The sequence below is a fragment of the Saimiri boliviensis genome, chromosome 2, assembly GCF_048565385.1.
Source record: "Saimiri boliviensis isolate mSaiBol1 chromosome 2, mSaiBol1.pri, whole genome shotgun sequence".
Lineage (NCBI taxonomy): Eukaryota > Metazoa > Chordata > Mammalia > Primates > Cebidae > Saimiri > Saimiri boliviensis.
In genome coordinates, this window is record NC_133450.1 from 231,644,496 (window position 1) to 231,705,559 (window position 61,064).

A 61,064-nucleotide genomic window follows, 5' to 3' on the forward strand; every position below is an offset into this window, starting at 1 on the left:
CTTCAGAAACAATTGTCAAGTGGTCCGACTGTTGTTTGCCATTAGCTTGCAGACCTGGGGATCCTTATCGGTTAATTGCGGAAGCAAGTGTGGACAGCTTCAGCAGGCTGGGCGTGGCGTTCATGGAAGATAGACTCCACATGGATAATGGTCTGGTACCCCAAAAGATTGTGTCGGTGCACTTGCAGGACTCCACCCTGAAGGAAGTGAAGGATCAGGCCTCACACAAGCAAGCCCAGATCCTAAAACCGAAGCCTGAATCTTCTTTTGAGATTCAGCCTGAGCAGGACGGTATGGAGCATGTTGGCAGAGATGACCCGAAGGCTCTTGGTGAAGAGCTCAAACAGGGGAGAGGCAGTACCGGGAGTGAGCCTGCTGGAGACAGTGACAGGGGAGGGGGCCCCATTGAGCATTATCACCTCCACCTGTCCAGTTGCCACGAGTGTCTGGAACTTGTGAACAGCACCATTGAGTCAGTCAAGTTTGCATTAGCAGAGAACATTCCAGACCTTCCCTATGATTATAGCAGCAGTTTGGAGACTGTTGCTGATGAGACTGGCCCTGAAAGAGAGGCGGGGAGAGTCAACCTCACTGGAAAGGCACCGAACATCCTCCTCTATGTGGGCTCCGACTCCCAGGAAGCCCTCGGCCGCTTCCAGGAGGTCCAGTCCGTGCTGGCCGACTGTGTGGACATTGACAGTTACATTCTCTACCACCTGCTGGAGGAAAGTGCCCTCAAAGACCCGTGGACGGACAACTGTCTGCTATTGGTCATCGCTACCAGGGAGTCCATCCCCGAAGTCCTATACCAGAAGGTCATGGCCTATCTGTCTCAGGGAGGGAAGGTGCTGGGCCTGTCTTCATCCTTCACCTTTGGTGGCTTTCAGGTGACAAGCAAGGGTGTGCTGCGGAAGACGGTTCAGAACTTGGTTTTCTCCAAGGCTGACCAGAGCGAGGTGAAGCTCAGCGTCGAGCAGTGGCTGCAGGTACCAGGAAGGCCCCGGAGAGCGGCTCAGCCCCGGCGGGCTCCAGGGCCACCTGGAGAATGAGGACAAGGACAGGATGATTGTGCGTGTGCCTTTTGGAACTCATGGGGGAGAAGCTGTTCTTTGCCAGGTACTCAGGGCAGCGTGGATTTGGTGATCTTTGCATATCTGTGGGCATCTTTGAAAGGGAATATGCCTTTTAAAGCTACATGCTTAAAAGTTTCAGGAGTTTGTGTGCTGCAGGCTGTTTTTGACTGTTGGCTGGGAGCTTTTGCTGATAGTGAGCAGGTTTAGTTTAGTTTGGGGCTTTCTTGAAAACCCTGATTAACCAAAAGACTTGTGAGGAAGGAACAAGGCGGGTGTCAGGGATAAATGAGCTTGCTGGTTAACTGAGGCTTAGTCAGAAAATGCTTGTTTGGTTCTTTACTAGTAATGATCTTTCTTAACTACACCAGTCTGCTTTCTTGCCTCAGAGTACCCCTTGGTTAATATAATTGAGCCTTTATTTAACGTAGGAAGTTAAAACCATCAGGGTCATGATTCTAGATGTCAGTGACCACCACGATGAAACACTACAGTTGATTGGCAAGGTAGTTTGTGTTAAAACATCTTCAGGTTCCCAATTCCTTTCTTATGTTTTGTCACTCTTCCAAGTGCTGAAGAAAATCTTCAGATAAGAGAATATTGATCCCAGCTACTCTGGAGGCTGAGGCAGGAGAATTGCCTGAACTCAGGAGATGGAGGTTGCAGTGAGCCGAGACTGAGCCACTGCACTCCAGCCTGGGCAACAGAGTGAGACTCCATCTCAAAAAAAAAAAAAAAGAGAATATTGAAGTTACTTAGATTTGTGGCATAATAATACATAGGGGAAAAAAATGGAAAGAGGAGGAAAGGAAAATGCCCTGCTGCCGCTGAGCATGGAGGCCAAGATCAAGCAGGAGATCACCGAGGGGGAGCTCAAGGCCTTCATGACAGTGCCCAGTGGCAAGAAGGCACCCGCCATGCGCAAGGTGCTCCACCCCTGCCGCTTCTGCAACCAGGTGTTTGCCTTCTCAGGGGTGTTGCACGCCCAGGTGTGCTCCCACCTGGGCATCTCGCTGTACCAATGCAACATCTGTGACTACATTGCTGCCGACAAGGCCGCGCTCATCCGCTACCTGTGCACGCACAGCGGGGAACAGCCGTACATCTGCAAGATCTGCCACTACCCCTTCACTGTCAAGGCCAACCGCGAGCGGCACCTGCGCAAGAAGCACCTCAAGGCCACCCGCAAGGACATCGAGAAGAACATTGAGTTCCTACATCAGTAGCAGTGCGGCCGAGGTGGTGGATGCCTCCTGCGCCCCAGACACCGTGTGCCGGCTATGCGGAGAAGACCTCAAGGACCACGGCGCCAGGCGCATCCAGACGCGCACGCACTGCGGCCATGGCCTGGGTGGGGGCCACCAGGGCCGCAAGCCCTTTGAGTGCAAGGAGTGCAATGTCGCGTTCACGGCCAAGCGCAACTGCATCCACCACATCCTCAAGCAGCACCTGCGTGTGCCAGAGTACAACATCGACAGCTACGTCCTGGCCGCCGACAGCCTGGGCTCTGCAGAGGCCCCACCCGCTGAGGCCTCCGGGCACGGGGAGGATGGTGGTTGTGCTGCCATTGGTGACCGCAAGCCCCTCAGCACCTTCCTGGAGCCCCCAAACGGCTTTCTTCACAGGGGCCCCACCCAGGCTCCACCTCCCCATGTCTCAGTAAAGTTGGAGCCTGCCAGCAGCTTTGCAGTGGACTGCAAGGAGCCCCTGGACTTCTCTCAGAAGGGCTTGGTGCTGGTCCAAGTGAAGCAGGAAAACATCTCCTCCTTTCTGAGCCCTTCTTCCTTGGCCCCCTACGACTGCTCCATGGAGCCCATCGACCTGTCCAACCCCAAGAACTTCAGGATAGGGGACAAGGATGTGGCCGCTCCGAGTGAAATCAAGAAGGCTGAGCAGGAGGCAGGGAGCAGCGGGCAGCCCTCTCCCTGCCCACCACCCTGCCCTTCTCTTCCCGTGGCTTTGGGGCCCAGCAGGATCCTGGAAAGCCCCATGGCTCCTGCACCGGCAGCCACCCCAGAGCCTCCAGCACAGCCCCTGCAGGGCCCCGTTCAGCTGACAGTCCCCATCTACTCCTCAGCCCTGGTCAGCAGCCCTCTCCTCATGGGCAGCTCAGCCCTCCTGAGTGGCACAGCCTTGCTTCAGCCGCTGAGGCCCAAGCCCCCCTACTTTTGCCAAAGCCCCCCGTGACAGAAGAGCTGCCGCCACTGGCCTCCATTGCTCAGATCATCTCATCTGTGTCCTCTGCCCCCACCCTGCTGAAAACCAAGGTGGTGAACCCAGGGTCCACGAGCACTGGCAGTAACACCACAGCTTCAGACAGCTTAGGAGGCTCCGTCCCCAAAGCTGTCACCACCACCACTGCCGCCCCGGCTGCCACCACCAGCTCAGAAGAGTCCAGCGAGCCTCCTGTTCCAACCAGCAGCCTAGAAATTGCCTCTCCCACCGAGCAGGGCCCATCGGGCGCCTCAAAGAAGAGGGGCCGGAAAAGTGGGGTGAGGAGCCGACCCCGTGCCAACAGTGGCAGGGTGGACCTGGACTCCAGTGGAGAGTTTGCCAGCATCAAGAAGATGCTGGCCGCCACTGACACCAACAATTTCAGTCCATTTCTGCAGACAGCAGAGGACGACATTCAGGACAAGGTGGCTGGAGCCCCGGCCGACCACCATGGGCCCAGTGACAAAGAGCAGGGCAGTCCCCCAGAAGACAAGTTGCTGAGGGCCAAGCGGAACTCCTATGCCAACCGCCTGCAGAAGATCACCTGTCCCCACTGTCCCCGGGTTTTCCCTTGGGCCAGCTCCCTACAGAGGCACATGCTCACACACACTGACAGCCAGTCAGATGCGGAGACAGCGGCAGCCGTGGGCGAAGTGCCAGACCTCACCTTGCATGACGGAGAGCAGCCGTCGCAGGGCACCACTGAACTCCATCATGTCACAGGCTAACGTGGAAACGGCCTCGCCTGTGCACCAGCAACAGCAGGGGCCCAGGAGAGCCGTGAGCCGCAGGAAGCGCCTGACACCGAGGAGAGCACCGGTGACGCCGATGGCGCAGAGGAGGACGCGGCCAGCAACCAGAGCCTGGACCTGGAATTCGCCAGCAAGTTCATGGACTTCAAGCTGGCCGAGGGCGAGGGGGAGGCGAGCGCTGAGGGCGCGGCCGCTCAGGAGCAGAAGCTCGCCTGCGACACCTGTGGGAAGAGCTTCAAGCTCCTGGGCACCCTGAGTGGCCACCGGAAAGTGCACGGCCACCAGGAGCCCAAGGACGAGAAGGGTGATGGAGCTAGCACTTCGGAGGAGGGGTCCCAGCCCGCCCCTGAGTAGGAAAAGCCCCCCGAGACCCCTGAGGGGGTGGTAGAGTCGGCCCCAGGAGCCGAGGAGGCCCCGGCAGAAAAGCCCTCGGAGGAGACTGAGGGCCCCTCCGACGGGGAGGGCGTGGCTGAGAGGAGGTCCTGGGAGAAGAGCGATGATGACAAGAAACCAAAAGCGTGGCCAGCAAGGCAGACAAGAGGAAGCAGGTCTGCAGCGTGTGCAACAAGCGATTCTGGTCGCTGCAGGACCTGACCCGGCATATGCGCTCCCACACAGGGGAAAGGCCATACGAATGTCAGACCTGCGAGCGAACCTTCACCTTGAAGCACAGCCTGGTTGGCCACTAGCGGATCCACCAGAAAGCCAGGCACGCCAAACACCATGGGAAGGACAGTGACAAGGACGAGCGGCGTGAGGAGGACAGCGAAAAGGGGTCCACCCACAGCGGCAGCAACCCGGTCTCAGAGAATAAAGCTGAGCGGGCTCCCAACGCCAGCAACCACATGGCCGTCATCCAGAACCGGAAGGAGGGCTTGGCCAATGCCACCAAGGGCTGCAGCCACAGGGAGGAGAAGGTCACAGCAGGGCGGGCATTCAAGCCTGGCCGGGGTGACCTTAACCCGGAGAGCCCTGCGGCCCTGGGGCAGGACCTGCTAGAGCCCTGCAGCAAGAGGCCCACCCACCCCATCCTGGCCACGGCTGACGGTGCCTCGCAGCTCCTGGGGATGGAGTGACAGCCTCAGTCCCCCTCAGCACAGACAAAAGCCAGCAGAGCAAAGCGTCGCAAGTCTATACTTCATGGGATTTCCTCGGTGCCCTTCGGCTGTTGGGGATTAAGAGAGAGTAAGTGCGAGAGACAAGCAGGAGTGTGGCCGCTGCTCAGTGCCACAGCCTTACCGCAGTCTGCGTGGGCGGCCCCAGCCCCTGCCGATCCCAGTGCCTTCACTACTTACCGGATCCCTCCGTATCATCATGGGTGTTACAGTTTTCCAAAATGACTTCTTAAGACAAACATTGTAATGAATTGTCTGGAGAGGACCTCTTCATTTGAGCACCAGCGTTATTTTGTATTGGTGTGTGTGAGCTTGTTCTTGTGAATCTGTGATAGCACCCTTTCTTCTGTGAGCTGGAAACGGAAAAAACATACCCTTGGGTACCCATAGCCAGTAACTGGAAGAAAATGATGTGAATTTCATGTAAATGACCAGAGGAGAGATGCATAAGATAATTTCTCAAATAGACATTTTCCTTTTTTTCTGTGTGCTTCACGGTGAAGTTGTCATCTGGTCCTTGGTATTACAGGATGTGGTTGATGAAGGTTTCCAATATGGTTTCAAGCCAAAACCAGGAAAGAGTCTAGCTTCAGCCTCCTGTCCGTTTCCACTCTGTCAGCATTAGACATGGTCACTGTTCAAGTTTCAAGACATCCATTCTTAACTGCAGAGAAGAGTTACTCCCCTGGCAACTTAACCTATGGAAAACACGCACGGATGGCATGTATTTGATTGTCCCCTTTCCCCTTCAGTATGTGTATTATTAATAATATTATTATTATTAGTTCATCAGTTTGCTGGTCTCTGCAGTCAGCAGAATCAAATGGGCAATATTTGTCCTGGGAGACCTGTGCCACACCCAGGTCCCCGAGTAAACGTGTGCCTGCGGCTGTGGTTGGCACCTTCGGGTGGTAGCTCTTCTACTGTACTGAGACAAGCCTTTCTTCTGTCACTGCAGAATTTGGCCATGAGCAGTCTTCCCAAGCATGGCCCAGAAGCAGCTCAGACAGGGTGGAGTGAGGCTGTGTGTATTCAGGGAATGGGCATCGAGAAGCCAGGGTTGTTCCCGGAGCACTGCAGAGATGGCTTTGGAGAAAGCAAAGCAGTGGCCCAGTGACCAGGCACGTTATTCATGAGCGAGGTGTCCCCAGCCTTCCCGCTAAGCCCGATCCAAGCCTTCCCCAGCTGTGCTACTGTCATTTGCAAAGCAAGGAAATACTACTACTGGTAATAAAACTACACACGCAAGATGTCATAGGTTTATATTTACTTTCCTGTGATGTGGGGTTGGTGCTTGAAGATAAATGTGCTGTTTCTAGTTTCTTAACTAGGAGCCCAAACCCCTGGGAGCAAAAAAGCAGAATTCTTTTTACTCATGAGCATCCTATGCAGGAAATAGACTTCCCTTATTGTCACTGCCCGCAGCGAGGAGAATACAGCCCACTGCAACTGAGCTTCTGGTCTCTAAGCGGAGACCTCGGGGCAGGGGGAGCCCAGTCAGCCTGCTGCCCGGAACTCCTGGCTTGCTGCAGTGCGTGGAGCCTCTTGCCTTCCCCTGGGGAGGCACCCCTGCACCCTAGCTTCCTTTCCCAGGCCTTTTCTCGTCCGACATGCTCCTCCTTTTCTTAGACTTGTTCTCACAGAAACATACACACCCCTTTCTCTCCACCACCTCACCGATTTCTGAAATCCAACCTCCCAGACTTCAAAGGAAAATAGATATTCTTGAGATAATGAAAAGTGATATCTTCGCATATGAAAGGAAAAAAAGGTTGCGGTATATATGACTTTTAACTGTATTAGGGATGTATGAACCAGTTTAAAAACAAGGTTTTATTTAATGTAGAGATGAATGCAAATCAGAACCAATGATTTCTTGGTCTACTTAGTTAAAACCAGTTCATACATCCCTTAGGCTCTTTAAAAAAAATTTTTTTTAAATTGTTATCATTTGGGGTTTCTTGTGTTTTTTCTTTGTGACTCTCCACACTAAACTCTCAATATTGTGGGGAGAAGCTGTGACTAAACTCTGCGCTGCGGTGAGATGTAGCAGTAATCAGCTCCCAGCAACGTGTGTAGCCGGGGCTGCTGCTCGCAATAATCACTATTGATTTAAAGCTTTACTTAGCCGTGATCTGTACCCTCATAGTCAATAAGGTCTTGCCACATTAGAGAGGTGGAGAAATGTATTATTTGTTTGTTGTTTTTGCCCTCCCACCACCCCCCAGGATTAAACTGTGAAATTTGTGATTTGTTTAAACTCTGGGTGAATCATAGCCTAGTTTGCATGTCCAGCTAATTTGTTTCTATACATTTTGTTTGATTCTCTTTCTCCTCTCAGGGCTTTTACAAATATCCATATATATACAGAAGATCCATATGGATCTTCTGAGGTGCAAGTTTTTTCTCTTTTTTTTTCTCATTGATTAATGAACATGACGCGGAGATTCAATCACTACATGAAACGCCTGGCTGTGAAAACAAAAGAAAATCCAGAGTACTGTTTTCCAAGCATTGCTGGGGAAGCTACATAACAGTCGGATGCCAGTTTCAGAAAGATTCACTGTACATTCTGACCCTCTGTTCATCTCTTTCCTCTCCTCTTTCTTCAGAAGGAAATTGATCCTAGTGATTTCAGCCCATGAATTAAACAGGAAACAATAATTTGTAGAATTCATATTTTTCTAAAGGGAACTTAAAAACTGCTGCTACATGTTATGTACAAAACTAGTTTATGCCACATGAACAGAGAATCACAAGTTTGGTTTGGGTACTTTTTGTTCCTCTTTATATTCAGTTGTATAGAACTTCCAAATTCAGAATGAGAAGAAAGCTGTTCTGTATCAAACCATCTAAGCAATAAATGTTATATTTTAAAAGCGGCAAAAAAAAAAATGGTTGGAAGACATTGTCAGTGAACCTTAGAAATGTGGACATTAATTAAGGAAAATTAAAGTTACTCTTGTTATTTATGAAAATAATGCTGGGGTTATGTTGGAAAATTTGTTGATGTTTGAAGGTCATGCCTATTGAAGTATTTATGATAGAAACTATATAATCTGTAACTCTACAAATTTCCAGCCAAAACAAGTAAGCAAATGAAATAGGGCAAAGTGTTAAAAAAATTTTGTTTGAAGATTGTGTGAAACTTTTTTGAAAAGGAAATAAAAGAAAAAATTGTATAATTAACACAATTTTTAAGATGCCTAATTTTCTAATAAAAACTAGGCTTTTTAGGCTAAAATGGCCACTTTTTATATATGTATATATGTTTGTGTATATATATATATATATAAAATTTTCATATAAATTCATATATATACTGAATTTTCCTCCAGCAGCATTCCTTTAAAACTCAAAACTGCCAAAAGAAGTCAAGGTACACATCCCTTGGGAATACCGCTGTGATATGTAAATTGCAGAGCAATCAAAACTCTACCTCTCCACCTCTTAGGGTTCCAGCTAGGCCTGAAAATCAACTTGACATAAAATACATCATCAGGAGAAAAACCACACAAGTTTAATATGTTACATGTGACATTGGAACCCTCATAAGGAGACGATCCAAAGAGGTGACAGAACTTACGTTCTTTTGTATTAGGCTGAACAAAGAGAGGTAAATGAGAAAAAGTAATTATGTATGCTGGTAAACTATGGGAAGATAGGTGTTATTTTAACAAGGTCTGTTTTTACAGAATGTTCTGAGGCTATGAATACCCATCAAAGAATGTTCCTTTTCTCCTGGTACAGGGGGGGAATATTTCATGTGGCAATTCTAATCTTCCTTCCCCAAGAAGAAAAGGAGAAATCAGAATGCCTTTCTTTTATTTTTTTAGAGACAGGATCTCACTCTCTTGCCCAGGCTTTGGAGTGCAGTGACCTGATCATTGTCCACTGCAACCTCAAACTCCTGGGCTCAAGTGATCCTGGTGCCTCAGCCTCCCCAACAGCTGTGACCACAGGCGTGCACCGGAATGCCCTTCTTGTATCTGCAGTTTTGCAAGTGCCTTTAGCATGAGGTAATTGTTATGCCAAAGTGGCATACGTTGGGGTGGCATATCCTGGCACCCTTCAAAATAAAATGGTAGAAAACGGAGCACAGCATTACTGTATAACAATATATACAATGTATATATGACCACTGCGTTTACTTCAAGAAAAACAAGAAAAGCAAGACACCTTTTCAAAAATACAGAATACAGAAAAATACAACACAAAATGAGAAAATGGTTATCATGCAAATCATGCATCTCCCAGAGATGAACATAACATTACAGAAACATCGTTTTACTACATTAGATATATTGAGCCTGTTTTTTGGTCAATATTATTTTACAACATCTATCAATTCTTCTATGAAATGAGATTAAAAAATGAGATCCTATTCACACAGTGGCAGGGGGAGGGGGTATGAGGAGGGAAAGAATCAACAAGAAGTTAGTGCGATCCATGTGAACACAGGTGCAAAGCTTCGCTCCTCCGCGCCTTTCCTAAGCAGCGCTGGTCCCTGTCCTCCTGGGGATCTGATCCCCAGAGCCCAGCCTGGGCAGCCTGTGGGTGGGCCTGAGTGGCTGCCTCGGACTCCAGAAGGCTTCCCCCGTGGCGTGCCCCACGCCCTGGCTGCGGAGTATCTGGTCGAGTCCCTCACCTCGCTAAACCCCGGTGACCCAGGTCTATGGGGTGACTCAGCTGCTTGCTCCCAAGACCACCATGAATGAATCTCCATCTCTCCTAGCTGGCAACCAGGTCCTCAGTGATGGTCAATTCCTAGGGGTCACAGATCTGTCTTCTTATTTGGACTGAATTTCCTGTCTTTGCAAAAATAGACCCTACTCCCTATCGTGTAGGCTTCCTTTGGGAAAGACAAAAATCAAACAAACAAAACCAGAGACACCAAAATCAAACAACACAAAACACAAGTTGATAGGTTTGACGTATCCTTCTTCTTTTTTTTTTTTTTTTTAATTAGATAGAACTTTCTCTGTAAGAACCCTTGAACCTTTAATGCAAAAGCTGACTGTGACAGTTGTGGCAGTGCAATAAACCGGCAGCCCAGCCTGATTTCTTTCTTTTATGCAAACAGGATGTACTTTATGTGAAGCTGTGGAAAATCACAAGCAAACTGTACAAGTTGGCATTTCTGATCCCCCTTAAGTTCGATGAAGCACTTAAAAGAGTTTATCCTGTTTCTTTTATGTAGGTGCATGTAAACACTTTTTTTTTTGGAGATAGAGTTTCATTCTGTCACCCAGGCTGGAGTACAGTGGTGCAATCTCGATTCACTGCAGCCTCCACCTCCCAGGTTCAAGCGATTCTCCTGTCTCAGCCTCCCTAGTAGCTGGGATTACAGGTGCACACCACCACACCTGGCTCATTTTTTGTAGTTCTAGTAGAGACAGAGTTTAGCCATGTTGGCTAGGCTGGCCTTGAACTCCTGACTTCAGATGGTCTACCATCCTCAGCCTCCTAAAGTGCTGGGATTACAGGTGTAAGCCACCAGGCCCAGCCGAAAACTTTAAACTAGCAAGGAATTAGTTCTAACAGGCTTTTTGTGTGTGTGGAATTTTTAGGGTTTTCTACATATGAAATTCTGTCATCTGTAAACAGAGATAATTTTACTTTTTTCTTTCCAATTTAGATGCCTTGTTTTTCTTGTCTAAGTGCCCTGGCTAAAACTTCCAGGACTATGTTGACTAGAAATGACAGAAGTGAGCATCCTTGTCTTGTTCCTGATCTTCGAGGAGAAGTTTCAGTCTTTCACCACTGGGCATGATGTTTGCTGCAGTCTTTTCATACCTGGCTTTTTATTATACAGAGGTAGTTTTGAAGTCTGATCATGTTAAACATCCCTTACTTTTTATTGTGTCCAATTACATAATTATTATTGGTGCTTTCACACTCCCGATAAGCCAGGGTATATACAAGAGATGCTACTTGTTTACAAACTGTTTTACATCAACATGTCTACAACTTTCAGGTAATTTCCAATTTAAACCTATAGCAGGTACCTACCTTTTATGAACCCGGTAGCTTACATTTGAGTCAGAAGCAGCTTAGGTAAACATGTGCACAAGTCTAAGGATAAAATCAAGATGACTTATTAGTTACTTCTTTTTTCTTACGCAGTGCTGCTGAACAGTAACACACAAAGAGCAAACAACTCAGGGTAGGATATGCATTACATCATTTGTGTGGGCCACTTCCCAGCCTCTTCACTGCCTGCAGGATCCACACTCATCCAGCTCCCCACTCACTGAGGAGGCCACAGGGGCTCACCGTCATTCGGTCCCTGCTGCCCTCTGACCCTGGCTCAAAGCATTTCCCAGCAGCTCGCTGCACTCCGGGTGGGAAGCGGCTGTGTGTTCTCGGGATTCTGTCCTTTCTCATGAGCTGCCCTTCTGCCTGGAATCCTTTTCTCTCCACCTCTGCCTCTGCTGAGTCCTACCTGTCCTTTATGATACAGCTTGATTTTCATTCCTCCTTCTCAGATCCCTTTCTTCCTCTACCGTTCTGCCTAGGGTGCTCCAAATATTGGTTGTGTCTAACATAAGTCCTTAAAATGTAGCGCAAGAATCTGCTGTGTGCACTGCTCTGAATAAGCCTTGAGCTACTGCAGGAAAGACCGTGTTTATCATCACTGTCCCTCAGGGAGCCTGGGTATGGCAGGTGGCTGGCTCCCTGGGGGATAGAGATGCTCAGCAATCTTCCTTACAGGCGAAATGAGTTGAATTTGAATTTCGTTTAGCTACCTACCACTCACATAGCCATCATTTAATATTTATTAAGCTTCATTAAATACAGGTAACGTGCGAAGGACAAGAGATGCAAAAATACCAAGGCGAAGACACTGCGGTGGCCTTAATTAACTGCTGGAGTAGAGTTAATGACAAGAGGCAAAGTCAGTGCAGGAAGCAATTACTTTTTAATGACAAGACATTGAGGGGACATTTGATTTGGGCCTTAAGAGATGATCAGAATTTCATTATTCTAGAGTCCAGTGAAGTATTCAAGGCCACGGACATGAAGGGCAGAAATACATCAACTTAAACTGTCATAAAAGGAACATGTGCTCTTTTTAAAAATTAAAACAACACGAAAGAATTTGAAGTCATTACTCCGTAATCCCACACCTCAGAGTGGGATTCTCACATTTTTCTGTGTTGATATATATGTGTATTATCTATCCATATATATGTTTATGATTATATACAGCTTTTGTTTTTATAAAATTAGATCTTACTACACATATTTTCTGCAACTCGGATTTTGGCTCATGCCATAGTCAGCCTTCTATGTTGCTACATTCAAATTGATGAACCTGTAAGCATTATTCCAGAATAGCTGGATGTCCTAGAAATATTTCACAGAATGATCAAAAGAAATGGAATTGATGATTTTCTTGCTCCGTTTATACACACAGGCACATGCAGCCACCTGTGAAAAGGAACCACCCATTCTTTCCACTCAGGACTGGAAACAGACAGTGTCAGGTCCACCCAAGGAAGCAGCTCTTTTACCTCTTTTCATTCTAAATCTGCTTCAAGTAGAGCTTTGTTGAGAAAACAACCAAGCAACCAACCAATCAACCAGCCAACCTGAATCCAACCTCGATGTGCGCATTTATATGCAAAGCAGCAGCTGTTGCACACGAGTTCTCATGAAAGTTCCCCGAATGTTAGTCCATGAGAAAATATCTGGATGTGATGGTATCAAGCGTGCTTTCGTTAGTAGTGTACCAAATTTAAAAAGGATTTTTACCTCTTAAGGACATATTAATACTTTCCTATAACAAACAGGTAGAAATCGGCTAAAGCACACTCACAGCTACTGAACAAGGTCTGTGCTGGTTGGAGCTCTGGCCTGTGGTCTTCCCTGGCCTCTGACACTGTTGCATAACCTTGGACCAGTTCACTTCCTTGGGTCAGATGTCTCTTTTGAGGAAGGAGACCCAGGCATCTGGGATTCCCTCCCCGTCTGTCATCCACTGTGCAGCTCAACAGAAGAGAGAGCAGGCCAGCCGGCACCTCCTGAATCTCCTTCCTGAAAATAACATGCCTTGGTCTTGAGGAAACTCTCTGGAAGACACTATTTTACTTAAAACAAGATCAAACCAGAGACCTTTTCACACGTGAGTCCTAAAGCTGTAAACCAGAACCCTTTCATATGTGAAACTGTAAACAGAGACCTTTTCACATGTGAGTCCTAAAACTGTAAACTGGAACCCTTTCATATGTGATTCCTGAAACTGTAAACAGAGACCTTTTCACATGTAAGTCCTAAAACTGTAAACCAGAACCCTTTCATATGTGATTCCTAAAGCTATAAACTTAAGATTCTTCCATGTGTAACATCTAAAGTATAAGTCTATATAAAGGCAGAACCTTCCTTTATTAAATGAGCTGGGCTTTTGACAAAAAATTACTGCCTGGTCTCCCGGCCAGATAAACTCTTCCCTCCTTTATTCGGTGTTCGAGAGATCCATTTCCCACGGCCGCTCCTGCTACACTTTGAGGAAGACCCGCCCAGTGATTACTGAAGCTTCCTGCAGTTCTAACATTCCTATCGGGTTGTCATCTTGATGCCAGGCTGCAAATCAACCCCACAATTGCTTCTCGGACAGGGATGTTACTACCCATTTCTCTGTGGAAGGAATGTGCAATGAGAACAACAGTAGCAATGACGAAAAGGACAGGACGTGAAGTGCTTGATCCATGCCTCGTGTAAGTTACTGGATCAGAGCAAGATTCTACTTACAAGGTTGACAGAGCTCATCCTCTGGGCTGATTACGTGATTTCTATCATTTAGAAAACCTTGGAGAGAAGAGAACAATAATAAAAAAAGCCTGTTGGATCCGTCCAGAGTGTCTGTCCTAGAGAGGATGCCCCACGCAGCTCTCTAGGCAGCCTCCTGCTTCCCACATATTCACAGGTGGTGTCTCTGCTTCCCTGAATCTGTCCTTCAAAGTTGAAAGAGAAGGCTTCACGTCCCCTTCCCACAACGCCTCACAAACCCCAGGAGCAGAGCCGGGCTCACAAGGAGTCCTTAGAAGTAAGAACTGCCCCTGAATATTTCCTCTGAAATTCTTCACCTTGTCATTGTACCTAAACTTCTGTTTGGAGAGTCTGTTTCCCCAGCACAGTTTATCTGAAGCCAGCAGCCACCTCCACGTGGATGTGGTTAGCAGCTTTCCTCTGAACCCTTCATCAAGGCTGGGTGCTGTGGGTGTGGGGAAGGCAGGATTCAGACAGCTGACCTGTGGGTAACTAAGGGGACAAACACAGGAGGGGTCTGAGAGACCTGCTCTGAGGGGCCTGTCGGTTGAGGCATCCACTTGTGATAAGAAAGATCGACTTGGTTTATTCAGACATTTTGATCGTTGTTAGTCCCAGGGTTTGTAGCCCTAGCAAAATAACTAGCAACCATGAAAGGACGTGAAACATATGAATAAACAGACAAAACGATTTAAGATCAGTCAGTTCAAGAGCCGATTTTGACAAGAAATATTCATCACACGCTCAGGTTCAAACCTGGCATTTGTAATTCAGCCACTAGGTGTCAGGAGAGCACCGTGTGCAAACGTGTTTGACGGGGTCAAACGCTGGTCTTTGCTGCAGGATTGGGCCAATGTATTTTATTTTGAAAAGTGGGCTAGGAAGGTTTTGTGATTTCTGCTTCTCATAACATTTTATTCTACATGTGTTAATAATTTCAGTATTGTCTTTTTCTTTTTTTTTTTTTTTACTTGTTCTCTTTTATGGGTGAGAGTATCATGTGAAAAGCAGTAGAAAGATTTTTGACAAAGCTCCCTTCCCGGGATCCACCCTCCCATCAGCTCCGACCTGAGGCTGAGTCATTGATGCTGGCAGGCACCCTGGCCGGACCCTGAAAGCTCTTCTCCCAGAAAAGAGTTTTTTTCTTTGCTTAAGATCATTCCCTCCAAAATTTTAACATGAATTTGAAAGGGAAAAACGTACTCCATACCCTGTAAGTAGAAACAGATGAGAAAGAAAATCAAATGTATTCAGTTGACACGGTGTCTAAATTACTTGCCTACAAAGCATTTATTCACTCAACAAGTATGGATCAAGGTCTATTTCGAGCAACTGGGATAAAAATAAATCACAGGCTGGGCGCGGTGGCTCAAGCCTGTAATCCCAGCACTTTGGGAGGCCGAGGCGGGTGGATCACGAGGTCAAGAGATTGAGACCATCCTGGTGAACATGGTGAAACCCTGTCTCTACTAAAAATACAAAAAATCAGCTGGGCATGGTGGCACGTGCCTGTAATCCCAGCTACTCAGGAGGCTGAGGCAGGAGAATTGCCTGAACCCAGGAGGCGGAGGTTGCGGTGAGCCAAGATTGCGCCATTGCACTCCAGCCTGGGTAACAAGAGCGAAACTCCGTCTCAAAAAAAAAAAAAAAAAAAAAAAAAAAAAAAAAAGAAAAAAGAAAAGAAAAGAAAAAAAAAGAAATCACAGGCCAGGCGCGGTGGCTCACGCCTGTAATCCCAGCACTTTGGGAGGCTGAGGCAGGCGGGTGGATTACCTGAGGTCAGGAGTTCGAGACCAGCTTGACCAACATGGTGAAACCCCATCTCTACTAAAAATACAAAAATTAGCTGATGTGGTGGTGTGCACCTCTAATCCTAGCCACTCAGGAGGCTGAGGCAGGAGAATCACTTGAACCCAGGAGGCAGAGGTTGCAGTGAGCCGAGATCATGCCATCGTACTCCAGCCTGGGTGGCAGAGTGAGACTCCATTTCAAAAAAAAAAAAAAAAAACAAAAAAAAACAAAAAGAAAGAGAAATCACAGCAGACCTAGCATGTATTGGAAATCAAAGTTAATAAAAAGCTTTTACAAATTTAAAAAACAGCTTCATTGAAATGAAATTTCTTCACGCTAAAATTTACCCATTTGAAGTATATAATTAACCCATCACCACAACGCAATCATAGAACATCTTAATGACCACCCAAAGACTCCTGATGACTATTTGCATCCCACTACTTTTAAAATTCCATTGTTACAGGAAGAGGCACTTGCGGAGAGTTATTTAATATTTAATTTGTTCATTGGAAAAACATGCTTTTCTTCCCTTTGGGAGTGTGTCTCCAAATTACCTATTCAAATTTTGCTCCCAGCCTTTCATCACAAACCATCTGCTGTAATCAACAGATTCCCCTTGTTGTCCCCACAGCATCGTAGGTTAACTCCCTGTTCTGGGTCATTGCTCACACCGGTCCCCTTGTCTAGCACCCTCCGTGGCCTGCTTCCCTTACCCAGATCTTTCCATTGTATGCTGCAGACGAGACTGCTTCAAGTTTCTGAAGCCTCCCTGGCTCTGCCGGTGCCCAGCCCTCTTCACTTCATAGCTTCTGGTTGGTAGAATCTGTTTGGTAGAACCTGAGCATATTTCATTTCTCTGCAATGGAGCACTGAATGTTTTGATGCTGAGCTGACTGGGTACACTCTCTCTTTAGCATTTCTGAACTCCTGGGGCTCAGTTCAAGAAACCTGAGCTGATGGACCAACTGACGGCAAAATAGCGGAAGGAAAATGGGGTCACGGGGGACGCGCTTGACACCAGTGACTTGTGGTCAAGGTTAAGTTCAAAATGAGAGGGGCAAATCCATCTGTGTGTCCAGTGATGCGGAATAGAATGGAGAGGGGAGGGAAGTGAAGCGTGTTGAGGGGCTATTTGCCAAGTTATTTTTCCACACAATATTTTGGTAATTCTAGTAAATTTGCAGACGAGGTAACCGAGGCTCAGAGAAGTCAAGAAACAAGACCAAGAACGTAGAACTGTAAGTCAGAATCCAAACCGAGCTCTCTCTGAATACAGAGGCCTGGCGATTTCCATACACACCTCTGCCGTGTCTCACGAACACCTTTCCCTCCGTGACACTGTTTCAGTTCCCCAAACCCAGGCTATCCCTATAGAGTCACCTTGCACTCTGCTACAGTAGAAAGACATGGGGGGAATGGGAATAGTAAATGACCATCACACAAAGAAGTCGAGGTCGTTACCGTTACCGTAAGTGATGTCTAAGTGCTGTAGGGACTCAAGGGAGGTAAAACCATCCCCAACTGGGAGAAGAACAGCTTCAAGGGAAGTGCATTTGAAATAAACCTGGAAGGCTGGAAGGACAATGCGAGCCGAGGAAACAGTATGCACAAAAGTGACTGTACAGAAAGGGTTAACAAAGCAGGGTGGAGACCGCCTTCCTCAGAAGGGTTGATGGCAAGGTCCGTGTTTGGCTGATGTCAGAGACCCTAGTGGGTAAACGGTTCCCTACATGAGCAGGAAACTCTCCCTAAATGAGAAGAACGGCTCCTGTGTCTGGGCTGCTTGAGCAAGCAATACGGTTTCTACTGACTACTTGCTTTCTTTCTGGAAATCTAGAATTTTGGTATTTGCTAGGCAGAAAGTGCTTATAGGGCCAGCTTCCAGTACTAAGACGGTGGATCTCTAATGAGCTTTCTTGGCGAACAACACTCCAGACGTGTCGGCACACTTGTTGCTGGAAGGGTGAAGTGGATCCTACGGATCCTATGTAATATACTCGGCTGTGACTCTTGGAAATTCACATTTCCTCCAGAATTTACTTCATGTACGTTTTCTCTTTGCTGATTTTGCTTTGCATCCTTTTGCTGCAATAATTTTTTATTTTCCTTTTTTAAAAAAATTGTGCTTTCAGTTCTGGGGCACACGTGCAGAACGCGCAGGTTTGTTCCCTCGGTATACACGTGCTTGGTGGGTTGCTGCACCCATCCCCCGTCATGTCATCTACATTAGGTATTTCTCCTAATGTTACCCCTCCCCAAGAGCCCTCCGTGACCTGCTTCCCTTACCCAGATCTTTCCATTGCAGGCTGCAGGTGAGACTGCATCACCTTTTGGAAGCCTCCCTGGCTCTGCGGGTGCCCAGCCCTCCTCACTTCATAGCTTCCAGTTGCTAGAATCTGTTTTGCAGAACAGTGGTATATTCATATTTAACTTTTAAACATCTGCTCAGAGTGAGTCTTTTACGACTTCACGTGGAGTGAAGAAGCCTTACCAATATAAGCCCCTTTATCCTCTCACATTAATTTTATCTATAGCTGTTTATTATATCAGCATACATGGAAAACTCTATCAGACAATGTTACATTTTTTTCAACCATCATATGCACTTTAAAAAACTTAGGAGAAGAATAGTAGTGTATTGAATGTACCAAGATTTTTACAATTTCTGTTTTTATTCCTTCACACCTGGTTATCTATCTAAGTTTCCCTCTGATAATCATTTCCTTTCTACTTGTAGAATTTCATTTAGCATGTATTCTTTTGATTAACTCATTCATCTGAAAATATATTTAGTTCACCTCATTACTGAAATATTTTCACTGGATATAAATCCTGAGTTGACAGGCCTTCTAACACATCAATATTGTGCCTTTTTCTTCTGGAATCCATGATCTCTAAGGAGAAATTCACAGTCATTCAAGTCATTATTTCCTTGTATAAAAATGTCATCATTCTCTGACTCTTTCAAGAAAATTGCGTTGGTTTTAGTTTTCAAAAGTTATTTTATGATGTGCCTAACCAATTTTTTTGAGTTTATCTTGTCTGGTGTTTGCTGAGATTACTGAATCTATAAGCTTATACTTTTTGCCTAATTTGAAAGATTTTAGTAATTATTTTTTCTACACACACACACACACACACACACACACACACACACACACACGAGCCATGTGCCACATAATGACATTTCAGTCAGTGATGACCCGCATATATGATGCTGGTCCCATAAGATCATAAAGAACTGAAAAATTCTCATTGTCTAGTTATGTCACAAGTGTGACAATGTAGCGCAATACACTAATTACGTGTTTGTGGGGATACTTATGTAATCAGACCTACCGCTCTGCCAGTCATGTAAAAGTACAGCCATGTAATTATGTACAGTATGTAATACTTGATAATGGTGATAAATGACTATGTGACTGGTTATGTACTCACTATGTCACACTTTTTTTTTTTGTTATTTTAAACTATACTCTTTTTACGTATTAAAAAAGTTAACTGTCAAACAGCCTCGGCCAGGTCCTTGGGAGTATTTCAGAAGAGGGCGTTATTACACAGAAGAGGACAGCTCCCTGCGTGTTACTGCCCTTGCAGACCTTCCACTGGGACAAAACCCGTGGCACTGATGATCCTGACCCTACGTAGGCCTTGGCTGATGTGAATGTCTGTGTCTTCGTTTTTAATAAAAAATAATTTAAAAAGTAAAAAACAGTTAAAAATTTTAAAATAGGAAAAGGCAAAAAAAAATCAGGATATAAAGAAAGAAAAGATGTTTGTACAACTGAATAGTATGTTTGTGTTTGAGCTATTACAAGAGTCAAAAAGCTTTAAAGAATTTAAAAGTTTATAAAATAAAAAAGTTACAGCAAGCTGATTAGTTTATTATCAAAGAAAAAAATTCAATAAAATGAATTCAGTGTCGTCTAAGTGTACTGTGTTTATACAGTGGGCAGTAGTGTACATTAATGTCCTAGGCCTTCATATTCACCACTCACACACTGACTCACCCAGAGCACCTTCCAGTCCGGCAAGGCATACACGTGGCATGGTGGTTTGCCGCACCTATCAACCCATCCTCTAGGTTTTAAGGCCCACATGCATTAGGTATTTGTCCTAATGTCCCTCCTCTTTCCCCCACTCCCTCAACAGGCCCCAGTGTGTGATGTTCCCAGGAGTGGGCCTTTATATTAACGAGTCTCTAAGGCCTGAGAGGAGAGAGAAAACAGACTGGGCTAGCACTCCGCTGACTTCCGCGGCATGGGGTGCCTAACATCGTGCTGTTTGCCGCTGTCTCCCCTGCTCCTGGGGAAGCTGGCAGCTGTGGAAAGCCAGCTCTCTCTTGTGGTCCAGGAAACAGAAATTCAGGCAGCCAGGAGACAAAAAAAAAAAAAAAAAAAAAAAAAAAAAAAAAAAAAAAAAAAAAAAAAAAAAAAGAGAAGCCAGCACACAGAGAGAAAAAAGTGAACAAGAAAGTGAACATAACTTCAGAGCAGCGACGTCAGGTCCCAGGAGGCATGCTTGGCTCTTGACACAAAAATCCCTCTTTGACTTGATCTGGCTTTAGTACGGATCTTTCGCTTTAGCCCTAAGTGCCTCCTTGAACTCTCAAATGTATTCTGAGCTGAGCACAGTGGTGATTTGGGGTCAACTGACCTTCCTCATGATCTTCCCCAGGGCGACTTTCTCTCTCAGAGTTCAGACTTTGCACATGGCCCCTATGACGGACCTCCTGAAACTGGAGGCTCTGGGAAACGGCTGATGTGCCTCAGGACAGAGCAGGCACCGTCCGCCACTGCGTGTGCTAACCGTGGAAATAAAGTGTAGATAGGGTATAGCTCAAGGGTTACATGCAATTTTATCAGAAAGGAAATGCAATTTATTCTAACACTGAAAAATGAATTAGGTCCTCATGCTTCTTTTCTTTTCTTTTCTTTCTTTTTTTTTTTTTCCAGACAAGATTTCGCTCTGTCATCCAGGCTGGTGTGCAGTGGCACCATCACGGCTCACTGCAGCCTCGACCTCCCGGGTTCAAGCGATCCTCCTGTCTCTCATGTTTCTTAAGTCTGATTGACAGGGGGACAAAAGCACACGTACCTGGCACCTCTCCTCCGAGGACTGGCCACAGTCATTTTGCGAAAGCTGGGGAGGCGTACACTAGATGGTGCTGCTGGCTGGCGTTACAGAGCTCACACGGCAAGGGCTGGAGAACTGAATTTCACATTTGAGAAATGGAAAAGGAGGAAATAAAAACACAGAATGTCCTAAACTTTCGGAAAATCCAAAAAGGGCCCAAGGGAAGCTACTTCAATTATTTCTACTGTGATGAATTGTATGAGAGTCAGACCTGTGCACTCTGGCGGGTGTTCCTAGGGCTGCCCAAGAGAGGGCAGCTATTGTAGGACTGGAGTGTGGACCCCTTCCCTGTGGTGAGCTGGGGTCCCTCCTAGGAATGACCGTCAGCCCAGAGCGGGGGGGGGGGGGCTTGTTAATGCAGGGGTGAGTGGGGGCTTGCAGAAAACTCCCACCTTCGGTGCTCTGATGTCTGAAGGCCACTCTTGTCACCTCGAGATTAAAATTTAGAGACAGACCGTCCTGTGTGGCCTATTGGTGAGACGGGGCCTCTGAAAGGAACACAGGAACTATCTACACTCGCCCTGCCGTGGCTACGGGCCGCCCTGGCCCGCTTCGGTTCCCTGTGAGTTGGCCATTCTGATTGCCACATCCCATCCTTTCTCAGACACATCTATTTTTCTCGCACCTGGAAATTACATCTGCTGGCAGTCTTCGGAATTTTCCAGAGAGTTAGCAGCTTGGGGCTCATTCGTTTCTGCTCATGTTTATTTAGTTTTTGAGAGGTGCTGTGGTCCGTCCAGGCAAGACATGATAATAGCTCATCGAAGAGAGGTTGTTTTTGGGAAGCGGAGCAGCCGCCGCTGGTTCCGGAGCTGGGGTAGCTGCTGCCGCCGCCACTGCAGCGGCCTGAGGACTGGGCTTGGGAAGGTGGTGGTCACCACGCCCGGAGCTGTGCTCGGAAGTGCCAATGGATAAAAGTGCCATGGTACAGAAAGCCAAGCCCGCTGAGCAGGCTGAGCGCGGTGACGATGTGGCCGCAGCCTGAGAAGGCAGCCGCACCGCAGGGGCGCGCACTCCCTGCTGAAGACGGCCACGTGCCCTCCGCCGCCTGCAGGAACACGGTGGGTGCCCGCCGTTCCTTCTGGCTTGCCATCTCCAGCGCTGAGCAGAGAACAGGGAGGAAAGGGCAGCAGCGGATGGGCAAAGAGCACTGTGGGAGACAGCGGCAGAACTGCTGGACGTCTGCAATGAGGTTCCGGGGCTGCTGGAGAAATCTCTGATTCCCCACGTGACACAATCTGAAAGCAAGGTGTTCTGCTTGAAAATGAGAGGCGATCGTGCCAGGTGTCTTTCTGGGGTGGCGTCTGGAGACAATAAACAAGCCCCTGTGTTGAACTCCAGCAGGCTTACCAGGAAGCATCTGAAATCAGTAAGAAAGGTGAGCAACCTGCACACCAAATTCGACTGGGCCTGGCACTCCATTTCACAGTCCTTTGTTATGAGATTTTAAATTCTCCTGAAAAGGCCTGCAGCCTGGCAAATGCGGCATTTGGCAAAGCAATTGCTGAATCGGTTACGCTGCACAAAGGGTCTTAAAAAGACAGCACTCCTACCGTGCAGTGAGTTTGGGACAATCTCACTCTGGGGACATTGGGAAACCAGGGAGACTCAGGAGATGCTGGGGAGGGAGAGACCTGCCTCTGTCATGCCCCGTGATCTGTTGTTCAGTGTCACCCTGTCCCACCCACATACATCCCTTTGTGAGATTAAATCAAAAGAATTGTGCATCGACTTGCGATTTTTCACAGCCTCAGCCTGGCAAGAATGGTTCATGGGATAAAGAGCTGGCATTTGTGTCTAAAACCCAGACTGGTTGCATAAATGGCACGGCATTCTGAAGTTTTGGTTCTGATTAACATTGGCAAGATTACTGTGTGTTTAATTTTCTTAAAACTGAACACTGTGATGATGGGTTTTATAATTCAGCAGAACTCTTACTGACAGGAAAAATAGACCCAAATGTTGTGTAACTCTTTGGAATGCTTAATCCAATATCAAAATAGTCACTGAAATACAATTCCATCTTAAAGTTGTACAGAATGTTAGAGAGATTACGTTGTGTGACGCTGGGATGTGGAGCGAGACACCGTCATTTGGCATCCGAGTTTAACGGTAATCAGGCAGTGATGCTGCCTGTTCAGAGCTTGTAGACACTGGAGCTGTTTGGGCTGTTGGCACTCAAAGGTTCATGACCACGAATGTGCACAGCATCTTCCTCGGAGGAAACTCAAATCCTGAAGTTGAAATTCTTTGTGACAGATAACTTGCTTGCGACACTGTGAAAAGTTCTGGTGCTCATATGGCACACCTGACTAGGCCCCCTTTCCTGCAGCGATATGCTACTGATTTGCAGCTTGTGCGTCAGGAGTGGAATTCTTTTTTTTTGTTAACACTGAGCTAAAAAACATGCTGTGTGTTTTATGAATGCTCTAATCTGTTTCCTGGCTAATACCTTTTTTTTTTTTTTTTTTTTTTTTTGGTGTGAGGAATTTAATGAGACAATGCATACAAAGTGCTCAGAACACCAGAGATACGCAGCATTCAACCCAAGTGTTAGCCACTGTCATTATAGCACAGATGTCCCTTCCCCCACATGCCTTCACCCAGCATTCCTGGATAATACCTTTAAGGATAATGCTCTGAGTCAGGCGTGGTTGTGCGTGCCTGTACTTCTAACTACTTGGGAGGCTGAGGCAGGAGGACCACCTGAGCCCAGGAGTTTAAGGCCGTAGAGTCCTATGGTTGCACCTGTGAATAGACACTGCACTCTCGCATGAGCAATGTAGCAAGACCTTGTCTCCAAAAGAAAAAAAAAAAAAGAATGTTCTATAGAGATTGACTTTCACTTGAGGAGTACTCAGGCTTTAGGTTCTTCCTAGCTTGGGGCCCTTATTTATTATTTATTTATTTATTTATTTATTTATTTATTGAGACAGGAGGTCTTTCTCTGTGGCCCAGACTGAGGTGCAGTGGCACAATCTCAGCTCACTGCAACCTCTGCCTCCTGAGTTCAAGCTGTTCTCCTGCCTCAGCCTCCTGAGTAGCTGGGATTACAGGCGTGAGACATCACAGGCCGGCTAATTTTTATATTTTTAGCAGAGATGGGGTTTCACCATATTTGTCAGGCTGGTCTTGAACTCCTGATCTCAGGAGATCTCGGCCTCCCAAAGTGCTGGGATCATAGGCATGCTTGGGGCTTTTAGATTTCGAAATCTAAACATTCATTGCCCCCATCCCTTTTGACTGTTGACTTTGGTTTTCTCTTCTCTCTTTAAATTTCTATCTTTCTGCTTTGTTACATTGTTTTCTTTTTGAATTCTTGCTTTATGTGTCTTTGGTTCACTTTTTTTTTTTTTGAGACGGAGTTTCGCTCTTGACACCCAGGCTGGAGTGCAATGGCACGATCTAGGCTCACCGCAACCTCCGCCTCCTGGGATCAGGCAATTCTGCCTCAGCCTCCTGAGTAGCTGGGATTACAGGCACGCGCCACCATGCCCAGCTAATTTTTTTGGTATTTTTTTTAGTAGAGACGGGGTTTCATCATGTTGACCAGGTTGCTCTCGATCTCTTGACCTCGTGATCCACCCGCCTCGGCCTCCCAAAGTGCTGGGATTACAGGCTTGAGCCACCGCGCCCAGCCTGGTTCACTTTTTAATGCTACGTATGGGCAGGGGTGAGAGACATGAGCGAGCGCCTTGGTGAGCAAGGCTTGCTCTACAGAGTTGAGAAGAGCTGCCTGCGCCACAGCTTCGTCTTCCTCCAGTTCTCAACATAGTGTTGCTCTTCAGTCACACCATGATCTGCATCAAAAGAGTATCTTAAAATATCCAGTGTTTCTCCCTGTATTGAGGCTGACCCTGATCACGCTTGTAAGTACCTGTCATCAGGTCTGCCAAGTGCGCCCATGCAGCTTCGCTCTCAGAAGTGTTTAAACAAGACGCTAGCACTCGGGGCAGTTGTGTGGACATTGCGGGGGAGAAGCTGGAGAGGATCCATCAGTCTCCCAGGGTCTCCCTCCACCTCTGACATTCCTCCTGGCTTCAGGGTCCATCTGTTTGTCCATCCGCCGAGATGAAAAAAAGATTCACGCACTGACTCAAAACAAACCGAAAAAGAAAAAAAGACAATAAAAATCCCTCCCTCCTTTGTAGCTGAACGAAAACATGTATTCAGTCAATACTTGCTCCTTGAGAATGAGTAGTGAATGTGGAACCAAGCTTGTCTTGTTTGTGTGTCTGTTAGCTTTGTTTTTTCTTACCAGTATTCTGCCTAACGTTTGCTTCTCTGATAGTTATATTTATTGCCTAGCAAGCATACCTGTGGCTGGGAAAATAGAATAGCAAAAAAAAAAAAAAAAAAAAAAAAAAAAAAAAAAGGCAAGAAAAAGAAAAGAAAGAAAGAAAAAAAGAAACAAAATGAAAGAGGCCTGGTTATTGATGTACTAGATTTGTGTGTGTATTTTAAGCACTTACTATTTTGCCTTACGTGGAATAATCAAGAAAAAGGTAAAAACTCAAAAGTGGAATAAACATTTTGTCAGTTAAAAGAAGAGAGACTTTTGATTTTCCTTTTCAGGTGGCACTTAAAACACTTCAATTATACATTCCATTATTATGTGTGGATGTTAGCCAGTAAAACTGTTGAGTAAAAGGCTTGACTTCCTTATGCCCATTGAAAAAATTTATTTTGAATTTTTATGGGTACACAGTAGGTGCATATATTTATGGGGTAACAAGACATTTTGATACAGGCATGCAATGCATAATAAAATGCATTGCAGCAGGGCAAATGAGGTATCCTCTTCACTCTTACTTCTTAGTATTATTTATTTTTTCAAACAGAGTGTTCCTCTGTTGCCCAGGCTGGAGTGCAGCGGCACAATCTCGGCTCACTTCAGCATCTACCTCCTGGGTTCAAGCGATTCTCTTGCCTCAGCCTCCCAAGAATCTGGGATTGCAGGCATGCACCACCACACCTGGCTAATTTTTGTATTTTTAGTAGAGGTGGGGTTTCACCATGTTGGTGAATAGGCTGGTCTCGAACTCCTGACTTTAAGTGATCCTCCCGCTTTGGCCACCGAAAGTGCTGGGGTTATAGGCCTGAGCACCACGTCCAGCCTTCCCCTTCACTCTTAAGTGAGAAATATTTTTCTACTTTTTCCATCATAGAGTTTATGATTTAAAACAGAAGAGGGAAAGCACCTCATACTCCTACATTTACTGCACTATTATTTTCATTTAACAGAAAACATATTTCTTGAGGATGTTGGCGACCGAAAGTTTTAAAATCTGAGTGGACAAGTATCCCATTAAGCGGTTTTGGTTTATGAATTTTAGGGAAGTTATTCACTGGACACATCTAAATGCCCTGTTGTGTATTGTTGCAAAGTGTGAAGACTTTGTTTGGATCTCACCCCATTATACATATTTTTTTCTTTTTGGCATCTAAAATCTACCAGGTGAATATATGGTGAGGATGAGGCAAATGTGCCCCGCCTGTAATATGCCAGTTTAATTGCTCATGGAATTTGTGAATGACATGGAATGGGAAGTGAGGGGAGGGTGAAGTGTGGGGATGGGAACCTCAAGAGCTGGTCTTGACAACATGTGACTTACCACAGTCAGGCTGGGCGTGGTGGCTCACACCTTCAGGCCCAACAGTTTGGGAGGCTGAACCGGGAGGATCACTTGAGGCCAGGAGCTCAGACAAGCCTGGGAAACATAGAAAACCCATCTCTATAGAAAAATAAAAATAAAAATTAGTAGGGCATGGTGGCGCCTGTGGCCCCAGCTGCTTGGGTCTGTTTAGGTCACCGCTGTCTCCCCAGTACCAGGATCCCTTGAGCCCAGAAGTTCAAGGCTACAGGTTGCCCTGATGGTGCCAGTGCACTCCAGCCTGGGTGACAGAATGAGACCCCGTCTCTAAAAAAAAACAAAAACAAAATAAAAAAGAGCAAACCTCTGTGAATGGTGGAATTCACTGACTTTGGTCAAAGGCTGAGATCACCTGTAAGATGAGGGACCATTTGCTGCTAGATGAGCCCGGTTCCATTGCGACATGTTTTCATAACTCCTGCACATTGCCATTATGGAGGGTTGCTGTGTCTATTAGTGGGATAATCTGGTTATCATATTTCTCTCCCACCAGACCAGAAACTCTATGAGCCCCAGGGCTGAGTCTGTTTTGCGCATTGCAGTATTCCCACCACCCAGGCCAGAGTCCAGCACAGGTACGGTGGGCAGTGCACCTAGGATCAAAGGCATATCCTTTGCTGTATCTCACATAGCTGTGTGACTGGCCTCAGCCCCTTATCCTCCAAATAGTTCTTGGAAATGATTGTAGAGAAGTGTGGATGTCCCGACTGGGAAAGGGGTGACGGGAAACTTTCCTGTATAGCAGAATAGCAACCCCCATGCAGGGCATAGACCTACTCACTGTTTAGACAGCTATCAATTAAGAACTTTTGGTGTGCCTGCTACTGGGGAGACAGTGGTGGCCTAAACAGACATGAGCTCTGCCACATGGTTTTTGTTCTGGAATTTACAGTCTAGCGAGGGAGATAGACCGCAGTAAAAGAGCCACAGACATGAGCGGACAATTACAAACTGAGGGCAGCAGGTCAACACTGAAAAGTCAAGGGACTGGCAGCCATAAGAGCACCCATCAGTGGAGCCCAGTGTAGAACTGAAGAGTCAGGGGAGGCTTCCCATAGGGAGCCACACTTCTGTTGAGTCACAGATATCTGGAACGGAGAGGCCTTTACAAAGACCCTGTGTCTAGAGGAAGCTGAACTTCTTCAGGGATGACATGATGCCAGAGGACATGATGTCAGGAGATGAGAGTTTAGAACATGAGAGGTCAATGGCAATGTGCAGGAGTTATGAAAACACGTCGCAGTGGAACCAAGCTCAGCTAGCAACACGGGGTCCCCCTTTTATAGGTGATCCCCCTTTTATGGGTGATCCCAGTCTTTGACCAAAGCCAGTGAACTCTGCCATTCACATAGGTTTGCTGTTTATTTTTTATTTTTGTGTTTTTAGAGACAGGACCTCACTCTGTCACCCAGGCTGGAGTCTGAGCTCACTGTAGCATTGAACTTCCGGGCTTAAGGGATCCTCCCAGCTCAGCTGCCCAAGCGGCTAGGACCACAGGCACCATCATGGAACCCTGAAAGTAGGGGAGTCTGGTGCCAGCTGAGGCACAGAGGTCAGCAGAGGCCAGATCACAAGACCCTTAGGTGTCAAGCGTTTTAGTCTTTATTCTTAAAGAATGGGTGGTCTTGAAGTAAAGCAGAGTGTGGTATAATAGGCATATCTTTTATTTATTGCTGTGTAACAAATTACCCCAAAGTGCAGTGGCATAAAACAACTTACATTACTATCTCACAGTTCTTTGGGCTAGAAATTTGGTCATGGCTTAGCTGGGTCCTCTGCCTCTGGGTATCCTACAAGGTTACAGTCCAGTGTCAGCGGGAGCTGCAGCTATCTCAAGGATTGCCTGGGGAGAGGGTTCATTTCCAAGGTCACCAAGTGGCTGTTGGCAGACCTCAGGCCTTTGCTCACTGCTGGCTGGAGACATTTCTTCATTGTCTCATGAGCCACTCCTTAAGGCTTCTCACAACATGGCAATTTGATTCCCGCTGAATGGTAAGGCAGGAGTGAGAGAAAACATTGTTTTTGTAACCGAATCTGAAATGTGACATTCTGTCACTTTTACAATATTCTATTCATAGAAACAACTCACCTGCTGCGGCCCACACTCAGGAGGAGATTGTAACAGGGAGTGAATGCCAGGGGGTGGGAATGTCTGGGTGCCAGTGCAGATGCTGCCTACTGCAGTGTGAAGAATGGATTGGAGGGGCCAGAATGAACATAGTGAGAAGATTCAAAGGCTCCTGCAGGAGTCTAAGCAAGGGACGGTTGCAGATTGTAGCTTGGAAGAAGCCGGTAGCTGTGGTGACGATGGACTCCAGGTGTACATGTTGGAGAGACACTTAGAAGGTAAAATTGACAGGTAGTAGCTTAGAGATGGGTTGAATATGAGAGAAAAGGAAGAGAGTATTACAGAGCATTCTTAGGTGTCTGTCTTCTACACTGCATAGACTGGGGTCATTTGTGGAGTCAAGGACCGTGAGTCGAGGACCAGGTTAAGGGAGAAAGATCAGGGGTTCCATCTTGAAGGGACTGGCATTGAAACGATACACAAGGACCCTGAGATTCCAAATCACTTTACGGGACATCTCGTGCATGCCGGGAGATGTCTAAATCTTGAGCTCAGAGATGCAGGCTTGATGTTTACGAGTGGGAGCATCAGCAGGTTGCCTTGTGAAGAAAGTTCAGGCTGATGAGGGGTGGATCCGGGCCTGAGTCTTGGTGAGCTCCCCATGTCATGGTGGGTAGAGAAGGAGCAACCTAAAAGAAGGTAGATGAGGTGGGGCTATATCAGAGAGACAGCGGTCAGGGAGGGGCTATTTCAGAGGCAGAGAGAGGAGACATGCAGGAAGGAGGGAGTGGCTGGCAGCACTAGGGCTGCTGGAAGACCAAATGGGGTGGGGACCACTGATGACCGTCACTCGTCGGCAGACACTTACAGAGCACCTGCTAAGTGTCAGGCCCTGAGAGTCTCCATGTGTTGTCACTTTCCTGCACATCTCAGCGTAGGGGATATGTGGGAACCGAACACCTGACGTATACTTTTAAATCCCCAGCCACAAAGCTAGCTGTCAAATCAATGTTAGCAGCTGCTTGACATCGCAATTTTTCCAAGGGCCTGGCTGGATGGGGTGGGTGTTTTGCATGCAGCCCCTAGACTGGCTGCATAAGGCTGGGGACTCCATAACAAAACAGACACCAGGACCGTGGTCCCAGGAGACTCCAAGTCAGTGGGTCAAAGAGAACTAGGCAACTGATTTAAAATAACCAGGTTTTTTTTTTTTTTTTTTTCTGGTGCACAGGCAGGATGGGGAGCCCCTCAGAGGTCTGGGCTGAACTCTGATACCTCCAAGAGTCAGTGCTTCTACCCTGCACGGGTCACTTGCTGAGCCTCCTTTTCCCGCCATGAGCGATAAGGAGGACAGCAGTTGCCCACTAGGTTGTTGTCTTGAATGGGATCCTGTTTGTGGAAGCCCTGAGTAACGTCTCAAAAGAGTCCCAAGTCTCAGGGTGGTTGAGGATGGTGCCACTCAGGCATTAATGTGCATGAAGTATCTGGAGATCCTGTAAAATGTACATTCGGCTTCGGTCGCCCTGGGTGGGGCTGTGAATCTGCCTTTATAGCACACTCCCGTCTGAGTCAATGCCCTGTCGTGTGAACCACGGGTCCTTTGGATGGTAATGGTTGGTAAAATTTGCATGTGGTGTTATGCATGACCTCCTAGCTGAGGTCTTCATGATGTTCGCATTTGATGACACCATCACAAGATTGCTTCATGTTTCATAAACGGTATCTTCTGCAATACTAATAACCAAAAGAAAAGCCATTCTAACCCCAGAGCCAGCAATCATAGAAACAGTGAACCCTCCAGCTCTGAGCACTGTGGTAATGAAAAGCAAGCAGCCCACTAGAGCATCGGTGACAGAAGAATAGAACACTCAGTCAAACTTGTAATTGTAAACCACGGCACGAGCAGCATACGTTGCATAGGCATATGAATCAATCAATCCCACCCACTGCAAATGCAGGATATTTCAGTATGCTTCACTCCAAAGTACTTTTGATTAAAAAGCTTATTCAGGGGGTAAATGCAAATTAGCTCTAGGTGTGTTCCCTTCAGCCAGCTGTTGAGGAATCTGAAGCGAAAGAATTCAGTACCCATAGATTTTACTCTGTGCCAGCCTGATGATGCACTGTTTTCTAAGGCAGGGATTTTGAGCATGTCTTTCAGAGCTGCAATTTTCAGCAGCGCAGCCACGGCATTTGAAAGGATGATCATGAGAATGAGATTCAGGTGATTGGAGGTGGTCACAGTTTCATGAAGGGGGTTATTCATATGGGATACAGCCCAGGATGAAACCTGCCCGGACCTCTTTTAAGCTGATGATGTTTGCAACAGGCTCTGACAAGCAGAGTATGTGGAGAGATGAAATGCATTTTGAAATTATGCAGGTAAAGGAAATCACACTCTCAGGGTTGTAGAGAGAGCTTGCAAGCAGAGAGAGGAGAAAGCAGAAAGGGTTTGTAGAGGCCCCAGTATTCCAGAATAGTGATTTCAAGGAGATGGCTCTAATGTCCCTACAGTCACCCCATTATTTGTCACACCAAAAATATCATTACCATGAGGGGCAGGCACTAACATTTCTTTGTGCTCATGTTGTTTCCAGGCACTTTATGTACTTTTTAAATTTTTTTAGGTGGAGTCTTACTCTGTTGACCAGGCTGGAGTGCAGTGGCACGATCTCGGCTCACTGCAACCTCCGCCTCCCAGGTTCAAGCAATTCTCCTGCCTCAGCCTCCTGAGTAGCTGGGATTACAGGCACATGCCACAATGCCTGGCTAATTTCTGTATTTTTAGTAGAGATGGGGTTTCACCGTATGGGTCAGGCTGGTCTCGAACTCCTGACCTCAAATAATCCACCCACCTTGGCCTCCCAAAGTGCTGGGATTACAGCCATGACTTTTTCTTTTTTTGAGACGGAGTTTCGCTCTTGTTACCCAGGCTGGAGTGCAGGTGTGATCTCGGCTCACCGCAACCTCTGCCTCCTGGGCTCAGGCAATTCTCCTGCCTCAGCCTCCTGAGTAGCTGGGATTACAGGCACGCGCCACCATGCCCAGCTAATATTTTTGTATTTTTAGTAGAGATGGGGTTTCACCATGTTGACCAGGATGGTCTCGATCTCTTGACCTCGTGATCCACCCGCCTCAGTCTCCCAAAGTGCTGGGATTACAGGCTTGAGCCACCGCACCCGGCCGACTTTTTCTTACTTAATACTCAAAACAACCTTAGGAGGTGGGACTATTATTATTCCCATTTTGGGATGTGAAAACTAAAGTTCAAAGTCATGTAGTTAGAAGCAATGAGGACAGGATTGCAGTGCGACTGAGCAGCATGTGTGATTGCACGGTCCTCTTCCATCTCTGCTCACGGGAGCCTGGCCGAGGACACAGCAGCAGCCTGGCCGGTGTCATCCCCACTCCCCACTTCTGCCATGTACTGCTTTCCGCTGATGGCAGCTCTGCCACCCACACTTCTCAGAGGTCACGTCTTGTCTAAGAGCAGTGTCCCTGATGTATTTTAAATAAAAAGTAGCATTTTTAGAAAATGCATACAGCAGAACCCTCGGGTCTGGGTGTGTGCATGCCTGTGCCCGTGTGTGTGTTTCAGATCCCTTGCACTTCACTATACTTTGAGGAGGGAATGGGGAGGTTGTCCCAATCACGACTGATTTCCTTCCAGAATGGAAGTTAACCTGTTTTAGAGAAAATAATGTGGCATTTTACATATACATAGCAGTGAAGTTAAAATTTCATCCTGGTTACACACGCGAAGGAGCAAGACTAACTCCCAACACCGGAGCTCCAACTCCAACCCTCAGTTTTAGCTGCTGCTGTGCCCGCTCTGCACCAAGGACCTTTGTCCATCTCTCCACTCTTTGTTAGCAAAGCTGCGGACTCCAAAACACTTAAGCGTTCTCAAAACAGCTCAACTTGTAAAGAACTCTGGAGGGGTAAAGTTGGAGAATGTTTCATGTCAGTATCAAAGAGGAGGCTGTGCTTATGTGTTCTGGGCCCAGTTTCACAGAAATTTTGTCGCATCTGGCTTTCCAAAGACTCAAATGTTATAAATTATTTGTTCCTTCTTACAGCTTTTGTCAAACAAAAGGTTTCGTCCTTTGTGAGAATGTAAAAGCTGAAGTCTTCATTATGTCTTACTGAGAAAGGTCATACTGAATTTTTTTCTGATGGGAGGTGGTGGGTGAGGCAAGCAGAACAGACCATCTAGGAATAATTTAGACAGAAACCGAAATGGTGGAAGGCGACTTCAGTGAGCCTCAGAGGAAATAGCCTGGGCTCCCCTTTTCCAGGTAGAATAGGGACAGTTGGGCTAAGTTTGCAGGGAAAGCAAAGAGCAAATGTAACATTTTACTGTGGTATTGATGATGAAAGGGTCTGAACTTAATCTGAGTGGCGAGTCCATATTGGGGCTTGGCTGTCACATTCAAATGGTTACTGTGAAATAAAACCTTTCTGTCCTCCGTGCGCCAGAATCACTGCTTTTGTCTACGTATTTTCTGAAAGGTGCTTCTCATTCTGTGGTCCGTTACTTAACAGCATCATCGATGTGAATATTATGAATGAGTTCCCTGCACCGCACAAAACATCATTGTCAGAAATATATTCTGAAGCAGGGAACATCAGATAAAATCAACAAGGTTTGGAGAAGACCCATCTGCAGGTGCAGGTTCTCACGGTGTGTCTTTCTAGACAACTGCCATAGCTTCATAACTCTTCTTGCCCTAGGTCTCTTCCTGTGAAAAATCTGTGCTGTTCTGTGCAGCCACTCTGGGACACAGGCTTCTGGCACATTGTGACTGGGAGTCCCCTCCATACAGCCATGAGATGAGGAAAGAGCCAGTAAAGAGCTCGTCACTTCCACTTACATGTTGTTAGCAAGAACCTGTGCACCACTTAACTGTGACAGAGCGTGGGAAATGTCATCCAGCTCTGTGCCCAGGGAGAAGAGGAAGATGTGGGTATTGGAGAGTACCAGCAGACCCTGCCACAGGGGCCCATCCTTCTCAGGCTGGCCCCAGTCTCCCCTTTTCCTTGTTGCCCCACCCCCAGCCCCAACTATGGGACTGCATGTCTTTGCACATGCTGATGCTCCTGCCCACAATTCTCATCTGACTCCTGTTCCGGGCATGTTCCACCTGAGCATTTATCTCCTGTGAAACTGCCCTAGAACACCTGAGTGGAGAAACACTTTCTAAGTGTAATGGGCTGTGTTTTCTTACGAGGCTGTGTTTTCTCGTGAACCCGTTCAGAAATACATTGCCTTGTATTTGTATAGAATTATAAAGGATCTTGAATAGCCCAGGTAAATGTTAAAGAATAAAAAACAAAGTTGAGGGACTCTCAATGCCAGATTTCAAGATTTAAAATAAAACTTTGCTAATTAGGACACTGTGGTATTGACACAAAGACAAATAGACCAATGGAAGAGGCTGGTGAATCCAGAAATAGCCTGCACATAAATGGTCACAGCATGGACACAAAGCCACTCCTGCAATTTAGTGAGTGGAGAATGTTTTTTTAAATAAATGATGCTACATCAACTCCATATCTATTTGGAAAATATGAACTAAGCTCTTAGCTCACCCCATTTACAAAAATTAATTTGACATGGATCAATATCTTAAGTTGGAGGTTAAAACAATGATGATTTGGGAACGAAATGTCAGAGAATATCTTCATGACCTTGGGATAGGTAAAGTTTCATTAGACATGACCCATCAGCACTAACAATAAAGAAAAAAGTGATACATTAAACTTCATTAAAATTAACAAATTCTACTCTTCGAAATACACTATTGAGTGGAAAGACAAGCCAGAATCTCAGAGAAGATAATCACAATGCATATGTCCAACAAAGGACTCGTGTTCTGAGTATCTAAAGAACGCATTCAAATAAATAAAAGACAATTTTTTAAGACAAAAGAATTAACAGACACGTCCCCAAAGAGAACATACAAAATGGGCAAGAAATATGGAAATATGTTTAATATCATTACTCGTCAGAGAAATGCAAATTAAACTCACCATGAAACATCACCGTACATTCAACAGAATGAACAAAATTCAAAAGACTGACAATTGCAAGGGCTGGCAGGGATAGCAAGTACATGGAACTCTCACCCACTGCTGCAAGGGGGCAAAGGGTAGATCAGCTGCTTTGAAAAACTGGAGCTACCTACTCAAACTAGATCTATGCCTGTCTTGTGACCCAGAAATAGCAGTTACCTGTAGGTGTTGTCAGGCCTGAGCTCTTTTGCTAAAGCAACTGCTGACCCCTAGTCAGAACACGAAACGTCATGATTAATTAACAGTGGTGCTTTGCACCTGTGGATTTGAGGTCTGTGGGAGCTGTGCTGGCTCGTCGGCATTGTTCACTGGCAACAGATGATTTGTACCTGGTGTTGCTGAGAATCCTAGAGGGCTCCGCCATGGCAGCCACGCTGTTCTGAAGTGCCTGATAGATGGAAAAATTAGAGGGAGTAACAAACATGTTTTGCAAATATCTTTTTGTTAAAATTCATACGAAATGTTGTTTTGGGGGGAAAATGGCCAAACTGAGGGAATGTGTGCTCTTTCCAGGTCCGCAAAGGGGCGTAGTTTCTAGGGCAGAAACTTCCCAGCGACAGGCCCTACCTGCCTTCCCCCATGTCTCCATCCAGGAGACTTAAGGTCTTTGTTTAACTTTGGCACATGCGGGAAAGGATCAAAGATGAATCACTCCAGCAGAAGTTTAAAGGAACTCTTTTCATTGGCCAGGGGGCTTAGAGAAGGTGGGAGTTCCTCCCAGGTTAGAAGTCCTCTTCTTCCTCACCTTGGATTCCATACGTGGGTCCCCTTCCACTACCTTTGTGGAAGCTGCTTTCTCTCTCCTGATTTCCATCTTTCTTGATTCTTTCACTCAGTGTGAGAGGAGCTTTCCTTCTCTGATTTTCCCCCTCCGGAGACCCTTCTCAGGAGAAAGCAGCTTTTCTTTCTCCTCACTCAGTGTGAGAACTAGCTCTCTCTCTCTATCCCCCTTCTTCATTTTTCTCTCTGCCTAAATAAATCACTTTCTGCAAAAACTCGTTGGGTCCAGCATTTACTTGCGAGCGCACCTCGCCCTCTCCCATTCTTGGGAGAGCAAGAGACCAACAGCCTGGATCCCAGCGGGGAGCAAGCTAAACCTCCCCTGCACCCTGAAACATGGAAACAAAACCACCTGTTGAGTAATCTGCAGTGCATTTGAACCCTGGTTCAGGGGAGTCGAGAGAAGGGTGAAGTGTAGAGAGCTCTGTGCCACTGCACTCAGTGAGGCAAGATGAACCATTCTCTGCTAAGTCTGTGCATTTTGTTTTACTTATCTCTGTAGATAGTGTATGTACAGGACAAACAAGTCCTAGTTTACACCTAGTTTTTCTAGACGTTAAAGAGGGTGCTAGTGTATGGCAAAAGTAGAGTTAGTGAACTCATGTATTTTGTACATTTTGTTTTAAAATTTCAAGGAAAGATTGTCTTCTGAAAAGCTGAGCATTCTTTCTCACTGGGTTGATGGAGCTGGGAAGGATCCTAGGCCAGAATGTCCGTATTTCAAAGACTCTTTCGAATTATAACTATGGTCACACGTGTGCAGTTTATTCCAGACTGCTGTGTACAGAATGGACAAATTCACTCCTTACCTGAAACATCTAGTCTGTCTAGATGTCTAAAGTGCCTGGTATATGTTAAATGTTGAGGTGGCAACATAGCACTTTGCAAATATCTTTTTGTTAAAATTTGTGGGAAATACTCTTCTTTGGAAATTGAATTGTGAGCAGCATAGTACTGTCTATACCTGTTCAATGACTTAAAGGAAGTGGGAGGGAGGGAACTGCAAAAGGTAATATGCTAGTGTGTTCATACTTGGACATTTTCAGACACCATTTTTCTGTACGTTTTGTGTATTTTGTTTTGTTGTGCACATAGTGCATATAATGAAAAAGCAAGTCTTAATTTTGCAACATCTGGTCTCCAGATGTTAAAGAGATTTCCAGTGGATGGCAAAGTACAAGAAAATTAGTCTATTTTTATTCCTTACGTTGAAATTTATAGGAAGACTTGTCTTCTGTCAATGATTTTTGGATAGAAATTTGCTCTTCTCTAAGCGTTACATGTGCCTGTTCTTGTCCACTGGATTGAAGGCAGAGAGAAAAAAGTGAGGAGAGAGTGGTTCAAGGTCAAAAAGGTCATTTTAGAAGATACCTTGGATTATAACCATTGCTATGTGTGTACGATTTTATTTAACGGTGCTGTGGACATGGTGGACAAGTTAAATGAAATAACTAGTCTTTCAAGACATTTGAAAATGCTCGATTATTCATTTATTTATTTTTATTTTTATTTATTTTTTGTGACAGGGTCTCACTCTGTTACCCAGAGTGGAGTGCAGTGGTGTGATCTCAGCTCACTGCAACCTCTGCCTCCTAGGCTCAAGCGATTCTCCTGCCTCAGCCTCTCCAGCAGCTGGGGTTACTGGTGCACACCACCACCACCCTGCTAATTTTTGCATTTTTATGAGAAATGGGGTTTCACTGGGTTGGCCAGGCTGATCTTGAACTCCTAACCTTAAGTGATTCACCCACCTCAGCTTCCCAAAGTGCTGGAATTACAGGCATGAGCCACTGCATCTGGCAAGTGATTATTAGAAGTAGTATACTCGTATTTTTAAAATTTGTTAAATAGCTTTTAAAAAACAGATGGGAAATACTATTTATAAGTGGAGTTGTTGAACTACCTCTGCAAACAGTATACTCTCTGTACTTGTTTATTGGGTTGAGAGTGCTGAGAGGGAAGAAATTGCAAAAGGTGTTTTGGTAGTGTTTACTAGAAACTTTTGGCTTAATCCACAGCCTCCCAGAGTGCTGGGATTACAGGTGTGAGCCACCGCGCCCAGCTAACAGTGGCTATTAAAAGATAAGCCCTAATGCTCAAAGTATGTTAAAAAATAGATGTAGTAAAACAATCTATCTATAAATGTTCTTCTGTTAGATTTTAGGAAGGGCTGTCTTCTGGGAGTGACCTTGGTTACTCCACATTTTGGAGCTAGATATAGTCCTATACTTAGTCATGGGGATGGTGGAAGACGGAGAAAAGGAAGGGTGAAGGAAAGAGCTCCTTGCTACGATCTTCACATCTAGAAGGCAGTTTCAGATGGTAACCACAGGTCTATGTGAGCATTTTTAGTAAAGTGCCTGTGTGTAATTCTGGACAAAGTTCATTATTTTGCAACATCTAAGCTTTATGAATGTCCTGGGGAGCACGGGCAGCCGCCAGAGATCAAGCCCACGTGCGCAGCTGGGGGCTGAAACTCACCTGGGGTGTGCGTTGCAGGCTGGCGCAAGCGAGTAGAGAAGTGGGGCGCAACCCAGAGGTGTGGGGGTCCACACTGGTTGCGCAAGTGCCAGGCCCACAGCTGAAGTTGGAGCGCACCGCCTGAGTAATGGCAATGTAGACGCAGCTTGAAGCACATGGCAGATACTTCAGTGGAAGAAGAAAGGTCTGGCCTATGACCCATTCCACGGTTAGAACAGTGTGGCATAAATGCCAACAATGTGAAAAAAATCAGAAGAAGCTGGATTCCATACTGTGGAGACTATTGCCTCTGCACCAAAGAAGGAGCTAATAAATATTAAGAGTATCTGGAAGCCAAAGCTGACACAATTCCGGCTGAAGCAGCTAAGTTAGTTCCAGTGGGTTTCACCACGCAATTGAATTCCACCAACGGCGGCCAGAGATCACACAGAGTGCTACTGGCTCCAAAGAACTTGGCGAACTACTTCAAGGTGGAATTAAGACAGGATGGATCACAGAAACATCTGGAGCATTCTGAACTCGGAAGACCCAGATCTGCCATACATACACTGGCTGTCACCTGCCGGCTTCCCATTGACCGGGGTGGAGGTGAAGGAAAGGTCATGTACGTTGACACCAAGGGTACTTTAGGGCAGAGCGGCTGCTAGCAGTGGCTGAGGGGTATGGTCTCTGGCAGCGATGTCCTGCATAATGTAGCATATGCTCGAGCGTTCAACACAGACTGCCAGACCCAGCTCCTTTATCAAGCATCAGCCATGATGGTAGAATCTGGTATGCACTCCTTATTTGTAGACAGTGCCACCACTCTTTACAGAACAGACTACTGGGGTCGAGGTGAGCTTTCAGCCAGGCAGATGCACTTGGCCAGGTTTCTGCGGATGCTTCTGCGACTTGCTGATGAGTTTGGTGTTGCAGTGGTAATCACTAATCAGGGGGTGCCCCAGGTGGATGGAGCAGCCATGTTTGCTGCCCATCTCAAAAACCTATTGGAGGAAGTATCGTCGCCCATGCATCAACAACCAGACTGTATTGGAGGAAAGGAAGAGAAGAAACCAGAATCTGCAAAATCTGTGACCCTCCCTGTCTTCCTGAAGCCGAAGCTGTGTTTGCCATCAGTGCAGACGCAGTAGGAGATGCCCAAGACTGAATCATTGGTGTTTTTTTCTGTTACAAACCTTAAGTGTGGCAGCCTAACGGGAGTGCGCCGCCCTGCTTCCTGGGGCTCTCCGCAGGCCTCTTCCTGTTGTGACTGCCAGGAAAAGGCTTAAAACAGCTATTGTGTCAGCTTTTCTGAGGGTGTAAACAGGAGACAGGTCAGTAGTCACAAAGTAATCTAAAATGTTTATTCCTTCTGGAGTGTAAAAAAAAATTATTTTATTTATTTATTTTCTCATTTCAAGCACATATTTGTCATCGGGACACAAGAAGACGTTACATACATTCTAATACACATGGGGGAGCGGGGATGAGAACTAGAGCTAGCAGACAGCAGGGAGGAGAATAAGCGGGACAAAGTCATCTCACATCATCACATCATGTTTCTTGTTTTCTTTTTCTTTTCTTTTCTTTCTTTCTTTTTTTTTTTTTTTTGAGATGGAGTCTTGCTCTGTAGCCCAGGCTGGAGTGCAGCGGCTCGATCTTGGTTCACTGCAACCTCTGCCTCTTAGACCTGGTTCAAGCAATTCTCCTGCCTCTGCCTCCAGAGTAGCTGGGATTACAGGTACGCACGACCATGCCCAGCTAATTTTTGTATTTTTAGTGGAGACGGGAATTTCACCATGGTGGCCAGGCTGGTCTTGAATTCCTGACCTCGTGATCCACCCGCCTCGGCCTCCCGAAGTGCTGGGATTACAGGCATGAGCCACTATGCCCGGCCCATGTTTCTTATTAAATACCCACGTGTTCATTATATATTATAGCATTGTTCTATCTTCTCATGTTACCCACAATATCACTAAATAACGACTGCTTACAACCGCCCTCCTTCCCAGGACTGGTCTGACGCAGCAGGCCTGTGGCAAAGTCTTCCATTCCCAGTACTACCTGAGGATTGATTACTCTACTTTTTGATAAAGCCCTTGATGCAAGGCTGACATCAAAAAAATTTTAATACATTATTGGTTCAAGAAAACGCTAGTGCATTATGGATGCCTTTAGGGGAAATTTTGTTTAAATAACTACGGAGTGGAAAGTTGCTCCCTGCAGATTCGAGGGGGGCTGTTGGTGTGCCGTCTGCCTGGGCTGCTCCAGAAGGGAGCCCTGGGGTGGGGCGAGCCTCCAGATGGGTGTAGGCCCCTTCCCTCTGCACCACCAGCAGGGTCCTCTCCGCTCTCTTCAGAAAATGGCTTGTGGATTTGGTACTGAAAGGGGAAGGGGCAAAAAGTAAAAGGATGAGGGACTTCAGTGCAGAGAAGAAGGACTTCAGTGCAGAACCAACGTCCCTCCAGGGCCTGGCTCTCTACGCGGTCCGGCGGCCCTTACCAACTGCGGCATGCCTGCTAGTCGGGGTGGGCTCTGCGGGCAGGGGCGGACTGTGGGTGGAGGTGGAGTGGAGGAGGGTCAGGCTACATGCTGCTGTTGAACAGAGCCCTGTAACAGAGGTGCGTGCTGGCCCTGAGGACCGTGGCCACGCACATGTTGACCAAGAAGGGCTTCCAGAGAGTCGTGCATGGTCCTCCTTCTTTGCAGGTGGTGACAGCTCCCCTTTGGCTGGGAAGGCAGCCTGGGCACCTCAAAGACTTCCCTTCACGACTCCACTTCTGACTTCAGTGTCTTGCCTCATGCTTTCCAAACTGTAGGGTACGGCATTTAAGGGGCTTCCCGTTTCTTCCTTGATAAGGCAGTCTTTATCCTCCTGGGTCTCATCCTTCCCCCACTGGTGGTTTGGGAAGAACTCCCTGCGTTTCTCATTGTGTGGCTCCAGAATTCATTTGGGTGGCCGGGGGCGGGGGTGGGAGCACGAGAGGCTGGGGGACGTGTTCCAGTGCGGGCTCCAGTGAGAAAGCTCCTTCCACTGATCCTGCCTGGAAGAGTCTCCCATGATGAATTTGGCATTGTGGGTCACAGCCAGGTAGGAGAAGCGCGGCTGGTCTGCTGTCTGGATCAGCCCCATCCAAAACTTCTCATTTCTAACAGCACTTTCTTGATATCAACGGAAGAAGGGTCTTTCCTCTTGTCCATCAGCAAGAGGCAGGTATCAGCCAGACAGAAGGTCCCGGACTTGCCAATGCCCACACTGCAGTGCACCACTAAGGGGCCCATGCTCCAGGCTGAGTGGCCCTGACTCTCTGACTTTGAAAAGAAAGTTCAAGAATGAGGTATTCACATGAGGTAATACAATTCGGGTATTCACAGTCAGGCCATGTGATATAGTGGAAATGTAAGATCTCTCAAGTTTCTTGGGTTGTAAGATTTTCCAATTGTAGCTGTTGAACTATATAATATGACTTGATGTCTTCAGAGATCAATGTTAATTTCAAATTTGTGTCTTCAAAGATCATTTCTTTTTCTTCTTTTTGTGGCCAGTGATAAAAACTAGAACTAGTGAATTATCCAATTTGTAATTTTTTTTTTTGTTATAGTTTATAGAAAAGATGCAACTTGGACAAGGAATTTTTTTTTTTTTTTTTTTTTTTTTTGACACAGAGTCTTGGCTTGTCACCCAGGCTGGAGTGCAATGGCATGATCTTGGCTCACTGCAACCTCCACCTCCCAGGTTCAAGCAATTCTCCTATCTCAGCCTCCCGAGTAGCTGGCATTACAGGCACCTGCCACCACGCTTGGCTAATTTTTCGTATCTTTAGCAGAGACAGGGTTTCACCATGTTGGCCAGGCTGTTCTCAAACTCCTGACCTAGTGATCCGCCAGAGTTGGCCTCCCAAAGTGCTGGGATTAAAGGCATGAGCCACTACACCCATCTGACATGGAGTTGCTAAACCATCTCCGAGCAGTGTATGCTAGGACTTGTTCATTAGATTGGCAACAGAGGAGCAGGAGGAAATGTAAAGAGAGTGATGTTTGCAGATGTGTGCATATTTACATTTTTATAATAGCTGTTAATGTATGTGCATCTTTTTTAGCTGTGCTATAGGAATACATTAAGTAATTCAATGAAAACATACCTTGTTAAGATTTTAATAGTATAGATCTGCTAATGAATTCTCTTAGAAACATTATTGTTAGTGTATTCTGTTGTTGTATATTTCATTTTAAATTGAGCATTAAGGGAATGCAGTATTTTAATCAAAACTCTGCCAATGCTTTTATCTAGAGGCATGTCACCATTTTTGTCTTTTATGACATTTTTGTCCCAAGAAAGGCGGGATTACATTTTTTTCTAACAGATTGAGTTGGTGTAGTATATTCTTAGTTATCAAAATACTCATATAGCTTTGAGACATTGAATTGGTAAATACTCAAGATGTGTGAAAAAGCATGATATATACTGTATCTCAGTCCCATAAAATTGACTGTTGTGTCTACATGTGGGAATTCACTCAGGGTGGTGGCAAAATTATTAAAGGAAAAATAGTACAGAAAGTTATAGAATGTAGTCTCAAATCCTTCTGGAAGGCCTAAGAGTTTTTCCTACAGTTCTTGGCTGAAGCAGCCAGAGTCTCTTTGCAGGAGCCAGAGAGATTAAGGTGCAAATACAAAGGATTGTGAGTAGTTTACCTAGCTAGTTTGTTTACTCCTGTGGTCTTAAAACTAACCTTTGAGCCGGATGGCCCTCTTGGGGGAGGTCGACTAGGGAGATTACCCACTTATGGTGTTTGCTTTGGGCATCCAAACCTGGCCTTTAATTTTTCTCTACAAGTGTGTTGACTTAGAGCCTCTGTTATTAAATCTATATTGAATAAATGGGGAGAGGGCAAACTAGTCAGCTACAGGATGGTGTAGCTGTGCTCTCTCTCTGTGAGTGGCTCAAAACCCCTTGGCCCCCTCATTCACTGAAAATTTATGGGATGAATCCTGGCATCTACACCCACACAGGACCTAGATGGACATGTTAAACTAAACTGCTTATGATTGTGGATGACTTTGTTCTTTGCTTTTTGTGTTTTTCAGTTTCCTATAATGCACATAGTAACTTTAAAAAAATAAAGGCTTTTGGCCGGGCACGGTGGTTCATGCCTGTAATCCCAGCACTTTGGGAGGCCGAGGCGGGTGGATCACAAGGTCAAGAGATCGAGACCATCCTGGTCAACATGGTGAAACCCCGTCTCTACTAAAAATACAAAAAATTAGCTGGGCATGGTGGTGCGTTTCTGTAATCCCAGCTACTCAGGAGGCTGAGGCAGGAGAATTGCCTGAACCCAGGAGGCGGAGGTTGCGGTGAGCTGAGATCACGCCATTGCACTGCAGCCTGGGTAACAAGAGCGAAACTCCGTCTCAAAAAATAATAATAATAACAAAAAATAAAGGCTTTTTTAAAACCTAAAAAAAGAGGAAGTTATAGAATTGAATACTCCATGAGATATGGTAAAATTGCCTTATGCTAATGGTTGCAAGATAATGGTATAAGAGAGCTTTTACTATATGTATTGATGAACATTAAAATTTGGAAGTCAAAATTCGGTTCATATGTTCAATTAAATGTGCTCAGATTTCATTGTGCTAGATAGGCACATTTTTCTAATGTAATATGAATGAATCAATAGAATCTTCATATTATTGATGAAATGTGGTCATTTCCATGTAGGCTATTTCCATATGAATATTAATAATATATGGACCATATGTTACTAATAGATATTTAAATTCCTTCAAGTACTTGTGGATGTAACTTCATGTCATAGCTTTATCTTTGGCATGAAAAAAAAATGGAAATGTAGAAACCTCTTGGGGCTTGTGTAACATCACATTTATGCCCAGCTTCTGTGTGTATTCACAGTATTCTGTGGAGAGGGGGCGAGTATAAGTCAAATTCCTGATACCTTGAATAACTCTCAAATCTGTATCTCTGTTTCATCATGCCACAGTGAGCTAGGTGGATTCTTCTATCTCCTATCCTTTCTCATCCTTCCACGCAATACCCGCCTGTCCACTTTGACTTTTATTTTGACTTTCAAGGCTGGGGATGTTAACAGTTGGCAGAGGCAGTGCAGTGCTGCTGCTCAGCGAGAAGCTTGTGTGGCCTTGCTAGGTTTCCAAAACACAAAACCACACACTGTTTTCATTAGTGTGAAGTGCAAGATTCTCTCTTCTGTGCTTATTTGCAAAGAAATTAAGACATTACCTTTCAGTGGAAAAATTTCCCTGAGTGTCCTAGTTCAGAGGAGCAATGAAATGTAATACTCAGAAAGTCAGATGTTGAGGAACTCCTCAAGTTTCCTGTAAAAGAGCAGAAGCACAGGCTGCAGAATGACTGAGGGTGGGGCTGGCGCTGCAGCAGCTGAGGGATGTCTTTGCAAATATGCTCATGCGTGGTTTTTGTTTGTTTGTTTTTTGTTTTGAGACAGAGTCTTGCTTCCTCACCAGGTGCCAGGCTAGAGTGCAGTGGTACGATCTCAGCTCACTGCAACCTCTGCCCCCCGGGTTCAAGCAATTTACCTGCCTCTGCCTCCCAAGTAGCTGGGACTACAGGTATGCGCCACCACGCCCAGCTAATTTTTGTATTTTTAGTAGAGATGGGGTTTCACCATGTTGGCCAGGATGGTCTCAATCTCTTGACCTAGTGATCCACCCACCTCGGCCTCCCAAAGTGCTGGGATTACAGGCGTGAGCCACTGCCCGGCCCCATGCATGTTTTTACGTAAAAATAATTTTAAAATTTCTCAATCCAGGCTAAGAAAAAAGAAAGAAGACACAGATTACTAAATCAGAAATGAAAGAGGAATCATCATTACTGATCAAGTGGATGTTAAAGGGACAATAAAGAAATGTTATGAACAATTCTATGCCCATAAATTGTATAACTTAGATGAAAAGAACCAATTCATTGACAGAACCTACCAATACTTGCATAAGGCAAAATAGATGATCTGAATGGGCCTATATCTACTAAAGAAATTGAATTGATAATCAATAAACTTCCAAAACAGAAAGCACCAGGTTTAGAGGGGTTCAGAGGTGAATTATACCAAATAATTGAGGAATAATTGATATCGGTTATTCATAATTTGTTCCAGAAAATGAAAGCAGAAGGAACACGTCCTAAATCATTCTATGAGGCCATTATTACCCTACCACCAAAACCAGATAAAGATATTGCAAGAAAGGAAAACTGCAGACAAATATTTCTTGTGAACATAGATCTTCAACAAATATTGGCATATTGAATCCAACCATGTATAAAAAGAGTTATAGACCACAATCAAGTGAGGTGTATGTCAGGTATGCAAGGCTCAACATTCAAAAACCAATTAGTGCAATCTAGCACATCAACAAGCTAAAGAAGAAGAATCAGATGAAATGATCATATCAATAGATGCAGAACAAACATTTGACAAAATCTAACACCTATTTTTATTAAAAACTCTTAGCAAACTAGGAATAGAGGAAACATTTGTCAGATTGACAAAGAACATCTACAAAATGCTTACAGCTAACATCATTATTTCATGGTGAGAAACTAAACGCTTTCTTCCTAAAATTGGGAATAAAGCCAGGGCGTCCCCACTCATCACTCCTATTCAGCATTATATTGAAGTCCTTGTTAATACAATGCAACAAGAAAAGGAAATAAAAGGTATACAGATTGGGAAGGAAGAAACAAAATTATCTTTGTCCAAAAATGACATTATTCTACATTCTTCAGTAGAAAATATCAAATAATTAACAAAAATTCTCCTAGAACTGATATGTCATTAAAGAAAAGTTACAGGATGCAGGTTAATTAATATCCAAAAGTCAATTGGTTTCCTATATATCAGTAATAAACAATAGAAATGAAAAGCAAAACACCATTTACATTAACGCTAAAAAAGTGAAACACTTAGGTATAACTTAACAAACTAGGTATAAGATCTATAAGAAGGAAAACTACTAAACTCTGATGAAAGAAATAACAAATCTAAATAAATGGAGAGATGTTTAATGTTTGTAGATAGGAAGACTCAATACTGTCAGAAGGTCAGTTCTTCCCATCTAGGAATCTATAGATTCAATGCAATTCTAGTCATAATCTCAGCAGATTACTCTGTGGATATCAACATATTGATTCTAAAGTTTTCATGAAATGGCAAAATATCTGTGGATAGATCAGTAGAATATTGAAGAAGAAAAAAGAATGACATTACCCAACTTTGAGACTTATTTTAAAGTTAAAGTAAACAAGAAAGTCTGGTATTGGTGAGAGAACAGACAGATAAATCAATGTAAGAGGGTATAGAGCCTGAAAACAGACCCATGTAAATGTATAGTCACCTGATTTTTTGACAAAGAAGAAATGCAGGTTAATGGATAAAGGGACAGTCTTTTTTTAGACAGAATTTTGCTCTTGTTGCCCATGTTGGAATGCAATGGCGCAGTCTCAGCTTACCTTAACCTCCAATTCCTGGGTTTGAGTGATTCTCCTGCCTTAGCCTCCTGAGTAGCTGGAATTACAGGTGCCTGCCACCACATCTGGCTAATTTCTCTATTTTTAGTAGAGACAGGGTTTCACCATGTTGGCCAGGCTGTCTTGAACTCCTGACCTCAGATGATCTGCCCTCCTTGGTCTCTCAGAGTGCTGGGATTACAGGCGTGAGCCACCGTGCCAGGCCCAAAGATACAGTCTTTTTGACAAATGGTGGTGGAACAACTGGACATCATATGCAAAAGAAAAAAAGGATCTAGACAAAGACCTCACACCCTTCACAAACTTAACTAAAAATGGGTCATAGACCTAAGTGTAGAACATAAAAGTATAAAACTTCTCCAAGACAACATAAAAGAAAATTTACATGAGTTTGGATTTGACTGTGAGCTTTTGATGCTACATCAAAAGCATAATTTATGAAGGGAGAAAATAGGTAAGTTGGACTTTATCAAAATTAAAACTTCTGCTTTGTGAAAGAAAGTGTTATGAGAAAAAAAAGGCAAAGCCACATGGCCGAGCTTAGGCATTGTTGTGAAGAGACACCAGCGTTCTTGTTGTGAGGCATTTCCCTCCCTTTCTCTCTTTCCCTTTCGTCCTTCAGGTCAGTGGGGAGTGATTCTTTCTGCCACCTTTGAGGTCTCTGTTAAGAGATGGAAACTTGTCATTAAAAAACACAGTTATGCATAAAATCCCTGAGTGCAGATACTGGTCAACAGTGTTAAAAAGCTCCCATATGTATGAAAATTTGCAGAAATAGAAAAAAAACATGTAAATAACATTTGAAGTGTGTTCTATAATAAATGTAAAACATGACAATTTTGGAAAGCTTGGAAACACTTCTAAACTGGACCAGGCTCTTGGGAATAAAATGGCTCTACCTGCTCACTGAATCTATGTGAAACTTGCTGTGGGGGTGATGAGAACATCAAGTTCATCCGTGGTTCCAGTCAAAAGAATAAAAGACTTCAGTGACATCTCGTGGGCCTAGTTCTCACACTGCTGAAGGAGCCAGTCCATTCTGAAATCCATGGTCTTATCTCAAGAATGAGTGAAGGGGGTCGGTGCAGTCCTAGCACTTCGGGAGGCCAAGACGGGCAGATCACTTCCTCAAGTGAGTTTGAGACCAGCCTGGCCAACATGGTGAAATCCCGTCTCTATGAAAAATATAAAAAATTAGCTGGGAGTGATGGTGCATGCCTGTAATCCCAGCTACTCCACAGGCTGAGGCTGAGGAAGGAGAATCACTTGAACTCGGAAGGTACAGGTTGCAGTGAGCTGAGATCACGCCACTGCACTCCAGCCTAGGTGACAGAGGGAGACTCCATCTCAAAAACAAAACAAATCAAAACAAAACAGAATGAGTGAAGGATTCTCCCTCTTGAGAAAATGTTGGCCTGTAAAAGAGTGTGAGGACCTGAATCGGTCCACTTCTCTGTGGTTCAGAATTATTTTATTTTTCATGCTATGACCTGGGGAAACACAAAGGCATTTTTTTCTCCTTCCCTATTACTGTAGCAAAACTATCAATATTGTTATGCCTCTAGCCAAAGAAGAGTATGGCCATGAATTCTTGCCTTGATTTCTATTCGTTTCTCTTTCCCTGTATTGGAAGGGCTGCAGGTTGGCTGGCTGGGCTGTTCTAATCACGCATGAAAAACCTCGTGACCCAAAGAATTCAGGTGGTTTCTTATTTGCATTTTAGGGTAACCACACGAGGTCTGTAAAGGTGAAAGAAGCCATATCACGGCCAATGGCAAGTTGGAACTGTTGGATGGGTTTTCACTGCCTTTCTGGGTTGCTTTTCCAGGAGGACTCACACATGTGACAAGAGCTCTTGGGGTCTTGGGGCAAGATAACAGGGATCTTAAGCCTTGATTTAGTGTGTCCTTAGGGAAGTTTTAAAAGTTGGGGGTTGCACCTAATGCAGGATTCTTAGCAAATAGTAGTCGTGGTACTTTCTGACTTGCTGATTGCTTATACAGAAGTTTCAAACCTAGAAACAGGTCATGGTTTTTATATATTACCATCTGTCTGTAACTACATGCCGGTCACAGCAAAGCCAGGTTAGACAACCAAGATGCTGCTGGTGGTCAATTTCATTTACAACAATACAGTAACTAAAAATATAAAAGAAAGAAAAATACAGAAGCTTTCATGACATAAACCATAAACCTTTACAGACAGCAATAAAAGTAGACTTGAATCAGTGGCAAGATACTATAAATAAGTTTAAATTCCAATCAAAAGCCCCACGGGATTTGGAGAGCAGGATTGGACAAAGCATTACTGAAATACCCTGTAGGTAAGCGCCAATACTCACCAAGAAATCTGTAAATATAGAGAATATTGGAAAAAGTTAAAGATATTATAGATCTCTATGCAGATGTAGGTCTGTTATAAGAGTAGATAGATGAATTGGAGAGCACAGGCTGCTTGCAGGGACCCTTCCTCCGCTCCACTCCCAGTATAAGAGTTTATGGGCAGCATCGCTAATTATGAGGGAAGAAAAACTGGTTAGTCAGTGATGCAGGCATAATAGGTGGGGAATGGATGTAGATTCTCTCCTCATACCATATACTGACCATACTTACTCAGTCTCCAGCCTCCTCGGTGGTCAACGGAGACAGCATGTGCCCAGCCCTCCACCCTGAAAGAATCCCAGGGTGAGCACACACTGTGATGTGGCCCCAAGACGCCAGGTACGCACAGATGCTTTCGTAAGGCAGGATGTTCTGAACGCTAGAGGTCACCGCCCAGAAACTGGCCAAGGATGAGTTGTGTTTTTCAACGGGCAGGGTTTTAAAGCCCCAGACTTGCCGAGTTAACCCTTTACTGCACAGGTCCTACTGGTGGCTGCACAGAGAGAGGGAACAGACAACAGGAGCCCTGAGGAGGGACTCGGGCAGGTGTTTGTGAAGAGGGGAAGGGGCGGAGCTCTGGAGGTGGGAGAGGACACTGGAAGAACTCAGCCTGCTGTCTGACCACATGCATGTTTAATGGAAGGGCAGCCAGCCTCGGGAAAGAGCTCTGGGCCAGAGGCCGAGCCCATCAGGAGGGAAGGCAGGGCTGATGGCTGAGGCACAGTCAGTCCCAGGTTCCAGGGTCCACACAAAGCCCCTGCTGCAGCCTCATGCCCTCCTCCTTGGCACTGGCTGAGCAAAGGCCATGACTGGTGATGATCTTGTAGAATGAAGGCTGAGAGTTTTCTAATAGACCACTTGGTCAGTTTCTAATCAGGGATTGAGATTTCTGAAGAGATTCAAGGCATTGCTGCTGATTCAGATTATCTCCACAGTTGCTGTGTCTGTGACTCACTTTTTCTCTCCAGTTCTTTTTCTTTCTTTCTGTTTCTTTTTCTTTCTTTCTTTTTCTCTTTCTTTCTTTCTTCTTTCTGTCTGTCTTTCTTTCTTTCTCTTTCTTTCTTTCTTTTTCTTTCCTTCCTTCCTTCTTCTCCATTGCATTTTGAATTGGCATTCCAGGATATTTAAAAACATAGTTTTTACCCATTTTCTGGAAAAAGAACATCTATAAAGACTGGACCACATCTTGCCATGGCCCTCCCACCTCTTGTACGACCCTACAAAGGAACAGACAGCCAGACTGGGGCAGGACAACACATTCTCAGAAACAGAATGCCCACAGAGCAGGCACCACACATTTGCGGTTGCTTTTTAGTTCAAAGATCCTGCCCATTTCATCCTCAGGAGCAGTTTTCAGTTACCAGGGCTTTAGGGCCAAAATATGAGGAAAAACTGAGGGCTGATCCCATTTCTTGAGCATTCACTGTTTTAAAAATTAAAACAGAAGAGGATATCGCATCATCATTTCTATCTAGTGAGTGTGACCCCATAGGAAAGGCAGACAGTGATGTCATTTCTTGCCGTGGGGTGCGAATTCCTAGGAAACGGATAGGCTCTTCGGAGACAGGGGCAGTCACACCACTCGCCATTCCCTGCTGGGGACAGCCTTCTCCATGGCAGGGAAGCCCTGTGACTAAGCATTGCTTCATCTCTGTTAGCCAAGCACTTAACGTTGTATCAGAAGACATTACAAACTACTGATAAATGTGCCAAAGTCAGCAATACTTTAATTGCTATTTCTCAGGTTTATGTAAAAAGCAATTAAGGCAAGCTGTGAAATAGGAACATAAATCACTAGAGGAACATTTGACATTTAGTGCCCCGTTATTAGTGACAAGAGAGCACTCCAGCACTGGGTATTAGTGGACTCTGAAAGCAGTCTCAAATTATGTGGAATTCAAATTCTGCGGAGTAATTAGAAATCTAAATAGGACAAGGCTTTTCTCATTTAAGACGTTTCTGACTTAACTATTATTAAATTATCTATGAGCAAGAGTTGGAGAGGACTAGAAAAACATCCCTTTCATGAAGAGCCCAAATCAGTAAATAAGAGAAAGAGATGAGAAGTAGTTAATGGAATCAAAGCCCATGGCTTTTCTCCATATGACTCCACCACAACCCATGCTGTTTAAAAGTTTACTGAGAGGGCATTCTGCATCAGAGTTTCACCACCTTCTTTATTAGCCAATCCTACACTGTTCTTTAATTGTACATTGTAATTAGTGTGCAAAACGAAACACAACACCTCGTAAATTAAAAAATAATTCAGGTCTTGAGATACTTGTATCTGTCTTGCTTAAAGTTCTGAGTCAATTATTTGATAAAAGGGTGAGGTGCCTGCTTTTACGCTCAGCTGGAAGAGCTGTACATGTCACAAGAAGGTATTCCATACACCTGGCATAGGCGGGATCTCAGAAGAATAAGCAGTCATGGGCTTCTCCAAACCAGAAAAGCGGGACCTCACCTCCTCCACATGGAATTCTTCTCACAGAAATAGACACAGGCTTCACAGCAGAATGGTAAAATTCTAAAAGCGTTATCTCAAAGGACCAGAAGAGGACATGATAAAAAGGTGAACCAAGGCTTGAAAAAATGTCACAAACGGTGAATAAGTGAGATCAGGGTAATACAATGCAAATGCTGCTGGAAAACAAGAAATGACATGTTTGGTGGAAGAGAGTCTTAAAAATGCATTTTCTACGATATCTCATACAGACTTTGTTTACTGGAGAAAATAATTAGCTCAGGAGGTCATCAGTCAGGGAATGATCACTGGAACACCTCACTGTTTTGGAGGTGACCTCTGGTAAGGACCAAGTCCTCTCTGGTGTTTGCTCTCTTGACCCTCCCCATGGGGGCTAAGACTTTTACCCTCCTACGTGTGGGGAAATGACTCGCTCCTAACACACGGTGGGCAGGTTGGAAAGGCACACAGGCAGTCAGAAAAGTCATGGCCGGGGCACTTCAAAACAAATCTCTAAGGGGGCTGTAAAAAAGAAAAGAAAGAAAGAAAAAGATTTTAGACGAACCAAAGCCCTGAAAAAGCCTTCTAAATCCTACCCACTCTGCCGATCGCTGGGTTCTTCCCTGAGGGACCTTCAGAAAATTAAGGAGATAGAAACCAAACTCAGATACCATTGCAGCTCCTCTGTTGGAAAAATCACTCTTTGCTATAAACTTTCATGTTCATGGAACAATCCAACCAGTATTTTAATGGTAATAGTAATCACGGAGCACGCATTTCCACTGGAACGTTCGGAAGCCAAGGAATAATGGCATTCTGGCTTTGATGCCTTCTGTCCTTGTTTACATAGTAAACGAGACTCTCTCAACAGCTCTTGGAACGATGCCCTTTCATATTTGACAATGAGTTCATCTGGTACAAATAGAGAACCTTGAGGAAATGTGAGTCTGCCTTCCCCAGAGGTCAGAGCTTGTTATGTGAGTGCCGAGCCCCACTGCTGTCCTTGCTGGGCCTGTACCCCACAGCAACGCTGGCCACACCCAGCAGAGCCAGCTGCTCTCCGTCCAGCCCTTCAGCGGGATCTGTGGTCACCTCTGACACCGCAGGGTCCCTCTGTGCTGGTTCGCCGGGCCCTGCTGCTCTCTGGTACCATTCTCCTCCAGCTCACGGATGTGCCCGGTGGCACGTGGGGTTTTCACTCTAGACAGAGCCAGGGAACCCTGCCCCCATCAATGTTGACATGTCCCCTATCCAAAGGCGCTCCCCTGCAAGGTTTGCAGACCACTGCCTGCCTGGAAATCAATCTGATATCCAAAATGTGTACGTTCTACAGTGCCCTAGTGTGTGTTTTACCACTTTTAAAACAAGAGTGGTCCCAACGTCTCCCTTAGGGACTAACTAGTAAATTGAGACTTGCTCTCTGAAATATTCCACAGTGATGGCCCTAAAAGTGCCCAAGGCAGGGTCTTGTACTTGGCGATGGGAAACATAAACGAAACGCGTGTGCTCGGTGATTTTCACCGACTCCTAGGCTTATGGCAGACAGTCTTTGCCAAGTGACAGAATTAGTACTCCTTTTCCAGATGTCCCCCTCTCTCATACCTGGACAGCTGGAGCAGAATTCATAAAACGTGAAACAGGCGAATGTGCTAAGAGGAGGAGGAAGAAACAATCCCTGTATTTGTTCAGCCAAATGGCTAAACGCACCGTGACCAAAACCTGGGGACCGAGAATGAGGTGCTTCAATGACGTGAAGCAAACTAACATCTCAAGTTACATTAGGACAGACACATCTGCTGCAGCGATTTTTCAAAACCACATAAAAAGTTGTCGGGCAGTCGTTGCCAACACAATACAATGAAAAGAGCACATGCCCTAAGTCGCTGCTCAGTCCAGGGCACCGAAGCCGAGCTGTGCCATCTCCGGCAAGACCCGGAACGTCTCTCGGCCTCATTGTCCTCTGTGAGGCCTGGATGCGAACCTCACAGGGCTGCTCTGAAGAGTAAATGCGATAATGAATCTGAGGACACTTTGTCAGTGCCACTTAAATGTTCTTGTTTTAAAATTTATTGCTTTTAAAGCCATGTGAATTGGGTGTTGAGACATTTAAAAATTCTCACCACATGTGGCAAGGTTTATAGAGCCCTGACTTACAGAATGCCAATTCACAAATGTCAGCCACACCCAGCTTGGGTGGCTCCATGAGTCTTTGGCTGTGAGAACTGACCTCTCTACACGCTGCTGCTGCTGCTGCTGCTGCTGGTACCGCTGGTACCTAGGCTTCCTCTGTCTTCTCCCTTCCATTTCTCCTCAAAACTCCTCTCCCATGCCCCACCACCACTGCACAGAACCATACTTTGGGCATAAGGTAATTAAACAGACTTTTGTAATTGACCTAAATATGGAAGCACCACGCAGAATTAAGGTTGCATGTGAAGAAGTCACAATTTCCAATTCCAAGGAGCTGACAAACCAATACACATGTGAAGACCAACATACCTGGAGATTGCAGACTGCCTGGACAATAATTTTCCATGTGTAGGCCTAGTACAATTTTCTTTTTTGTGGATTAGATAAAGAACGTTCACAGCTAAAGACAGTACTCTGGCAAATGCTTAAACTTATGATCAAGCTATGACTTGTGATTCTACTTGTCACAAGCTTTGATTTGTGATTCCACTTACTCTTCTATCTCCAAAGCTCAGTCACACCAAGAGTAGAAGACTTTCTCAATCCGATAAAAGTTATCTATTAAAAACTCTACAGGTAAATACAGTGAAATTCCTAACACATTTCCCCCTAAGTTTAGTACAAGGCAGGGATGCCCACTCATACCAGATCTATTCAGCCGTGATAGTAGAGTAAGTCAAGAACAATAAATGAAAGTTACAAAGGCTAGAAAGGAAGAATTCAAGCTGTCTTTATTTGTAGGTGACAATTGTATACATAAAACATTCAAATTCAGAGATTCCCATGATAGAACTTTCTGAAGTGTTGAAAACATTCCGTATTTTGACCTAGGTGATGGTTATACAGGCATTTACTCATGTGAAAAGTCACTAAGCTGTACATTTAAAATTTGTGAATTTTACTTGGTATAAATACACTTCAGAAGAAGTTATACGGTTTAAAATCATCTGCATGAAAATATAACCACTGATGGTTTCAAAACATGTTTGCAAATTATTTGATGCTTCTCTTTTCAAAACGTGGACTGTAACTCCCTCCCCTTGAATACGAGCTGAACTTAATGACTCACAGCCAGTGAATAAAGGCTGTGGAAGTGAGGCCATGTGACTTCTGAGACAAGACCATCAAAAGGATGTGGCTTCCATCTGCCTCTCTCTCTGTCAAGATGACCACTCTGTGGGAAGCCAGCCGCCATAGCATGAAGGCACTCAAGCAGCCTTGCAGAGTTGCACGCTTGGTGAGGAACTGAGCCCTCACACCAGCGATCGGCAGCATCGTGCCGGCTGTGTGATCTGCCCAATGTGCGAGCAGATTCTCCAGCCACTCGAGCCATGGTGCTCCTGCAGTCCTGACTTTCTGACTGCAGCCTCATGAAAGAGCCTGAACCAGAAACATCCAGTGAAGCTGCTTGTAAATCCTTGCCCTACAGAAAACTTTGAGAGGTAATAGGCGTTTATGGTTGTTTTAAGCCAGAGAGTTTTGGGGGTAGTTTGTTATAAAACCATGGATAATCCTTGCCTTCAGTGTTAGTGATTATGTTTGAACAGGATGCTTCACAGCTGGGAATGATTGAGATGTGAGAAGTTCTATGTATCTTATAATCTAACCTACAAAACAAGCTTCGAGTGCTATCTATAAGGCATTATGTAAGTTAAAGCATACCAAGTCCTGAAAATGTAAAAACTCAAGTAATGTTATGTTACTCATTTTCTAGATGGCTCTTTCCACTTGTGGACCCTAAAGCCTCTACATCTGGAGCATGTGGGTGACTTTGGAACAAAATACTCAGAATCCAACAGCCATAAGAAACTGGCATTGTAAGGAATTTTCCCAGGGTAGAGAACCAAGCATGACAACTGAGGCCTCTTTTGCCAACGTGACAGCATGAGGAGGAAGTAGGAAAAGCCTTTGACTAGTTGTATTTTGGTCTCATTATACGACTTTGCTTCCTAAAGATGTCAAGTTCCTATAAATCCTCTTCTTGAAGCACTAGGAAGTCAGGTTCAAACTCACCAGATGACGGAGGAACTGGTTAGAACCTGTGTTGCTGTTGTTAGAAGACTCAGATTCTCCGCTAGCACCAGACGCTCTACCTGGAAGGTCACAGCAACCCTTCTCCTTGCTTAACACTCAGTACATGAAGAGAAGTTAATTCCCGAACACAATGGCTGACTTTGTAGCCAGGGCACTGCCCTTTCAGATGAGCTTACAGAAAGCTGCCCAGTTGCTTCCAACTCCTTGTACTGCTCTTCCTCAGTGCTGCTTCCCCACCATTCCACCGCTTCTGCATTTTCAACGCTAGGTTTGTTAAACGAGCCCTCTAAAATGCATGGTCATGAATAATTTTAATAGTAAAATGGTTTAAACTATAGGTGCTGGAAATAAGTAAGCACCTGATAATGGATTAGTTGTCCTTAAGAATTTCCCCTTAAAAAATCATTAGCATTTCTCTACAACCACTGGTGGCTGTTTTTGTTGTTATTGTTGAGACAGGGTCTCACTTTGTCACCTGTGCAGTGGCACGATCATGGCTCACTGCGGTCTCCACCAGCCAGGGTCAAGGCATCCTCCCACCTCAGCCTCCCAAAGTGCTGGGATTACAGGCATGAGCCACTGCACCCGGTCCTCTGGTGGTTTTCCAAGGGCATCGGTTTTGCCTGAAAAGCAAGGAAGAGTTAATGATCAGGAACAAACACCTGGACAAACAGAGCCATCCTCTGTGCCTCGGGGAGATGTGATCCCGCCCACAGCATGTTCTTGGTGCTGTACACTCACAATGTGTCCTCACGCGAAGTAATGGGGTAAAAAACACACACCTGAAAGGACAAATGAGCAGGAACAGAATGTAAAATGCAGAAATCACTGGAAACTATTCCTAGGGTGACAAAGTAAAGATTCAACCATAAAACCACTAATTTAAAAGAATACAAAGCAGGTTTTTATGTCAGGAGTAGGGATCAGAGTGGAAATCCAGGGTAGATAATAATCACAATGATGGCGAAAATGACTTTTTAGCAATCATGGAAAGAACAGAAACCATTTAAAGCACTTTCCCCACACCCCAAACAATTTGAAGTCCTCTAAGAATCTGGTGGAAGGTGAGACTACAGAGGTAAGATAAGGGAGTTCTTTTTCAAACAAAGGAGCTTTGGAAAACCTCAAAGGAGGCAGAAAACAAACATCTGGGGGGACGTGTGTGTGTGTTGCTGTGTGAATAAAGCTGAGTGCCCATGGGCTGCTCCAGTTGGAGTCTGACAGCTGACATGGAGGGGAATGAGCTGTGGCCAAGGGCAGGGGAGGCGAGGGTCATGGAGGGCACGTGGAGGGGAACATGCCACAGAGGTGATGAAAGGCAGCTTTGTCGACAGAAAACAGGGAAGCCTCATGGGGAGATGGGAGATGTGGGATTGTGGGATGTTTAGGGTCACTGGAACCATTGGCTCAGTGGGGCCAAGGGTGGACGGGGGTGCTGAGGGACAAGGTTTCAGCTGGTGACTTCATGGCAGGTGCCTCTTTTATCACCTCCTGGGCCAAGAGCTGGAGGGGTTATCTCAGCACGCCCTGATCCTGCAGTAGGAGCCTTATGCATTTCATTCCTCACTTGCTTCAAGAGATTAGTGTGTTCTTCACTGGGATCTCCATGAGGAGGGTGGGGACAGTCAGGATTTAGAGGAAGCCGGGGGGACCCAGCCTATCAGAGGCTATGCAGGGAGGCAGAGGGCATCCTAGCTTTTCCCCCCAAGACTAGGTGAACTGCAGAAAGCCAGAATAGACTCCAACTTCAAGACGGGGTTTACATAAGACCCTCCTGACAGTGGAGGCAGAGCCTGGGGCATGGCTCATGGGACCAGGACTTTTAGTGGCTTAGTGTTACCAGGTAGTCCTGCTCAGCATGTGCTGCCCCCTCTCAGCTTCTGATCAGCCAGAGAGTCCACACACACTGAACAACCACAAGAGTGTATGGCCAAGTTTGAGTGTTCAGTCACGTTAAAGGTCCTTACAGTCACAGGGCACACATCTTTCTATTTGTATGGCTTTGCCCACGCTGCAGAAGGCCAGATCTTTATGCCACTTCAAGGGTGACATTATAGTGGAAGTTGCTTCTACAAAGGCAGTGGTGAATGTCACATGGAGCAAAGTGGAGTGAAAAACACAAGAGTTTTAGTACTGAAATCAGATAAACCCAGCCCAGCACTCCTCGAAAGCATCTTGGGCCAGCTGCTTGACCTCTCAATGTTATCCCCTTATCTACAAACTTAGGATGCTGTTGCGGATGAAGATGAGACTCATCTCTTGCTCCTGATGTTATGAGTAACACTAAAGTGTGAAGGGTCACGTGAGTGAATATCACCTATTCTTGCTCTAACTCAGGGTTGAGTCTTTGGTTTCATGAAATCCTAGACCCACCCCATCTGGCTCCATAGCAGGGCTTCCTAGCGTCCAGCATGGCTGAGTTTTCCATGAACTTGGGGGGTGCAGACACACCTCAGGTTCCAGGGAGACCCATCTACAGGCCCCACACTCAACCCCAGATGGGTGAGAGGGTGCTTTTCTGCAGATCTGGCGATGTGTCGATCGGACTGAGTGTCTTACTGTAAAAGAAATTCCACTTCACATTAGTTTTCAGAAATTACAAACTGCTTCAGAAGTCTGATTCTAGATTTGCTAGTTTTGAGCTTTGATGAACAAAATCAAAGGAAAACCTACCATTTAGAAACTACCAGGTGGCTTTCTCTTTTGTAAGAGATGAAGCCCAAATTAATGGTTGGAGAAAAATTGCTTTTCTGTCTGCGAAAAGGAAAAAAAGACACTTCACTATGGGTTTTGGTTTTTGAAAGGTGAAGCCAAGATCCTACTGTGAAATAGCATTTAAGACAACACAGAACCACATGGTTTTCTACAATAATGTCAAGTGTGGTCTTCACTGTGGGGAGAACTACGTTTCTTCACTCATTCAAGCATTGCTCATTGAGCTAGGATGTACGGATCCCACCAGAGCGCCTTGCACCCTCCAGGCCTGAGTGCTGCCTGCGTGGAGCCTGTAGTCTGGCAAGAGGAACAGACACCAATGCGACAATCGCATCACTGCCTCTAAGTGCTGTGAAGCCAGGGCGATGTGCGACGGGGCACTGAGCCTTGTTTTGAAGGCTTCTCTGAATCAGTGACTTCTTAACCAAAATCCAAAGGTGAGTTTATAGGTAAAAGGAGTTAGGGTGCTCACTTCGGCAGCATGTATACTGAAATTGGAAAGATTTACATGGCCCCTGTGCAAGCAGGACTCATACATTCACAGTGCTTCATACTTCTGCACAAGAATGTGAAGGCGTTAAATGCCACTGAACTGTACACTTACAGTGGTTAAACTGGTACATTTTATGTTATGTATGTAATAATATGTATCACAGTTTTAAAAAAGAGAGAATGTGTGGCGTTGCAAATGCCCCATTGCAGGCAGAGGGAGCATCAGGTACAAGTGTTAGTGGCCCGAGAGGAAAGCCAGCAGCCAGGACTTGTGTGCTGAGATTTGTGGGGTGGCGTGTGGCCCAGGATGAGACTGGGTTTGCAGAACCTCGTTATCAGTCTTTGTCTCAAGGCCAGAGAAAGATTACTGAAAAGCTTTTATCTGGGTAGTGACATAATTTGTGTTAAAAGAATCCCCCTGGACTAGGGCGAGAGTGGTTGGAGGGGCAGTGGACGCAGCTGGCCAGATAGAAAGGTGTCAGAGTTCTTCAGGAGACAGGTGGCTGTCACTTGGGATAAGGTGCTGGAGTTGAGATGCAGAAAAGTGGATAGATTCTAGAAAACTTGGAGGACAAATGGCTGAACTTGTTGACGAGTCCCTCTGGGGGGGAGAAGGACTCACTGGGACAGATTGCCAGGTGGACAGTGGTGCCAGTAACTGGGGCAGGAAGCACAGACAGAAGGGCCTGGAGGATGGATAGTGGTGGTTGTTTTGGGCATGGTGTTGAGTTTGTGCCTCAGTGAGGTTTGCAGCTGCCAGTGGGGGAAGATCTTGTGCACGGGTGGCGGACTCAGGGCTCGCTAAGGCCCGCACTCATTTCTGGTGGAGTCTATGGGGATTCTGCTGGCTCACACACTGCACTGTTTTCTGAGACACTTCTGTCACGGGACTGGGGAGGGCTCAGGACCACTCCCGAGGGAAAACAGATGGAATGCCCTTTCTGCCTCATGCGGCAGCCAGGCCTGCTAACAGGACAGCTGACGAAAACAATCTCTTATTCTTCTGCATGGCTGCTCCCACAGAAACCACACTGGCCTCATGACAGCATCCTGACTGGACCTTCTGGGGCGTGTTGGTATTTTAGACCTGCCAATTAACTGTGTTCAACTCTGGGTCCTGGAGACCCCAGGGTGGGCAGTACTCAGAGCACTTCTGAAGCACTCACTTATAAGGCAGACACTGTGCTGAGTGATTGAAGCTAAATGTTGCATCCACCCACAGGGCTTGAGTCTCTGCAACAGCTGCCTTTTCATTTAACAATCTTGGAAAATAAAAACATACTGGCCAGGTGTGGTGACTCATGCCTGTAATCCCAGCGCTTTGGGAGGCCGAGGTGGGCTGATCACCTGAGGTCAAGAGTTAGAGAGACCAGCCTGACCAACATGGTGAAACCCTGTCTCTACTAAATACAAAAAATTAGCTGGGCGTGGTGGCACGTGCCTGTAATCTCAGCTACTTGGGAGGCTGAGGCAGGAGAATCTCTTGAACCCGGGAGGCAGAGGTTGCAGTGAGCTGAGATTGTGCCATTGCACTCCAGCCTGGGCAACCAGAGCGAAACTCTGTCTCAAAACAAACAAACAAACAAAAAATAACATACCCGGTTGAGATCCACCAGAGGCCGAAGTGGCCTTGTATTCATGAGCTTCTCTCGTCCCTGCCTCCAGTCCCTCTGTCCTCCCTGGGCCCATCCTAGTGCCATCGTGAAGGAATATCATTCTTTATTCATGCCCTGCTGCTGAAACATGCATAAAGGTTCCAACTAAACAATCAAATGTCAGAAAACAACATTTAGGACATACCACCCAGACCAGTAGGCATGTAATAAATGCCTGCAATTAGTCACGCATGCCTCCAGGAGTAAACATGAGCTGGCATGAAGGACGGCTTTTTAATTATGCCAACAGATGAAGTCTTCTTACTATGTACGGAAGCATTCAGGCCAAATTCTGGGGTAAGTTCAGAAATGTAATTCCCTGAAAGTGGCTGGTCATAATTAGTTTGGAATTGGATGAGAATATGAGGTAAACCATTTTTAGCAATGACTCACTCGCACAGTTAAGGGTGAACATGTACTGAAGGAAACTTGTTAATCTGTGAAGGTCAACCAAGAAGCTCTTGATGTGTCCTCAGGGGCACAACATGGTATAAGTTAGGCTACATATAAACAAATATGTTAAGCATCTCTAAGGTCAACATTCTCTTTTGAAAATGAAGGGAAGTAGTTAGTGGACCCAGAGTGCTGGAAAGGGCCCCAAAGTGAGAATGTGTGGTGTTTCAGCATGCTCCAATCCCATCCTCTCCAAGTACCATTCTCTTATAAATTTGCTCTGCTTGCTGGCTTTGCTGCCAATGGAAGAAGGCATTAACAGGCTGGCA

The 61,064-nt window shown here is 45.5% G+C and overlaps 1 protein-coding gene and 3 pseudogenes across 1 annotated transcript in view; 3 read left to right on the forward strand and 1 right to left on the reverse strand.

Moving 5' to 3' along the window:
• The window catches only part of LOC101040640 (biotin--protein ligase-like), a 1,921-nt gene extending 258 nt beyond the window's left edge, over nucleotides 1–1,663 (forward strand). The window contains 3 exon segments of the mRNA XM_039474669.2: nucleotides 1–970; nucleotides 972–1,116; nucleotides 1,502–1,663. The exon segment at nucleotides 1–970 is cut by the window's left edge and continues 207 nt beyond it. Coding sequence (XP_039330603.2) covers nucleotides 1–970; nucleotides 972–1,116; nucleotides 1,502–1,663 — 1,277 coding nt within the window.
• Nucleotides 1,664–1,861: 198 nt separating this feature from the next.
• Nucleotides 1,862–5,112, forward strand: LOC101040962 (ras-responsive element-binding protein 1 pseudogene; annotated as a pseudogene).
• Nucleotides 5,113–38,066: 32,954 nt separating this feature from the next.
• LOC101041303 (DNA repair protein RAD51 homolog 1 pseudogene) lies at nucleotides 38,067–39,058 on the forward strand (annotated as a pseudogene).
• A 1,417-nt stretch (nucleotides 39,059–40,475) lies between these two features.
• On the reverse strand, nucleotides 40,476–60,387 carry LOC101041610 (tyrosine-protein phosphatase non-receptor type 1-like; annotated as a pseudogene).
• Nucleotides 60,388–61,064: the final 677 nt, after the last annotated feature.